The sequence below is a fragment of the Trachemys scripta genome, chromosome 4, assembly GCF_013100865.1.
Source record: "Trachemys scripta elegans isolate TJP31775 chromosome 4, CAS_Tse_1.0, whole genome shotgun sequence".
NCBI lineage: Eukaryota > Metazoa > Chordata > Testudines > Emydidae > Trachemys > Trachemys scripta.
In genome coordinates, this window is record NC_048301.1 from 128,691,481 (window position 1) to 128,763,119 (window position 71,639).

The window sequence follows — 71,639 nt, forward strand, 5'->3', positions numbered from 1 at the left end:
AGTAGCACTGACGGTTTGGGGGTTGCACTGACTGTTCGGGGGAAGGCACCGGGTCTGGGGGGCGGGGTTGCACTTGCACTGACAGTTTGGGAGTTGCACGAGGTCTTGGGGGTTGCACTGACGGCTTGGGGGGATTGCACGGGGGCTGCGGGCGGTTGCAGTAAGGATTTGGCGGGTTGCACGGGGGCTGCGGTGGGGGGTGGGTTGGGGTGAGGATTTGCGGGGCTGCGGGCGGTTGCACTGAGCATTTGCGGGGCTGCGGGCGGTTGCACTGAGCATTTGGGGGGTTGCACGGAGGCTGCGGGCGGTTGCACTGAGGATGTTAGGGGTTGCCCGGGGGCTCCGGGCGGTTGCACCGAGGATTTGGGGGGTTGCACGGGGGCTGCGGTGGGTTGCGGTGAGGATTTGGGGGGTTGCACTCAGTTTGTCCGACTCCGGCTCTGCCACTCTCTTGCAAAGAGAGCTCAAGGCTGCGGGCTGCTCTCGGTAAGGGAGCTGGGAAGAAGCCGCCTTATTTACATACGGGAGGAGCGATAGCCAATGAAGAAGCGCCTCGGGTGCCCTTGACATAGACGGGCAGGCTCGGCGGCCAATAGGCGCTCTGAGGGGCGGGGCCTAGCGGGGGCAGGCGGGGGTCTCGGGGCCGGCTCTGGCCGGGCGCTTGGTGTCAGTCCTAGCCCGGCAGCGCGGCGGTGGCTGGAGCGAGAGGAGGCGGCGGCGGCGCAGCAGGTACCGGCGCCCCCGGGGTGGGTGTCGGGACCGCGGCTTAAAGCGGGGGGCGATTTCCCCCCCGCCTTAGGGGCAGCCCCCGCGAGAGGGATTGTGTAGCCCTTCACTCCCTACGGGCAGCCCCCGGTAGTCAGAGGCAGCCCCCCACCCCCTACGGGCCGCCCCCCCAGCCAGAGGCAGCCCCCCCCCCAAGGGCCGCTTCCCCGGCAACTTTGGGTACAGGCCCCCCCCCCCCCCCCCCACTGGACCCCAGGTTTCTCCCTTCCCCCAAAACAGCCCCCTGCTTCTCCCTTCCTGTGTCCCCCAAACCCTCCTTCTTCTTACCCCTTACACTCGCAGAGCGCCCCCCTCACCTTGTATGACTTCTGCATGGATGTATGTTAAAGGGGAGAAGAATTACATTCCCCCAAAGGAACATTTTGGGGAGTGTGGGTGTTTTGGGGGCGGGAGAGGGAGGATGAATTACACCCCCTGCAACAGGGAAAGTTTATACAATGAGACCGTGTCAATTTCAATATTTCTGCCGAGAGGAGAGTGAGGGGGGATATAATTTCCCTGCCCCCACTAATAGCCAGCAATATAGAGACCCTGGTCTAGGAGGTCATAAAGAGCTGCAAACGGAAATGCTGTCCATATTGCACTGTATATTTATTGAAAGCTCTATGTAAGAACCAGGTGGTAATAGTAACATTGGAGGAAGGTAATTGAGGAAGCCTGGCGGAAAGGGGGCGAGGGAACGTGGTGGGATGTGGGATCAGGAAGAACCTGGAGAACGGGTGGGTTATTTGTGCTGAGGCTAAAGAACCCCGGGTAAGTGCCACAGGAGGAGCCTCCTGTGTATGGAAGGTGTGTGAGAGTGGAGTATCTGTGTAACTGTTGTGGTCCTTAACCTTGGGAGGTAGCTCTACCTTATGCTCTGGCTTCTAACCAAGGATTTCAAATTGTTTTTACAAAACACTGTTATCTCTATAAATGCAGTTATGCAAGGATAGGGAAGGCAGTGTCCGTAGTTTGTGCTAGGTGTTTATTTTTTATTTTTATTTTTTTGCTTTAGGATCTGCTGGCTGGGGTTACATTCCGTTTCCCCCCCCCAACAAAAAAAGTAATAAATAAATCTGCTTAAACCGTTGTGATGTGCCCCTTGTACTCTTGGCGAGTAGGCAGAGTCTGCTGGTGCTGTTAAATTCTGAAAGAGCCAGGTGAAAGGACCGGATTAAATCAAACCTTGAGCAGATGATTGAGGGCGAGGGGGAAATGTGTTTCAATTTTCACAGTATATTCATATCAAATCTACCCTGTGGGTGCCTCCAGCCAAATCAAAGTAGATGCAGAATCTGTTTTAATCTCACTCTCACACAAAAAAGTGAGTTAAGAGTCTTTGCTTTGAATCTTCTAACTTTTGTCTAATTGTGTTACAACTGTGATATTTAAATATCATTTTGATCTGGAAATTTTAAGTTAAATTGACTCTGCATCCACCCTGTTTATTCCAGTCATTTAAAAAGTTTATATCTAGATTAATCTTCTTTGTCCCATATCTGAGATTTCACCTGTTTTCAGACTGAAATGTCAAACGATTTTAGATCAACTGATTGAGAAGTGGTCTACTTTCACTATAGGCAACCCTGTATCCTTTGCTGAAATACTGTTTTGCAACTTCCTATAGCAGTGCTCTTCAATGAATCGGAGCATGGTCTGCAGCCATGATAATGGTGCACTAGGGGAGGATGTTTTTTAATCCAGTTGTGAAAGCACAGTGTTGTCACAAAATGAGGTTTCTGTGATATGACACCTAGCTAAAAATGTCCCATGGATTGTAAAAGTAAACATATAAAATATATCTCAGCGCAATTATCATGTATAACCCAAAACAAACGTGATTGAAGGCTCTTGCCCTCGCTTTTTCTCTCATTCGATAGCCCAAATAGCTCTTGTGAAGTTGCTATTTTCCTGCTGCTAAGTGCATATCAGTGCCACAAAGGAATATTATTTATCTGAAGAGCTGTAAGAGCCCTTGAAGGGTAAATTCAGAAATAATATGTAATGTCTCCAGATGGTTAATTCCGGTTCAAAGTTCCAGTGCTATATTCAAGGTTCCTTCTTTGATGCACCATTTAATTGATCCTGTCTGTGCGTGATATTGACTATCTTAAACAAACAGCGCTTTGCTATGCTCAGTTCCACAGTGTATACTAGGGGTAGGCAACCTATGGCACGCGTGCCAAAGGCAGCACACGAGCTGATTTTCAGTGGCACTCACACTGCTTGGGTCCTGGCCACCGCTCTGGGGGGCTCTGCATTTTAATTTAATTTTAAATGAAGCTTCTTAAACATTTTAAAAACCTTATTTACTTTACATACAATAGTTTAGTTCTATATTATAGACTTATAGAAAGAGACCTTCTAAAAACGTTAGAATGTATTACTGGCAGGCAAAACCTTAAATTAGATTGAATAAATGAAGTCTCGGCACACCACTTCTGAAAGGTTGCTGACCCCGGTGTAGACAGTGCCCTTAAGGTGCCAGTTTGGGGAGTCTCTTTTCATCAGAAGAGTGAATTGATTCCATTTAAATATTGCTTCCTCAAATATCAACTTTTTTTTTAGGACAGATCATTTAAACCAAAACTTTCTCTACAAGGGGCTGGGAAAGATGCTTAAACTTGATTTCAAACACTTCTTAGTCATTGTGGATGGTGCTGAATCTATGTTAGAAACCAGTATTATAAACAGGATTGAAAACACTATTTACCCCATCCTCATTGATTAATCAAGTTGTATTAGAGGGAGGGTTACCTGGAACCATGTGTGAACACTGCCCCATAAATATCATAATGGACTAGGAACCAAAGAAAAGTTTTTTGGCCCAGGGAGAAACAAGGCTGGCTCCTTTTGGCAAACTTCATAAAGATACAGTTGGGTCAAAATAAGGTATTCCTAAGTGGAAAATGAAGGAGGGCAAGGATGCTGCTCTCAATCTACAAATTCTACTTTGAGTCCTGAATGTTCTGGCTTTTAATCTTTTTGAATTCTATTTATATTCAATTTTAAATGTTGTAATATACCTTACAGGCTCTTGAATTACAGCAAGTATTTGAGGGGTATAAAAACCAAGGAGGCAAAGGAAATGTTTGCTGAGATCCAAAGCATAGTATCAAGAAGTGGGATGAAACTGAGAAAAGAACAATTTGTTTGCAGTGCTGTGGGGTATTTTTTTTTTTTTTTCAGAACAAAGATGTAGTCCCTGCCCTGACGATTGTATGATGTAATATTAGATGCAAAGTCATGAATGAGGGCAACAAATATTTAGGGAGTAGGAGGATGAAGGGGAGTGGAAGGACAAAGTGTTGCAGTAAGATCACACTCTTAATTTAGGCACAGGCATGTCTTGGTATTACAGTTACTTTAAAAAAAATGTTTGTGGCATTTAGGTTAAATAGCAGAAAAAATGTCAAACAGTAGGATCAATTACTGTGCAGTAATCTTCCAAGGGGGTTGAAGCCCCACTGGCTGAATCTAGGAGGTAAATGTGCTTAGTGGTTAGAGCAGGGGACTTGAGAGACAGAGTAGGGTTTTGTACCTGCCTCTGTCACTACATTTTTGTCCCATTAGGGAAATCACTTCAACTCCTTATCTCTGGTTTCCCCATCCATGAAACAGGAATAATACCCATTTGGCTATGCACTGTTTTGAGATCCTCTAATAAATTTATCTGTACTTACAAAGTATTTCAAACTGGGTTGGACAAAACACTAAAGGATGTTGTACTAAAGAGAAAAGGCCTAATTAGGCATGGAAGGGACAAAATAACTTGTAGGTGTATTCCATTTCTAACTCTTACTAAGGCCTGGGCTACACAAGCTTATGCCCAAATAAATTTGTTAGTCTCAGATGCCACAAGGACTCCTCGTTGTTTTTACTTAAAATTTAGGTCGACATGGCTGTGGCGCTCCGCTAGATCCATAGAAGCATTCTACCATTGCTCAGGGAGGTGGAGTTTCTACAGTGATGTGAAAAACCCCTTCCATTGCTGTAGTCTGCACAGTGATGTAAATTTTACACTCAGCTTTACAAAGCAAGGCATAATCCTTATCCTGAAGAACTTGTATCCTAATGTGGATGAGACAAATGCAAGACTACACAGAGATAAAAATGTGGGAAGGAGAATATGGGAGGCTAGTTGGTGAAGAGAAAGAGGATTCTTGGGGAGGAGGGATTCAGAGAAATAAAGGGTGGGGCTGGCAGATTTTTCTAAAGCCAATGGAGAGTGTAAGAGAGGGAGTAAAATTGATAATAAGACAGACGAGGGAAGCAGCAAGGCAGGAGAACTGGGAGGAATGTAGGAAGGGGGTGGGGATGGAAGACATGGGTGGTGTAGGAGGAGATTAGATCCGATGCCATTGGGGCTGAGTCTATATAGGGACCTTAAGCTGAGGAAAACAAGCTTGGCTTTGATAAGTGGAAGGAAGGATGGGATTTTAGGAGAAGGGTAACTTAATCAGAGCATGACCAAGGAAGATGACTTCAGCATGAGCTTTTTGAAAAGGCTGGAAAGTGGAAAGTTACAGTAAATGAGGCAAGAGATGAAAACCCTTGTCCACACCTTACTGATTAGTGGGACTAGTGAGGGAAGAGTGGACTTTTTGTGAGATGTTACTGGAATAAGTAACAATTTGAGTGAGAGACTGCAAACATAGGAAGAAGAATCACAGATGACCTAAAAGTTGTGAGTATGGGAAAGAGAAAGGATAAAGTTTTCAGTGATAAGAAGGCAGGTGTTACCCAGGGTTCTGGGTGGGCATGTCTACATGAGCTACAATCGTCCTTGATTGCAGTATAGACATGATAAAAAGGGAGAAGAATCCTTTTAACTTGGCTAGGAGTGGGTTGTTAGTGATGGAAGGCACAGCACCCTCAGTGGAGAAGGCCAAAGTCTAAACAACATGCTAGCTCAATCTAAGACAAGTCCACACAACAGAAGGAGAGAGAGGCACAGAGGAGCAGGTCAGGGAAGGATGTTTTTAAGGAGAGATGTGAAGACTGGGATGGGCAAGTAAAGTGTGTCCTTCAGGGAAAAGGAAAGTTGTGTGGAAGGGAAGAAGATAGATTTGAGAGGTGACAGGAAGAAACTGCTGTAGTCCTCGGACTTTCTCCAAAGACTTGGGATACCTAGTGTATCCATTTGAATTCAGGACAGTTCTGTCTGTTAGGCAATTGTGGGACCCCATGTGTTAACATCCTTTGAATTAAGTAATAGCAGCTTTATTTAATATCAACTATCTATAATGCAGTTACTAGACTATTAAATGTTCTAGCTTACTAAATCTGTATTTATATGGAGAGCATTTCTGAGTTGTTATGAACATCTTTTAAAAATCTTTTTCATATGTTGTGAGGTATGATAGTAAAAATATGCCCCCAAGAAAGAACTTTTATCCTAAATTTAAGCTCAAACAGTTAAATAATAAACCCCTGAAAAGAGATTAATGGAAGCAGTCACAAATCGAACTGTATTATTCATGAATATCAATGTGTTACTACATAACAAAGTAGGCTTTAATGACAAGGGTTGCTTAAGTCTTGTGTGTGAGTCAGTCTAGGAAAGAGCATTTGCCCTGGGGATTAGTTCATGGTATTCGCTATTAAGATTGAGAGAAATCTTGTAGGTGGTCTGGTCCTTCCCCCTGCAGTGATGTTTCAGGTTCCTAAAGGGGAGTCTCCTTTAATACTTCTATAAAGTTTCAGAATTTCTCTAAGTGTTGTTGTACACTTAGCTGTGTAAAATTAGGGAGAATAAAAAGTTCCGGGGCTGTTGCTACATTAATTTATTTAATTGGCAAACTCACCCCAAGTGTTATTCAATGTTGGCTAGAAGTAGTTAGGTGCCCAACTCGTGCTGAAATACTGTAATCCGGGCACCTAACTAATCTATGCATCTTTTAACTTATTTTTTTTAAATCTCGCCCTTCATTTTGTGTCTGATATTGTACCTCCTCTCCCCCGCAAAAAAATAAATAATTGATTTAAAAAATGTATTGTGACATGGAAAAATGTCTGTAGTTATATTGTTTTATAAACGGTTAGTGCTTTAGGGAAATAACAGTCCCTGCTCTGAAGAATTTACATCTAAAACATACGGACTATTTTTGATATATTGATATTGTGTGTAAATGTGGTTGTTGTCATGACAAACGCCACATAAACATGTTTTGAAAGTATCCCCAGTAGTTACAGAATTCTATGTATAAATCTCTAATCCCCTGCACCGTTGGGCCCTCAGTCAGTGATTGAAATTGTTTTTCAGACACTGCGTCCAAAAAAGTGCAGGGACTACTTAAAATCACATTAATCAAGAACAATTTACTGGCAGTAAGATTATACAATTATTATTAATCCAGAATTACGGAATGTCCCTTATTTAAAAGTTCACTTGTTTTTTCCCCAAAAGGATAACGTTCAGACATTTGATTAGAACACAAATAATAAAATAATAGCTCCCAGAGGCTCTGACTGGGATTGTGCAAGGTGGTATAAAATACTGTAGTACTTGTATTTCAACTCTATAGAGTAATCAAGTGACGATGGCCCAGCCTCACAAGTGGGCAGGTTATGTATTATTGTTTGAAACTTATTGAATGAGTGAATGTCATGAAGAGCTGGTGTACAGCAACACCGACACAGAGGAAAGCTTTGCAAAAACGACTTTTTAAAACAGTTTGGTCTGTTTTGAAAATAAGGCGTCGAGAGGTAGCTTCACCCTTCGGGGTTTTGAGCAGCTCTGACCGCCACTTGGGGGAGCTACAACAGCTTTAAACTGCAGATGCCTGCTTTGATCCCATTCAAATCAATGGGAAACAGGAAAAACTAGCAGGAAAAAAGCTGTAATTTATTTTCTCTAGGTTACTGGGACATAGAATAATGGTGAGGGGTTCTATAAAGCTTGAAGCACTAATTGCAGTTTGTCTGGTCTGTCATATGAGTAACAAGGTTTTTGTCTAAACAGCAATTGCAATCAAAATAATTTTTTTTTTGGCCATCCAGACTTGGAATGATGCAGGCCCTCTGCTTAACTCTCTTGTTAAGAGGCCAGAATTAAAGCATCTTCAACTGCCTGAGAAGTGTTTTTATAACTGCTCTTCTTGTATTCCATTTTTGCTTGTATAAACTAGTTTCATTAAAAGGAATACTCTGAGTGAAGTTGAGGACAATAGTGAAAACTATAGCCGATGCCACCTCTTCTCTGATACGATTGATAAGATTTCTGGTATGTGGGTTGCCACTCCGGACCCAGAGGAAATGATTATTGCCTTGACTCTTTGAACTAGTTGCTGTTTCAAAAAGAGATGTTTTTACGTTTAAAACATCCTCGCCCATCCAACGATGGAACGTGCATGTCCATGAGCACACTCAGGTCCCTGAGCATCACCTGTGGTATTGGAGTCCTCCCATAATGCTGGCAGTAGAGAGAGCTGAAAATACCCTTTTTTCCAGTTAGACTCTAAATTTGCAGTATGTTACTTTTCAAAGACACCTGAGAGAGGTTTTGCTGTATACTTGATTGGGTGCGTAAATATAAAAATCACCTTGTGTTGTGTGGAGATCAGTGGTGAGATTATCCCCTCCGGACTTCCTACCATGGAGGAATGAAATTAGTACAAAACCTGCTCTTCTTGACCAAATTTGGTTGAAAATCTCATCCCTCCACCTCCTGAGCCTGGGGGAGGGGCAGCTTCTGCAATCTCCATGTGAGTGGAGGGGAGGGCTTGCTTGGGGAGAATGTCACCTCCCTGCAGAGATCTCCCCACTTCAGATAATGCTAATGCTTTCTCAGCTTGAGATATGTATAAAATGTCCTCTGCTGTCAGCCCCTGACTCTTCTAGGAAGATGGGGGAGGCCCAGATGTAGGCAGGAAAAGAGTCATCATGAAGGAACCATGCTGCTGATGGAGAGTCAGTAATGTTGACACAGCGAACATACCATCCTTCTAAAGATGCTACCAGGATCTGTGGAGATAATTCTGTGGCTTTTGGAACATCCATAGCTTATTGGAGCCAAGCTGCGTTACCCACCCTCCCCAAGTCCCGTGTCTGATTTGGAGAAAACTGAACTGACACTCATGGCATTTCCGGGCCCTCCCAAAGGAAGCATGACTTGGCCCTGCAACAATCTTGTATTTCAGTATATACAGGAATTATTGTTCACCCTGGTGCATAGGATTCAGTATCAACACTAAACCATTTATGTACACAGGGCTTAAAGTAGTCTCAGGTGTACAGCTATTACTTGGGCTGCCCCACCATAATGCCTGGTGGCTCCTGTCAGAGTGCTTAACAGTGGTGCTACAGTTTGCTGTGATGGAAAAACATTGGGTTAATTGGTAGTTACTTCTCCTCCTTGTGGTTACACCTGCAGTCTTTCTAGAGCCCTAAGTTCACCACTAAACAGTACAGACTCTTCTGACTTACAGGGAACTACTGTGGATCCAGCCTTCCAGTTTATACCAACCTGCGTTGTTTGGAAACACTTTAAAACATTCAGTTGTGTCCGCATCTCAGCCAGTCACTTACCACTTACATATCTCCCTCATGATTGTAGGATAAGATTAATTTACGCTTATAAGCCACCTCAGCTAGACCACTGATCTCTAGTGTAGTGGCTAGAGCAGAGGCCTGAGGAGTCCGGGCTTGTAGGTTTGATGGGTCTGTCACTAAACTTTTTATCACTTAATTTCTGTGTGCCTCCATTTGCCCATCTGGGAAATGGGTATTATTTGCTTTTCAGTTATCTCTTATGCATATTGTTTGTAAATCACCGTATGATCCTTTGATTAAAGGTGCAGTATATGTGCACAGTATTATAGTAGCTGAGTGTAGGATTTCTAATATAACCAGCATATAGGGAGCTAGGATTCCCTAAATCACAGATCAAACCACTTGTGAGGCCCACGATTCCGCAAGTACTAAAGCGGATACTTAACCTCAGTGCCTAAAGTTAAGCACATGTGTAAGTCTTTGCAGATTGGGGGTTTAGTGATCATTAGCTTTCTTGTAAAAAGCAACAGAGGGTCCTGTGGCACCTTTGAGACTAACAGAAGTACTGGGAGCATAAGCTTTCGTGGAGCATAAGTAAGTCTTACTTGCATCTGAAGAAGTGAGGTTCTTACCCACAAAAGCTTATGCTCCCAGTACTTCTGTTAGTCTCAAAGGTGCCACAGGACCCTCTGTTGTTTTTTACAGATTCAGACTAACACGGCTACCCCTCTGATACTTAGCTTTCTTGTAGTGTCCCGTTATATCCCTGGGCTAAACTCTTTCCTATCCTTGTGCTCTCCTTACCTTATGGAATCTGTAGAGTGTATTCTCTGGGCCTGGCCGTGGCCTGTCAAGCAGCAACAGAGTTCCTCCAGATGGAGTCTTGCTATTTTTTCTCTCCTTTTCAAACTCAAACACTGGGTTTTCAAAACTCATCCTCCCTTTTGAAGCAGCCCTGAAGAGATTCCTTATCGTTGTGGATTTCTCATTTTAAGTGTTGCTGCTCTGTGCTAATGTTAATTAAATTCATGACCATCCTAAAATACTCATCCCAGATGGCCTGTGCTCATTTTCACTCTAATTCTCTGCTGAACTGCTTGCTTTGACCCCTGAGATTTCTGCTGGCTCTCCATGTCCTTGCCCTTTCCCAGGTAGAGTGAGTTTGAGGTTGGTAAATTGGTTAACAAATACCAATCTGTGGTTGTTACACAGGGAAACCACCACAGCCAGAATAGTTGCCACCCAAGCAAATGTACCCTTTCATAACATACATTTTATAATTGTACATCTAAACATATGCAAAGTATATTAGATGTTTTGCTGGAATGTGTGTATTAAAAGAATGTCTAGGTAGTCATCATTTCGAATATTTTGGTTCTTCCTGTTTATACAGTAACTTCTTGGCCATCTGAAACAGAATAGAGTCCGTATTCCCCACTTAGCAGTACTCTGGCTTGCTGTAGTGTCGCTCCTGAATGCTAGACTGCTGGTACTGAGCAATTTTTTTTAAAGTACCTTTTTATATTTAATTTAAAACTAACTGAAAACACTCATTCCGGAGGAAAAACTAAATGGACACGGAATTTGCAAACAAAAGGGAATAAAGTTGGGGGATGATTATAATACATAAATATGAAATCTCCACACATCGAGTGGCTTTTCACTAGTGCTCAGGGTTGGCTTAATTAATCCCATTGGGAATCTTTATTCTGGATTTCAGAGGGAGCAGTGTTAGGTCAATGCTGAGTGCTTTGGAAAATCTCACCCAGGTTAGGCACTGGAGATATGCATTGTTCCTCTGGTAAATGAGGTTTGGCTTTCTTTCTGGAGTCCAGAAATGTGCATGCGTGTTCATATTCTGCACTAACACTTTGCTAATAACTGCTCCATTCGAGGCCGTGTTTTGATTGTGGACATTGAAATAAGCTAGAGTTATTCTTAAGAAAAAGTGACCAAGGAAGACTCACCATAATAGGTGGTAAAAATAGATTGCAGCAATAGAATAGCAAGCAGTGGGTGGTCAGATATCTGAAATATTTTCACACCTTTTTAAGGATGATCTTCTGTAATCTGATGGGGCTGTCTGTTATAATGTTATTATTCCTAACTTGTGAAAACCTTTGAAATCACACTCCCTATTATTATGTATTTATATTTAGGTAGTGTTCGCTAAGCATGATGCCATAGTGTAATGCTGGGTTCATAATTACCTCCACAGTTGCCAATGGCAGGAATAACAGGTGTGGTGTACATGTTTATATATTTTATGGGAGCATCCTCACCAGGCTCTCACCCACTCAGGAAGCAAGAAACTGAAAACTGGAGGTTCAGGAAATAGCATATTGTATTGCATGTGTGTGGGGTGTCTTCTGTAACCTTTCCATACTGATGGAAATACAAAATGGGAATCAGGAGGTATCACAGGTGATTTTAAATTCCATCTCATTGATGGAAGCTATAAAATTCTCTCTCTTTTTTGGAGGAAAGATTGACCATGGATGTCTCTGGAGTTTTGTCTTGTGTAATACCCCACCCATGTACTTATCCGCTACACTGATACTGACTTGGACTCCTTATTCATTCTTGTGTGGCTACCCAAGCCCACTTATCCACTGACACTTTAAAAACTCTTGCACCCCAATCTGGGTCTATGCCAGTTATGTGATATGTATGTATTTCTTCACCCTTGCAACCGATACCTGTAATCCCTCATAACCCAAGCCTGACCCCAGATATACAGTACCTTCCCTCTTAACTTGTGTATATTTAATTTTAAACATTCACTTTAATAAAAAAATTTAAATCTCTCCCTTAAAGGAACAGACATTATGAAATAACATTAAGAATCTAGCATTAGACTTATAGTTTTTAAAATTAAAGGTGACCTTCCTTCTTTGAGCCAAGATGTTATGTCTAGGCTGGGTATGCGCATGCTGAATGTTATGTAAGAATATGCCTGTTAATTGGGATCCTTGTAACATGTGGATACAGTGGGCTGAGTCAAAAGGAACTTTGCCCATGCTAGTCCTTTATTTTTAAGCAATTTTGAAAAATTAAAATCAACGATCCACTTTAAGACAGAATTTGTTTGTGCATTTTTTGTTATTGGCACAAGTGGCTTTCTAAACAACACCTGAATAAGTAGGCAAATTATTCTTTTAGGCTTGTACTGTACTTTGAACTGCACCTCCATAAAACTCCTATAAAATGTCACTGCTGTTGGCTAGTACTGTCTTTAGTCCATCCTTCTTAGGGATGCAGGCAGACTTCACCAGTTCTGCTGTCTGTTGGCAACAGTATGGTGGGTACTCTTAGAGCAGCAGAATATTGAGCCATATTGTTCACTTTCTCCTACTGCTTAAATGTGAGGGTGGCTTTTTATTCAACATATTCTAAAAACTGGTTGTGACTTGGATTCTAACTAAAACCACTAGAAAGTTACAAGAATATTAGGTGGGCAGAATGATTAGCATCTGTGGCTAGGACACATGCTCCTCATAGTAGCTGCACAACATGTACTGTGCTTCTGCGCTCTCTCTTTATTTTTAAACTGTCAGGAACCTTTCAGCACTGCTTGTTAGGTAGCTCTTCTGCTGCACTGAGTTGGTCTCTTCAGAAGTTGTACTTCCTGCCAATTTGGGAACAGACAGGGTTGGCAATAGATAGTTAAATACAGTTGTCAGGTACCGTATGCTATGATTACGCTAGCCTCTTGACACATAGTCTTGTAGTCTGAAAGTGGATCTACAGGAAAGGGGAAATTCCAGTGCTAGAGCATGGGTCCTTGGTGAAGTCTTCGCAGCTGTGCTGAAACAGTCTGTGCTGAAGCCGTTTTGTATGCTGTAATTAGTCACACAATATGGTGTGCCGTGCAGGATGGAAAACACTGCCAGGGAAGTGGGTATTTCTCAATGAAGTGTAGCATGTATTTAAGGTCTTCCCCAACCCTGCAGCCCTGGCTAATGCTGGACTTCCAATTATCCTTGCTTCTTGGGAAAACTGTAAAGCACAATAGGAACATAAGATTTGCCACACTAGGTTTCTAAGATGATTGATACTTTGCTTCTGGCAGTACGCGATGCTTGGTACTTAAGAGGAAGGCAAATCCATAATGCGCTTATTCAATTATTATTGTACATGGGAGGATGAGTATCCCTTTCTGTCTTCTATTTTCTTATGGTAATGGTACTGTTTAGTTGATCCTGGCACTAGTGTCTTTGAAATACTCTTTTTAGTGTTCCCTAATTAGTTTAATTGTACTTGGATTAGAAATGAAACCATGAATCTAACTATGCCAATGGCTGCCTGTAGATGGTGCTGTAATTACAAGTTCAGATAAGGTTGCAGGCAAGGTGGTGGCTGAGACTTCTAAACATAAATGAAAGGGAGCTTTGGCTGAAGAACTGCTCTAATACACCGTGAGCATTGTTGGGATTCCTCTGGCTGTTATACACTCTTTTATAAGGTGCCCATCCACTGTACTATGTGGTTGCATTGTATGTAATCTAAACAATTGGATAAGTTTCCCCAAAAGGAGGCTCTGTGTCCTCTGTATTTTACAAGCTAACAATCTAAATTAAGAAAACATCAACCAGGAGACTGATTGCTAGAAGAGATAGATCCCAATACTTGTTGGTAGTGGGAAGCTTTAAAAATGGGCATTTAAAAATGCTTTTTGCCATTTGTGCATATCTTTAGTAGGCACCTGAAAAACCAACAAGTTATAGGGTTGAAAGCTTCTGGGTCACCCAGGTGTTTGACTCTCTGATGGCAGCTGTAACTTCCCAGGCAAGGGAGTGAGCCTTCACTGTTCCCCTTACTGGGAGGGAATAAATTGGAGACTGCACAGGGGCCCCTGAAAAATATATGTAGTCCTGATTTCTGTGACTCCCCTTGAGAAACAGCCAGCCTTAACTATAAGCTAACTGATGATAATCTAGAAGTACGTTGGGTTCATTTTAGCCCAGTGACTCATAATTCACATTGTTGAACCAAATGCACAATGTACATTGCAACTTTCATTAAAAAGGCACTATTTTGGTATGACTTTGTGTGGTACATTGCTGGCTTCTAGCATAATGCACACACTAGAAGATAAGTATACCCAGACAAATTTGATTAAACTAGTGTTAATTTGAAATTCATAGCTTTCCCCCTTTCTTAAAGAAGAAAAAATCTGAATGTTAGATAAGCTGAAAGCTATTCTGAAAATTACTGTACAAAGTTGTGAATCTTTGAATTCAAATTCTGGCACATCTTAAAGGACATACCTGACATATTACCTTGTTTTTAATGAAATTTTGTTTATCTGAATTAGAGATACAAACACTTAAAGGTACATAGAGAAAAATGGAGTCCCAAAAATAGTATGACTGTAATTTTAAAAAAAAAAAAAAAAAAAAAAAAAAAGAGAGAGAGAGAACTTTTTTCTATAGAGGCCCAAATGTAACATTTGGGCAGATGCATGTCTGATTGAATTGAAGTTTATTTGGAGCTGCTTCGTGTCTCTAATTCTGAAGTGGTTTCAGGAAGAACACTATGTGCTTTCTTGGGAACTGAGTCAGGTCTCAAAATAAATGACTAATGAAGTAATACAGTACTAAAGATTTTTTTTTTTTTTATCAGATTTGCACAGCCAGGCTAGTGGAGAAATCTGTTGCTTAACGGCAACCAAGCAGAGTGCAAATTATTCTATTTATTTCATTTTTGTTGTTGTTGTTCCAATACAGATCTGAAACCCTGCAGCTGCATAATTTGATTTGGAAGACAGAGAGCCAGTGTCAGGTTTAAGAAGGTTATATTTTCTCAAATCCAAATTGCAGTTGGTTACTGAATCAAAGACCGTTTATCTCTGACTTCACTCTGCAGAGAATGTAACTGTAGGGACTGTATTACAGGCATCTTAAAAAAGCCTGTCACCAGGGAAATAATCACTTCTTTCCCTCTGTCCTGGTGTATGTCAACTTTTGGTCAGTCAATTTTCTTTAAAAACAAAACAGAAAAAAATCCACTTTCTCAATCAAAAGCAGGCAAAAACACATTAAACTGTGAAGGGAAACTTCAGCTGTTGCATCCCCCCCCTTCCGTTTTCATTATCTAATCAACACACAGCTGCTTAATCACTTGAGTGCCATTTAATGGACAGTATGTACCTATAGCTACTCAGCTAACTGACATGGTTGTGGTTTTAAAGGGACCTAAGCTCAAAATCTAGTCAATTAAAAAAAAAAAAGTTACAAGTAACTTGAGGTCCTGCCCTGACTCCTTCTATCAGTTTACTTTATTTTATTGTTGTGGTTTCTCAGACTAACTTTTTTATTTAAAAAAATGTGTTTGTCTCCTATGTTGCTGTGTGAAGGACATGCTGGGGGCCATGGTTTGTTGTGGGAAGCAAAATTGTCTAGGCACAGGAAAGAGTGAAAATGACTATACAAAATGCTGCTAAGAGTACAAAGAAGAAGAAAAATATAGATATTCCTCTTATTTTCTCAGTTATATTAATCTTCAGTGACTTGTAGTAGTTGAAAATGTTTGACAGAATTGTGCCCTTTTTTAAGGTTTATGGTGTCCCTTGGTTAATGATGCTGCACAGAAGTAGCAAAATTTCTTTCTTTAACCTATGGGAAATAAACTGCAGGAGCTCTGCATTCTTACAATGTTGTTCTTGTAATTCTGTAAAGGCAAGCATTACAATCTGTTTGGATGAGCATTTGAATTAGGTTCTGTAACACTTTCTTAGCACATGGAATTCTGAACTTAAACCTGGCTTTGAATGGAAGCTGGTTTTCTACATACCCATGTGTTGTTTTGTTTGTTTTTAAAATAGTTTTTCTTTTGTGTGTGCGTGTGTGTGTGTACATGAGATGTGGCTTTCACTTGGTTTACAAATAAAATGGCTCATAATACAATAAACATGGGGTTTACAGATTCCTTACCTACTGAAATAAATTTTTAAAAAGGCTACCAAATGATATTCCCCCTCCCCCCCCTTAACAGCTTAGGTTAGGTTCATGGTTTAAAACTATGCCCTCTGTTTGCTTATTCTTTTTTTAAGTAAATTATGGTTTAGGATTAAGAATCCCATGAATTTATTTTTATATAGCAGTTGGCTGTTTGCTGTCATAAATTCCTGTCATGTCTATTGGCAGTTTCCCTCCTGTAGAGGAAGATTATTATTACTTCAGACAATTCCACTAGTAAATTGTGTTAGGGTGAAATCTTTTTTGATTTATATATGGTTTTATGGCTAGACATTTTGTTCCTTTTTTTCTTTTAACACAAAGTCCTTTCTTTTTCATTCATACAAACATCCAGTGGAGATTTACAAAGTCCAGTTTCTATTTGGAGCTTGAAAGTCTGGCATGTTTATTTCTAGGAAGTGTGAATCAGGACTGATGTAGTGCTTGTTTTGTTGAAATTCTAGTATGTGTAATACCTGTCTGTCTTCATAAAGTAGATTATACAGCTGCATCCTGTTCTCTGCTTTGCATACTTTTCTGTACACTGGATGTTAGCAACACCTATGTAGTGCAAATGGCTTGTAGTAAAATTCCACTTGATAGTAAACACTTGGGTGGTAGCAGAGGGGTGGTTCGAAGAAAAACAACTTCAACTTTAAGAAGGTTCCACTATTTTATAGACTGCCATTTTTTTCCATGACAACATATGTGATGCCACATGTCTGGCAGTGGCTTTAGACAGTCTGAAAAATCATCAAAGTACAGAGGAATTTAAAAAAAAAAATGTCTGCAACCACAGAGCATAGATGTAGAGAACATTCCAGAAAGTTGCTTCACAGCTGAAAATTGTCTTTTTATCATGCTTGTAATGATTGCACAACATTTTTCTAAAACAAGAGCCGAAATTCACTTCTGTACATACGGCTGTTTCAAAATCTGGATAAGAAAAGCATTTCATAGTGGTGACTAAATATTCTGTATTCTAGGCATATAGGCACAGGCCTGTAATCTGTGCATATTGTGGCATGCTTCATTTGCCTGGGTGAGTTGATTACCATCATTCTCAGTCTGGGGAGTTGAAAATGTTAAATGAAAGCCAATGTTTTCCACTGCTCACACTAATGTGCTGGATTGTGTTTGGGGAAACAACAGATTTGCAAGAATAAAAGATGCAGAAACAAGTTCTGCTTTTGATCAACTCCAGAATTCACAATTATTTAGCGGAGTTAAATATGAGGACTGCAGTCTGTACTGGGTCCTTTTTGACTAGACCCATTGTGAACTGGGTATTACTGTGTGTTCCTGCTTAATGTTCAATACATGGTAGTACAGGGGCAATGTGTTGATTCAAGGGTGGAAGGGACAGCTTTAACTCTTGTTTTCTTCAGTTAGGCAGATCCTTACTGTTTCATATTCAATTAACTTGGTTTATATAGTCACACTTGAAGGGTATGTTAAGACCTCAATTTTTTTCTTGTTTTTTTTTTTTAAACTTGTTTGTAGTTGCTCCTACCTTACAGATTATGCTGCCATGTTAAATTGTCAGATAATCTTTGCAATGGTAAATAGCTAAAAACAAGTAACCCCCTCCCCATCCACTTTTCTTGAATTCCTAAGCAGCTTTGTGCCCACTTGCAAAGTAAATGTTAACACCTTTTTGTATTCCCCACAGGAAGCAATTTCCTAAATAATTTGTTAATCAGCTGATTTGGTGGGCCATGGAGCAGGAGAAGAGAAGAGTGCAAGAGAGAGAGAGATATTAATAGAATCTGGAGGTTAAAAACTGAATCAGAACTATTGGTCTCACCCATTTAAAAACAGTAAGTTAGAATGTGGGGTTTTTTCCCGCATGTTTTCGTTCCTCTATCTTAGGTAGTGTTTCAGAATTAAGGGTATCAAATTCTGCAATACTGCCCCATATTAAATAAAACGCTAGACAGAGTAGAGAATGAAACACACCGTTGTATCACATGACATCTAAATTGAGAATGTGCTTGACTTTGAACATGTGCATGAGTTCCCATGACTTCAGTGGTCCTTAAATATGCGCTTAAAATTAAACATGTGCATAAGTGATTGCTTAATGGATATGCACTTCAGTGGATTGGTGTCTATTCAGGAGGGAGATATCTACATTGATGTAATTTGATTATCCCTTCCTTTGCACCTGTTGTGTCTCCCCCGCCCCTCCCACATATCAACATTAAATTAATGGCATATCAGGATGTGTGGTACATCAAGTAGCATAACATTTGTGTTCTATCTAGGTGTACAGACCATCTAGAAACTGCCAAGTAATTTATCTTTCCACTTGGCTTTAATTTTTAGTACCCTCCAGGAATACTTTTTGACAGTCTGACATTAAACCTAACAATATCCTAGTCCTGTAGTCAAAGTGGTGGTAGATCAGGACCTGGTTAGGATGTGAGTCTGTCAGAAATGCCAGTTTCCATTGTCTTAGATAATTAATTCCCTTCTTTTAGCCAGAATGCACGTGGTCCCACAAAGAAAAATGTCAGGCTTCGACATCTCAAAGCCCATTTACAAGACTCTTTGCAAGAGTCTATTTCTCTCTGCCAGAAGACTTAGTTAAATGCTCAGTGAGTGGCAGATTTTTCTACCATTGCTTGTTTCAAATTAATGGAAAACATGGCTCGTAGCCAGCTAGACTGGCTACGTTTGTGTCTCTGGAAGGGCTGCTATAAATTGCAGATAACCCTGACCAAAGCACACCCTCTTTTATAGCTAAAGGCAATTTCACTAGACAAGGGTTCTCAGGATCTCTCATAACATGGGCCACATTTTAATAGAGAATCTTGTGACCACCTTCCTTCTCGCTTGCTGTGACGCAGACCACCTCCCCTCCCATTCACAATTGTATAACATCCCTGTGGTGATGACAGTAATTGCTTATATAAAAAAGTAATACTAAGGATGTACTGAATGTGTTTTTAATAGACTCTTAATGTGATTGAGCAACTGGAAATAAAGAGAGCCAGCATCTATTGACCAGCTAGTTCTCGGCAGACAGTCAGCAACTGCTGCAGTCCTTTGGCCATGGTTTCTGCATTAGACAGTTGATCATTCTTGAGATTAGGCTGGCCTGGTGGTAGAGGTTGGTATTCGGGATTGATTTAGTAAATGATCTCCTTTCAAATTCTTCTGCCCCTGGTTAATTGGTTTTGGTGATGGGAACTGCCTGAACATTGGCATTATGTAGGCAATAAGGAAGTGCTTATTCTGTTGTGATAGGTGCTTGTTGGAATTGAGGGAGAACACAGCAGTAACTTGTGGGCACATGGAAAAATTGTCCAGTAGTTTAGAGCGCAGAACTGCAAGTTGGGACTTTGGGTTTCTGTTCCTGGCTCTGCCGCTGGCTTGCTTGTGTAACGTTTGGCAAGTCTCGTAAATCTTTCTGTACCTCATCGTCCACACCAATAAAACAGGACAATATGTAACTGCTGGTTTGGGGAGTTCTGAGGCTTTGTAATATTTGTAGAGAACTTTGGGATCCTTGGATGTGAGTGCGGTAGAAGTGTTTATAGAAGCTGTGTGGAGAGAAAAAAAGGCTACCTGCTTATTGCCTGGGTAAGTACCCCTTTTTGGGGTGCAGTAGGGTTTGGTTGGTAGCTTTTTGTTGTTGTTGTTGTTTGGATTAATATCCATAGCTACAGATGAGATCTTAAATACTGAATAAACCTTATGGTGGATGCCCCAAGGAAAAAAAAACCCTTCTCAATTAAAACTAAACAAAAAATGAGATATACAGGAGTGGCTTTGTCCTAACTGCTTCTTTGAGTTTACAGTGCACAAAATATTTATAATTTAAAAAAACTACATAGTATAAAGATGAATATCACTGGAAAAGAGAGCTCTCAAGGAACACTGTCAATCTAAAATGCAATCCGTTTTTTTAAAAAGTTAGATAATGTCACAGTTATATCTGCCACTAAGTCCGTCTGCTGAGGTTTCTGGCTTTAGGACATTTAAAGGTTGTTATTTTTCTTTCCCTCTGTTGCAGCCTGGGAAACCCACAGGTAACGGGAAATTAACTAAACACAACATGCTTTTTACTTTTCTATTTATTTATCTCATGTATTTAACAACACTGTCTCTAGTCCGTTTCCCCTGTTAGCATGAGTTCAAAGTCATGTTCCCCTTTAAAGGTGGATGTATCCTTACCAAATGATTTCTCTACTTCTTAAACTTGAAAAATCCGTTTTCTGTTTATAAATCCCTGAATGAATGATTTCTCCCACTGGTTTCTATTAGCCTCAACCCCAAAGGCAGTGGGAAAGTTTCACAATTGTAACTAGTTTAATAGATCTGTTTTATGTCTAAACACAATTGCTTTTTAGTTCTACGTCATGTGTTTCCTTGATTACGCATTGCACAGCAGTGCAGCTACCAAAATAGAATAATGATTTTAAGGAAATGGACAGGAAATATTTTTAAAACGTCAGGCAATTCCTTTCTCATCAGGGGGTATTGTAAAACATGTGTCCTTGATGGAGAAAATTGCCTTATTGTCAAAGCCTCAGCTGGTTGCGCAATGAGTCCAGAAGAGCATGGTGTTGTTGCAGGGCTGTCTGTAATTACACAAATTCTATCCTCCATCCTTCTGACCTTGTTGCCAACTCACTGTCACTATTGTCTCATGCGGCTTGTGAGACTTGGTGTTTTTCTTAAAGCTCCAGCCCATGGGGTTCTGCACATGTGTGAGAATCTCATCTTTCTTTCTTCAACAAGGGAAAGATTTTAGCCCTTTTTTTGGTTGCAGTGAGAACCACAAAAACATGACCAAATACACCCTAAAGGCTAATAAAGAGCCCCACGCTTATTATGTTAAAAAACCCTGGTGATTTTTTTATTTATATTTGGCAGGGCCTGATTCATGATTTTTGAACTCTCCTCCCTCTCTTCCCCTCCCCACTCTGAGTAGTGTGTTCTTTCAGGTAATGGCCATGTCGTGTATCTTGTTTGCAGCAATGGGCCTAGCACTCCAACAGGAAATCCAGCTTACCGGGCACATTGGGCCCTGTGTGTCTCTTCTCTGCTGTCCCCACCTGAGCTGTGTGTTTGTCTTTTAAACTTACTTTAGCGTCTTTCTGAGGCCTGTAGTCTGTGAGCAGTGGAAAGCAGAGGAACGTGGAGGAGCCAAATGAAGGAGGTGGAAGTGGGAAGAGGCATAGGGCAAAAAGAATAACATGTGGTGAGAAGAGATACCAGATCGAGGGGGAGGAAGGCAGCATTGCCAGCCCTCAGTGTTTAAAAAGCATGAGTCAGTACCCCCGATATTGTGAGATTGGCTTAACAAATCATGGGGTTTGAAACCAAAACACAAAACATGGGGTTCTTTTTATTTGACTTTTGGCTTTTGAGCCTGTCTCTGCGCAACTGGGGGTTTGATTCTCAGCCCAGGTACTCAGACTTGCACTAGCTTAGCTTGACCTAGCGCACTGAAAATACCAGTGTGGACGTTGTGTCCTGGGCAGCGGCTCAGGCTAGCCATCTAGTCCAAGCCTGCCCAACCCCCTACGTCCAAGCTTGGGTGGCTAGCCCAAGCCGCCGCTCGGTCTGTAGCATCGACACTGCTATTTTAGCGCACTAGCTCAAGCTAAGCTAGTGTGACTCTGTCATAGAATCATAGAAGATTAGGATTGGAAGAGACCTCGGGAGGTCATCTAGTCCAATCCCCTGCTCAAAGCAGGACCAACACCAACTAAATCATCCCAGCCAGGGTTTTGTCAAGCCTGGCCTTAAAAACCTCTAAGGATGGAGATTCCACCACCTGTTGACATGTGTTGGGAATCACACCTCCCAAATGCAGTGCAGATGTACTCAAGGGCACACTTAGGTCACGTTGTCAAGCTTTCCTCTGCAGCCGTGTGGGTTAAACCCTATTCTGAAAAAAAAGCTGAGGTTTTTTATGTAACAGAGGATTCCAGGAATTTGGACTTAAATAAAAATACCAAGTGTCTTGAGACTTGTTTTACTGCGAGTGTCAGCAACACGGAACAAGAGAAGACATTGACAGGACAAAAAGGGGGAGCAGTGGATCTTAAAAGGCAACAAGCATGCAGAGATTTCAGGAGGTCAGCTCACTGGAGCAGGAACTATACTTCCCTGCATGTCTGTACAGTGCTGATCATATTTTGGATATAGATCTCAATTTTTTTCAAAAAATCAGATGGACCAGGCGGGGTGGGCAAGAAGAAACAACAAGGAATCTGGGGTGGGGCTGCTGCTTTTAAAAATAGCTTTTGGTTTTGATTTTCCAAAGACACAGTAAATAATCCTCTATGGGAAACGGTTGACAGGTACTGTGGGCATAAAGTAATTTGCAGTACAATGCACAAAAAGGTTAGTGTTCTAAATAACTTTCTCAGCTTGTGGGCCCTGAAACAGCTCCTCAGTGGTTGGGCTTATTTGGTTGATGGATGAGAGGGAGTTTGCACATGTATGGTTTTCCATACCTTGTAAACAGAAATGTCTACCTTTTAGGGAATGAAGGAGTTTTCTATGTTACTTGGCATCTTTAACACACCTGCTGATCACCTTGTGTTTAGAAGCTTCGTGGTTATGAGGACACTGGGCTGGTCCAAGCTGATCTTTTTGTATGCTCGTCTAAAATGTGTTCCTCTGTAAGATCCCGGAAGGAATGGCTAGTGTATCTCTGACGGGGGTAGCGCTGATGCCTGTCTATTACAGTTGGTCAGGAGGCTGAGATTGTCATCCATGCCTTTGTCATCTCTCTGCTAAGCTTCTACTGTAATGTGCTACTTTTGCAATCTAGGGATGCAGAATACAGCTGTCTGTTAGCTAACAGGAATGGGACACTTGGGGCGCACAATTCTGGTGCTCAGGTCTCTGTCCTGGCTTTCTGCTCTGCTTGGGTTCCATTTCAGCACGTCAGTGGGAATCTTTCAAACCTAGAATTATCTGGAGTTCATCTGCCTGAGACTCTCTTTGACTTTTTGTCCCATCATAGCAGTTGATTATCTAGCATGCTCTTGCTATGGGTCCCTGGTGTTAAACCTTCCAGGGCTGATGGCAAGACTCATCTGAGGGCGTTCCATGGCATGATACGCTGATTTGTGATGTCATAGTGTTGCCTCAAAACATGGCAGTGATTGATTGACAATGACAGAACATAAGGATGTGAAACCAGGATAACTTTACACCTCTCCGTGACTTCATGTAATTGAGTGAGGTTCTCGCTGATCTGTATTGCTAAAAAGATCCTCAAAGAATTAACAAAACTGTTAGTAGCTGAAAACCCATGCTGTCACACAGGCGTAACTTGTAAAATCATGGGTTTTTTTGGTATTTATTAAAAACCAAAAATGGCTGCAAATTTATATTGGATGGGAACAGACCACCAGCCCTACTGATGACTGAACCTGATGATATTCTAAACAAAGAGTTCTCCACCATGCTTGTAGCTGTTTCATCACGTCACACTGACTCAACAGACATTTTAGGCTTCCGAGTGACACTCCTGGAATCCTACTATGTAGATTGCAGTGGTGGTGAAGTCATATTGGCTATTCAGAGGAAACCTTGCATGGAGAAATCTGGCTTTCATTGACTGTTTAAAAAAAGTTGTTCCCAGTCACTAACAGTGCAATGGGAGGTCAGATTGGTCTAGTCCTGTTTGCGTATACAAGGTAGATTCTGTATTTTACGAATTTTCTTTTTAACAATTTGTGGCTCGTGTCCTCCATAGAAAGGGATGTTCCACTTTGCATATGTAGATCAGTTTTATGCTAATAGATTTTCTTTCCTGCAAAGGTCAAATGGGAGAACTTTGTAGTTAAGTTTCCTCTGTTGTTTTTCTGAAATGTTTCCTACCTCTCTCTGCTGGTGCTCTAGCACTGGGCTCCTCAGAGGAGCGTAGACTTGTGAAAATACAAATTGCCACTGAGCATGGTGTATTGTGTGTGTTTTGACAGCGTCTGTGCTTGTGAAAGAAGACAATGACAACTGACGAGGCCACAAAGAATGAAGGAGAGGTCCAGACAGCAGCTCTTGCTGAACAAGGAGAGGACATCACACCCAATCAAGATCGAGGGGTTCTGAAGGTGAGGTCATCGCCAAAGCTAGTGGCACAGTTCAATAGCTACTCTCCTAGAGCACGTACACACCTGTTAACTGTCTGAATGTTAGTGTCATGGGTTGTCTTGCAGCTTCCAGCACAATAAAGCTGAGCTTTTCAAAGTTGTCTAGGGGATTTTGTTGTCCAATTCCCTTTACAAAAATAGGAAGACTTAAATGGCACAGAGACCACAACTGCAGTACAGATATCAGCCTTCACTGTGAATTTCACTGCTAGCGTATGTCTAATCAGATCTTTAGTAGTACATCCATGCAGTATAATATATATGTATTACTCATAGGCTTTTCCCTAGATCTAATTTCTATTACTTAAATCATCTAGTCTGCTGCTCGGCCCCTTTTCCTACTGGAGGCAAATTCAGGATTGTTCCGTTGTATATTTTCGATTGCTTCATCCTATCGATTGAATATAACTATTTCCCCAGTGATATCTCCTCTACGCACACTCCCCGCTCCTTTTAGCTTAAGAACTGCCTGCTCCAAACAGTAGCATAAAAGAATTTTGCCCAAAAGCGAATGGAATGATTTTACCCCTATGGATGTGGCATTACATTGGCAGCAAGTAAATATTATTTTACTGACTAGATTCCTAAATATGATACTTAAACACAACACACATAATTGTAAAGCCTCTCTCTCTATTGAGGCATGTAAAAATCTCCATATATGTGATGGAAACAACTAACGCTATTTATTGATTTTTATTTTGGGGGGACAAATTAATAAAAGGCTATTTAAATCATTACCTCTTTAGATTTCTGCCATCGTGAGTTGGAAGACAGGGTTGATCTAGAGATCTGGTTATGGCAGAAGTTAGCTTGAATAGCCATGGCCATTGGGAGGCTGAATCAGCATCCCTAGATCTCCATGGAAACGGCTATAAAAACATGCTCTGAGTTCAAACGTGGCATTTTTAAAAAAAAAAATCTTCCCTTGAATATACCTGGGAAAGCTCAGCAATTTTACTTAAACACTGCATCAGTGGCACTACTTAAACTTAAAAACAAGACCGTGTTGCTGTGCTACCAACTATGGACCCGCTGGCTGGTATGCAACACTCATTGGGCTTGTTCTCTGGGATTGCGACTGTACAAGGAACTGTGTGGTGGGCGTTTTGGTGCATTGCTGGAACCACAGCTGGGATGAGGTTGGTGTACGACAGCACCGCCTTATTCTTCAAAATATGCTTTGTTATGGGAGTTTGGAGTTGTTGGAGAGAGGGGCTATGCTAGAAACACTTAGTTGCACAGTTGTGTCTAGAACCTAGACGTTTACCTAGAGTAGAAGAACTGTGGGACTGTCAACTGAAGCCGCCTGTTTGTTGAAATGGACTCCTACCATCTTCATCCTAGTTGTCCTTCTCTCTCCTAGATTGTGAAGAGGCCAGGTCATGAGGACAAGTCCCCTATGATTGGAGACAAGGTTTACGTCCACTATAAAGGAAAGCTGGCCAATGGAAAAAAATTTGATTCCAGCCGTGATAGGAACGAGCCATTTATTTTCAGTTTGGGAAAAGGTAAGGAGTGAAATGGAAATGCAGTCTCAGGGCTCCAAAGTGCATTTTCTCTGGATAATATCTGTTAGAGAGAGCGCATGATTAAGCGGAACGAACACAAGACTGGGAATAAGGAAATTTTAGGTTGTAATCTTGGTTCTGTCGCTGAGTAAATGTGGCTGTGGGTGATTCAGTCACTTTGTGTGTCTGCTCAGGACCCCTGGGGTGTTGAGATCATATTTTATTAGGCCCAAATTTTCAAATGTTTCCTGATGTTGGGTGCCTCTGGAAATCTGACTGTAGGTGTCTAATATCCAGCAATTTACATTAAGTCAGTGGTTGATGCTTGCACTCAGCACCCCTGAGAATCTGTCTTTGGGTGCTCAAAATCAGATCACAATGGAAATAGAGATTTCCTTTCCCTCTAATTTTGTACGCTGCTTTACCTGTTCCTGCTGTCTACATGGTTATAGCCGCTTGCAAAATGGGTTTTTCAAGTGTGCTTCACGTTGAGTGTGACAGGATTTGAATTGCATACCTGCCTATTTGTATCTTTTGCAGCCAGTGGTAACCGTTATATCCCCCAGCTTGAATAATGACTGAAGAACTCTCATGAAGTTTTAAAGTTCCTGTTGTCAGGCAGATGTCACTAGTAACATAAACATGGGAAGAGTGGGGCTATAGTGAATTAAAAATATAAAGGAGTGATTTCTAATTAGAATGCTTGCTTTTCAAAGCAGATCTTCCAGGCAATTTTGGTTTTGGCCTTCCCGGCCTGACCCCTTCATGAACCATAAATGGAGTTACACTTAGATAAATGAAATTCTACCTTCAGTTTGCTATGTGGCAGGTTGAGAACAAAAGGAATTGTTTTGGAGTACATGGGTTTTAATTATTTTATTTTTTTAAATTAAGGACCACGATTTACTAAGGGCCTCTATTTACTAAGATTGCATCCCCCTTTATGGCCCTTAAGCTTACAGAATGGAAACATTTGCTCCTGTAATGGCTTACAGCTCCAAAATACTTCTTTAGAAAGTGGACTGGAGAACATGGACCAGACTCGTGGATTGTGAAGTTTATGTAACTCTGTCTATAGAGTTTGGGATATTAGGCCAGAAGAACAGCTCAGTGCAATAGTCCTTCCCTCCTAGAACTCTGCTGTAGGGCCTTTCATGCAAGCTTGTGGGGAACATGTGTGGAGCTGCCCTCTGCTCCCAGGGGGTGTCAGCACACCCCTTTGTAGCCACTCTGCACATATCCCCTCCACAACCCCACTCTAGCACCTAAATAACACAGAGTGTTATGCAGCCGCTCTGTGTTGGGGTGAAGTTCTCCACTAATGTGGAGGGGACTGCAGCAATTTCCATGAGCTACTTTTCTGACGTACGCTTCAGAGTGTCCCTAGATAATGATGACAGGTGGATCTGATGGATTCCTTGTAGTAGTTGAGTTGTGTAGCTGTTGTGACTCTTATTGTATTGGTTTCATGACCACAAGTAAAGACCGTAAATGCACAGATATAGCAGAGCATTTGAAAAAAGAAAACAGACTGTGTCTAAAACTTGTTTCATGTTCTAAATCATTCCCTCATATTAAAGCATGTCCTTCTCTTAGGCCAGGTAATCAAGGCATGGGACATTGGGGTTGCCACCATGAAGAAAGGGGAGATCTGCCACTTGCTGTGTAAACCAGAATATGCGTATGGCTCTGCCGGCAGCGTCCCAAAAATCCCTTCCAATGCAACCCTCTTTTTCGAGGCAAGTATGTGTAAGTGTGTTGGTATGGAAACTTCCCTCCCTTGGGGCATGCTGTTAAAAACCAGTTCAACAAAGCAGTTGGCTTCTTGAATTGTTTTTCCCCCCACCTTCGGCAACTCATGCCCATGCTTTCTCAGAAATGTCTAAACTGGAGAAGCAGTGCCCAAACGGGATCTGAAAAGAAGTCTTAACTTGGAAGCATATGGAAAACACTGACACAAATAGGACACAGACTCTGTGTGTGTGTGTGTGTGTGTGTGTGTGTGTGTATGTGTGTACGTACACATCTATAAAATAGGGGGAGGGCAGGTCAAAAATGTTTTCATGTCATAAAAATCCATTAATGCCAGTGAGCTAAACCAAAATGAGAATTGGCATGGAGCAGCTGTTGGTCAGCCAAACTGAGCACAGTGTGTATGTGTTCATTTGGCAAAATCTTGCAAAAACCTTGCAAAACCCAACAGAAGTAAAGCATCTTTAGTTAATTAAGGCACAGATTGTCCCAGCTTTGGCTGCAATTGATTGTCTTGGAGAGCCATTGGCCTCAGTGTGCCTGTTTTCATTGTCAACAGGCTTAATGGCCTCTTTTTTAGTGGTGCTATGTCTGGTCAACAGAGACGGAAAAGGGCAACAGAAATGATTAGGGGAATGGAACAGCTTACATATGACGAGAGATTAAAAAGACTGGAACTGTTTTGCTTAGAAAAGCGATGACTAAGAGGGGAAGATGTGATAGAGGCCCATAAACTCCTGAATGGTGTCAAGAAAGTGAATAGGGAAGTATTATTTAGCCCTGTACAGAATGCAAGAGCCAGTGGTCATCCAATTAAATTAATAGGCAGCAGGTTTAAAACAAACATAAGGAAGTGTTTCTTCACACAGTGCATAGTCAGCCTGTGGAACTCTTTGCCAGGGGATGTTGTGAAGGCCAGAAATATAATCCAGCATCACTGTTTGAATTACAGCCTTACAGGATTAGTAAACTCTAGTTTTATTCTTTCTTTGTGCTACTTTTCAGGTATTACGCACGTTCCAGTTTTTAATAAATCGGACCTGTTACCTAACTTAGAGCTGGCTTTTATGGGCTTCTTCCATTTGTCAGCTGAATTGGATTGATTGGTTTTCCACAGCTATGATCAACTGTTGCTTAGGCTACCTTTTTATTTATTTATTTATTTATTTAGATCGAGCTTCTTGATTTCAAAGGGGAGGATTTATTTGAGGATGGAGGAATCATCCGGAGAATCAAACGGAAAGGGGAAGGATACTCCAACCCAAACGAAGGAGCCACCGTAGAAAGTGAGTACCGGCTTGGTTGCAGGCATAACTAAGCGCATTTTAACAGCCGAGTGCAACTATGTTGGTGAGATGAAGCCTGTGTAATAGAATTCCAGAGGATTTGCAGCACATGTAGCCATCTCTGACGACAAAGCAGGTTGACAGAGTTGTTTCTGAGGAATGCTGGGAGGGTCATCCATCATTGGGTTGCCAGTCTGTATTTTGTTCTGTCTCTGTGTGACCAGGTCAGACCCTGCAGCTGTGCCAGAATGGGGTTCCTAAAGCACATGGTCTAGCTCAAAGACCGGAGTGTGCCGTTTGTCCAATCGCACACAAGGTATACATGTAGAGGACACTGGCCGTGGTTTGTGGGATTTTATGTGAAGACGGGCAGGAGGAAGTAGAAGAGAGAGGCAGTTAACTCTCAGCCTGTGAGTGTCAGCATTTAATATGTTAACACAATTCTTCCTTCCTTGGCCAGTCCAGAGCCCCTGGCTCATAAGGGTTTAATGGAAAGCATTAAACCGAGGCAGCAGGCAGGTGGTGATGAAATGGCCACTGAGGTGTAACTCAGGCTCTTCTCTCTGAGTCACCCTGGTCCTGCATTCTGTCAAAGGCCCCCGTCGGGCTTTGATAAACAAACCCGATACTAAATTGTGCAACCAGTTCTCCTTAGCTTGATGTGGAAACTTGGAAGAAAATTAGCGTGTACGGTATGAGAGTTCTGTCTCCTGTGTTGTCTTCCTTTATTCATTAATTTTTTTGAAGATTTTCCATTCTCGTGTTGCAGTCTGAAAGACACTGTAATGCAGGAGGGGACAGTGTGTAGGCTGCTTTGTATATCCAAACTCTGGATTTTCTTGTGTATATGTGATTAAAAATCTCAGCCTCAATTTAGCTACTACTGTAGCTTTTACTTGAGTCCAATATTTATTGATTGATGCATGCATGCATGTCTTGGCCTAAACTAGGCAGCTTCCTATGTTCATAGTCCTATACAATGTTTGGGTTGCATCCATAATTCAATTAAGTCTTTTCTTTCCCTCTCCCTGTGGCCAGAATACTACTGCTAACTTTGGATGGCTCTAACTGGAGGGCATAGATTAATGAGAAGGATCTACTGAAGTCAGTACTATACTATGGGCTTAACTGAAGTCCTAATTTGGCCCCAAAGTAGTGATCTGAAATCCCATTCAGATTTCTTATAGCGCTCTTTCCATCAATATGATGGAGTAATTATAGCTTCTCTTCTAAAGCAACTATTTGATGTGGGGTGGGAGGCTAAAGGAAGCCAAGTTTAAAGAGAACAATTGAACCATAGAATGAGAGTTACACAGCAGTTATGGCAGTCTTGGCCATTTGAATGGCTAAATTGTACATTTAGGATTAGCTGGTCACCCTTCTCCCTATATCAGAGCTTCTGTACAGTATGAGTTTATGAACCTTTTTGGGAGGGGAGAAATTGATCCAAATTGTCACATTCACCTTGTTAAGCCTGTTAATTTCAATGTCTAGTCCTTTAGCGGGACTGATTTTAGAGAGAACTCCTTTGGACTCTGTTAATTTCACTCTGCCTATGAAATGTTTTGGGTCGTGGTTATGTGCATTGAGACAAGCTTTGTGTAAAGTTTCAAGCTTGCTTTATTGTACCTAAGGGCCAAGTAAAATAAATAAATAAATCAAAGTAGATACCAGTGTAATAGTTCTAAGTGCTGCATTCCTTTTTATTACTTATTTTTTGGTTTCATTTAAACATCAAAACCCATTATGTTTTTGGGTGCTCAGGAAGTTTGTAACCAGACACACAATTATCTTTATTACGCCACGAAGTAACAAATAGAACAAAGCACTGTTCTCATTTAGAGCACAGTTTTTGTTTTTAATCACTATGTAGTGGTTTGATTTGTCAGAAAGAGGAAAAAATATCAGCAATTTGGCTCTTCCTTAAGCATAGATTCTAGGGCCAGAAGGGACCATAGTGATGATCTAGTCTGACATCCTGCATAGCACAGACCATAGAACTTCCTGAAATAATCCCTAGAGCAGATCCTTTAGAAACATATACAATCTTGATTTAAAACATCCTGATATAGCAGTTCTTTAAAGACTCCCTCAGACCGGTGGTTAGTAGTGGGCTTTTCTCATGGCACATGATTCTAAATCCTCCTTTAATTTTTTTTTTAACTACACCTCTACCGCGATATAACGCGACCTGATATAACACAAATTCAGATATAATGCGGTAAAGCAGCGCACCGGGGGTGTAGGGCTGCGCGCTCCAGTGGATCAAAGCAAGTTCAATATAATGTGGTTTCACTTATAACACGGTAAGATTTTTTTGGCTCCCGAGGACAACGTTGTATCAGGGTAGAGGTGTATTTAAAAGGTACATTTTCTTCTTAGCTTATTGCATTAATTCGGACACAGGCATAGTCAGGATAGTGGAGATGAATGCCCTCTGAGGCAGTATTGCATAACACATGCAGCCTGTGCAAGGCAGAGGTCAAGAACCGTTTACTAATACTATTCCCAAAGTTGTGCTGTACCAGCAGTTTGGTTCAGAGCAAGTCACCAATGTGGCCTTCAGTTTCATTCTGATCTAACTAGCTGCCCAGGGCCTGGGTTTCCTTAAATGTGCTTCAAGGATAGGGGCACATTTAGACCTGGAAGCCTCCTAAAAACAGTATATTGGTTGCTACCATGCTCGCTCTCTCTCTCCGTGTCTCTGAGTGCCCCGCTCTAGACTCCATGTCTGGCACAAGGCAGTAGGATCAGACACAGGTAGTGGGATTAGGATGGCACAAAACCAGAAGAATAGCAATGATCTGTCATAATAATCTATTTTCAACCAGACAGCCGCCACATTTTCACTGTTCAAATATTTCCATTGAGTTCTAGTAAAAACCCCAGTATTAACTCAGAAACTAGTACAAAGGTACCTGACATCACTGCTATAATTAGACTGGAAGAAAATGTGCATTTACCAGAACTGACATCTCTGGGTTGGATTTTCAAAGGCAATGTTATTAGCTTGAGTTATAGGGCATAATTCACAGTCCCACTTCCTAAAACACAGCCTGCAGTAGAATTTTTGCATTCCAGCTTTTGTTACAGCCTTTTTTCTGTTTTAATAGGAGTACAAATTGCAGTCAGCACATCGGGTTCATGTGCCAGCCACATTCAGAACACAGCGTTCTGTGCTCTTCAAAACAAAATCGCTCTAGGCACTGAGAGAACAATAAGTCAACGCTGCAGCTGAAGTGATGTTCTGCAGCCGGGCTGGGGTTTCTTGCTGTGTAATCCAAGTATAACTGTATCCAAACGATCTGCTTTAGATAGCTCTTAAATACACTTGAAAAACGGAGCAGGAGACTTTCCTGTTGCCATTACATTTCCATATAATTAAAATGGAATAAAAACTACTGTGCTTTTAAAAAAAAAAAAAAAAAAAAAAAGCACACTTGAATTCATAGCAAGTCTGTGAAAGGCCAGCTGGAAGCTTCATGCCATCCTGTGCGTCCTAGTCTTAAAGCTCGCACCTTAGATCATTGTCTTCTCATGCTGGCAGAGGCTGGCAACAGATTAACTCTGACTGCCATACTGCCAAAACCAGGGATCTTGCATCAGACCCTCAGAATTATTCTGGTAAAGGCAAGGATTTGGGTAATTGGGAGCACTTGTTTCAATGAGCCCTCTTTTCCCTCTTAAGGCAGCATGGAACTGGAAAAGCAAGGAGCTCCCTCTCCGGCTCAGTCTTTTGGCTTATTCCCGACAGTGATTCCTGCCGGTTTCAATGATTATAATAACCTGGATAGCCCCATTATTGTGGTTGGTGTTTACAGGCAATAGCAGGCCAGATCTCTGCACCAAAGCAAAGGAGAAGGGAGGGTTTACGTGATACTGTAAGGTTATCAGGTTACTTGTTTTCAAAATGTAAGCTGAGAATTGGTGTGGGAGTTTGTGAGGTGCACTGTTTTTTGTTAAAGCAGAAAACCAAGTTGACTTGGCGGTAGTGGAAGAGTGTAGGTCAGGAGTCCCCATGCTTTTGCCTAGGGCTGGCTGGGATAACAAGGATTCCTTTTCACGAAAAATGGAGGTTTCAAAATCTGTTTGTGTTCCCCACAGACCTTTTGAACCCTTTTGTGAAAAAAAAAAAGGCGGGGGGGGGAGGACAATTTGGAGCCGGGGCTTGAACCTGGGTTTCCCACATCCAAGGAGAGTGCTGTAACCACTGGGCAATTGGCTATTCTGAGGTGCAGTGTTCCCGTCTGTCTCTTGCGCTCTCGTTTTCGGACCCGAGAAACCTTCCCAACTAAAGTTTCATTAAACTGATAACATTTACACAAAAACAACAAGGAGTTCAATGGCACCTTAAAAACTAACAGATTTATTTGGGCATAAGCTTTCGTGGGTAAAAAACACAAAGTTTGCACAAAGAGTTTCAGTTTCAAGGAATTGGTATTTTCCTACAGAAACATTTAATCAAAAACTTCCTGACCAGCTCTCCACTCTCCAATTGGTGCCCTTTCATAGCATTCATATAGGGTCCCTCATGCAGCAGTGCGATAAGCCAAAAATCAGTGGATTTCCTGTAGCTCTGGCTTGTGGGGTAGGGAACTGTGACATTTAGGAGATCACTCAGACCAGTGAGGAGTTCTGTCACTGCCTGTCCGGTAACTGGATGCCTTTATGCCGTGCAGTGTTGGTTCAGGTCCCTCACATTGGTAGCCTTCCCACAAGCAAAGGTCTCAGCCTAGCTTCTACCAGCCTAGTTACTCTTTGCAGGATGATACCTGCAGCCCATCCAGTCCCGAGTCTCCCTAGATCTGTCCTTCCAGAGCTCTTAAGTACCAGACACTTGGACTTTTCCTCTCTCCTTCGTCACCCCTTCCCCCAAATCAGCCACCCTGACACCGCTTCTTTTGGGATGCGTGCTCCACGCAGTTTGCACACCAGAGACCTGATTGGGTAAAAATAAACAAAAAGTTTAGTTAATACAAATCCCCCAGACTGAAAAATGAAATTGTCAGGGAAGAAAATAAACCGAAAGACGCAACCTTAGGCTTTATGCTTCCATGTTAAATAAAATCCCTTTTCTAATGCAAGTTTCCTATTGCCTGGGAGCTGTTTCCCGGTGTACCCCTAGACCTGGATGCCAAACCTCAGACACAAGCCTGCTTTTTAAAAGACTTTTTTCTCTATCCATGGTGTTCCCATATTTATTCAGAGCAGAGGAAATTCCCTCTTGACTTGATAGCTGAGGATGTCTCAATGTCTTCCGGTTAACTCCTAGTGGTCCACCATTGTCCTTTCCTAGGCTGCACAATCAGTCATTTCTTGGAACTGCGTTTGTGTAAACGCCTGGTTTGGGAGCTGCTCCTCTCCACTTCACTGCTCCCAGCCCTGCTGCAAGGGGTAGCGGAATGTTGCAACATTAGATTATGTGCAGAGTTTTGTATATACACAAATACGTAAATTCATAACCACTGTCTGTGTACGTATCTCATAATGACCCTCCAGTTTAGAACACTGCAAGCGTTCATAAAATACAGCTTGCCATCAGTTGGTTCAGCTGCTCATTTTGGGGAAGGTTCAATCTTACGTTCTCCCCTTGGAGTCTCTTGACCCTGATTGTCATAGGATCTCTGTTGCCAATTGCACAAAACTTGTCACGTTGTGCTTTCTAGTTCAGTGACTGGCCAGCCACTCACTGGCCTGCTGTTCTAGTTGTTAGCTATAGATGACCGATGCAAGATGTGTCCTGAGGCTGTTGGGCAACTCCAGAGCGTCATCACAATCCCTGTCCTTCTCTGCAGTATTCCAGGTGCAGCATCAGTGCTAAGGTGTGGCTTTGTTAAGCTGGTAAAGATGCATGTATCTCTCTCTAGTGATTGCATTTTGTAAAAGTTCCAGGTGCCTCTAATTGTGATTAAATGGAAACTGGATTAGTCATCCATGTTGTAGGCTGGAATTTCCCAAAACCACACAACAGTGCAGATGCAGCGATAGAGAGTGATCTGTCTCATCAGAAGGCTGTTTAACTGCTGTGTGCTGAACTGGGGTGGTTCCCGCCTGGCAGAGGGCACAAAGCAAGATAACCTCTGCATGACAGAGGTTTGCCAGCTCTCTACAAGAGAGATCAGTAGCTCTTCCTTTGTGTCATTATCTTACTCCTATTTGTCCTGTTTTATCGACCTCTGACACTGAAATGGATTCTCCTTCAGGTTGTCCTGGAGAGCATTTTAGTTTGATATCTTCTATCTGTTCCTTACCACTTGTAGTAACTTTCCTTGTGGATTGTATTTTCTAAATGGACAACCTACCCTAAATTCTAAATTACTGAGGGGCAATCTTCACTCATTGCCATATTTGCTTTCCACAACCATATAACTTTTCATGAGTGATGTACCCGAATGCTTGGATGCTAATATCTAAACTGTATTCTTAAATGTATTCACCTAAATTTGAGTTATTGCTGACTATGCACTATATATAGCTTATGACTTTTAAAACAAACTTTGGGTTTGTGGATAATCTAAGCACTATACCCAGATGTACAGCCACTCTTTTCTTAACCTGTGTACTAGATAATTTTTTAACATTAGCTTTAATAAAATTTATGAATCTATTAGCCCATATGGGAAACATCTAAGCTGGTGCAGCAGCACCTGCGGAGCACGCCTGCAGAGTGTGGCGCTGATTTAGGATCATTAGAAAGATGTGACTAGAACCAGAGAGTTTTAAAGATTGGGAAGGCCATGGAATAGATACGGTTGGTCAGATATTAGGTAAAAACACTTTTCTAACCTATTTAAAGATCAAAACTAACTTTAACTGGCGCTCTCTCCCATGGTACCGCTACATTCCAGTTCGGTATCATGTTTCTCAGCTTTCTGTATAAAACAACTTTCCTAGAAAGTTAACTTGTGATGGTGACTGGTCAATTAAACAAAAAATTATAATTAATTATATCAATCTTTGTAGTCAACTTATCCTAAGTGCAAAAAAAAATGTCCATGCTGGGGAAAGCATCTGGATAGACAGATTATCCCAAAGGAATGGGATTTGACCTGGAAAAGGGGACAAGCAACCTCCGTCTAGCATGATGAAAGAACATTTCTTTAAGCTTCTGCTTCAGTGGCATCTTACACCAGTCACCTTAAAAATATATATATATACATGCCTGAATGGGGATAAACATGGGGGGGAACAGTTGTGGTGAGAGAGGAGATTCTATGAATATATGGTGGCCATGTCTAGTCATGAGAGCATTGGGATAGTTTGTAACTTGGGTATTTATTACGAAACCTCCTGGGGCTTTCTAGCAAAAATGGTCCCATGAAAGGAAATGGAGAATTACTCTCTCATCTGCTGGGAGCTGCTGGGCTACTGATAGCCTCTCACTGGAAAAAGACAAATAGTCCAGCTGTAGAGGAATGGCTTAAAAAAAAAAAAAGGAAGGTGGTTATGGAAAAAATTAATGCAGCAGTTACATATCCCTGCCAAAAAACAAAACAAAAACCCCACACCTGTCCAACTTCTTTGAATATTAACATTTGTTAGACACGCCTGATTTGGTAAATATGTGGGTCGTGTGAAGATCCCTACTTTAGGCGTAGGGTGTACCATACTATTGGATAGAGAGACCTGACGGTTACATTCGTGTACGTTTCTCTACACAGAAGCTCAGTGTTGTAATGATGATTGTTTTGTCTGATATTTACCAGTCAAGGATTTATAAACCTGTGAAAACTGCCTAAAAATCAATAGTTTTTCGAAATTATACCTGCCTCCTCAAGCTGTAAGTCAGTTTCCTTACTCAGGCCAGGGTCCTGTTGACTTCAGTAGAACTGGTATCTGATTAAGGCTGGTGGGCTCAGACCATGGGCAGGCTGCCTATTGAAATTCTCTCGAGGAGAGATATTAAAGGAAAATACACCTTCAGTTACTTTCCCATTGCCTTGTTTTGTAATGCTTCTGGGCAGGGGAGAGGGGAATGTTGAACCTCCTCACCACCAAAAATCTGGTCAGTAGCTGGCTAGATTTTACATAAGCAGGGAGGATCTGAACCTTTCAAAACCCAAGGAAAGCGAACGGCCGTGTTGCATATCTCACTGCAGGCTGTGTGTTACATGAAGATAGAATAAAGGAATATATCCCTGAACGGTTCCAAAGCACCCCTCGCTGTAGTGACTAGGCGCAATAGTATGAATACACTTCTCATTGTTGATAATTTGCAAGTTGAAACCCAATCTAAACTACTGTGGTTCTTGGAGTCTCCAGACTTTACAATTGTTAGTAACTTTTATTTGAACATACAGGAGATGTTGTGGGTATTGGTACCACTTTGAGAGCACAGAACACATGAATCTTAAACAAGCAGGGAGTTCATGTTTTTTCCATAGTCTACAGGTTCAGTCTGTTACATTCTGTTCAGCTATGGCTTAGGGACAGCTTTTCCCCCAAATGTTAATATTTTCACAAGAACTAATTTTAAACCTTTTTGCAAAAGAACGAAAACGCTTTGTTTCCCAGATTGTAGTGACGTTTACACAAAGTCCCTGACCACTAGTAGGCACCTCCTTGTCTTAAGTGGCCACTTTAAGTAATCACCAAGATTTTTAGCAGCATTGTGGTAACTGTTTAAGAGACTGCCCTGGGGGGTAGGCAGTAAACTTTTAAAAAGATCAGGAGTACTTGTGGCGCCTTAGAGACTAACAAATTTATTTGAGCATAAGCTTTCTTGGGCTACAGCCCACTTCTTATATATTGAGATATATATATGGGGTGTGTGTGTGTGTGTGTATATATATATATATATGTGTATGTGTGTTCCATTCTGTGCATCCAAAGAAGTGAGCTGTAGCCCACGAAAGCTTATGCTCAAATAAATTTGTTAGTCTCTAAGGTGCCACAAGTACTCCTGATCTTTTTGCGGATACAGCTGCTACTCTGTAAACTTTTAAAGACAATTTGGTGGTTGCTTACAAGAAGCTTCACTTTATGTATAAACAAACATGGATGCTATAGACAGGATTCTTCTTACCTGTAACCAGAAGCTACTTACCTGAGACTGTATTTGCCTCTGTCTCAAAATAGAGCTGGGTTATTCCCTGAAGATTAAAAAATGTTAATCTTGTGCTTGAAGCTCTTAAGGGCAAGAGACTTGATTTTAGCTGTGTAAAGTATAGGACAAGCTTATAGCGTTATGCAGAGGAGTTGTAATTGCAATGCAAGGGGCTGTGTCTATTTCAGAATCCAGTAAGTCTGTCCAGTATAGTAGAGGATGTGTTAGTCATTGTGCTTATCTGATGTCCTAACCTTGGACAGAAGATGCATGGGCAGGGATTCAAATACAGTGCTCTCCAACACCACTAGTTTTCAGGTCCTTTCTCCCCCCACCTCCCCTCCATGAGGGGCTAATCATCGGTGTACCGTCAAGTGCTGCACAGATTGACGGGCTGGCTTCCCCACACTGCTCTGCAGTATTGCCCCAGTTATAGATCTGATCAAAGATTGCTGGTAGAGTTTAGGCAATAATCACAAATGGGAATTAGATCAAGACCAACAGACTAGTTTTCTCAACCTGGTAGAACCTAGATGTCCAGAGACAAAATGCATTTCTAGATTCTTAAGACTGCCTTACTTCCCAAAGGCAGGGGGTAATTTAGAGAACTCCGTATTTGAAACCAGTTTGCTGTGTTGAATAACAGCGCTGTAAGAATGCTAGCAAAACAGAAAGTTTTTAATTGTGCAACTCTGTCGGCCCAGTGACACTTGTCTGGCAGTTTTGTGTGCCTTCCTTGCATCTCTTACTCTGTTTTGTTTCCCTGAAGTCCACCTGGAAGGATTTTATGGTGGAAGAATATTTGACTGCAGAGATGTGACGTTCGTTGTCGGAGAAGGGGAAGACCATGACATTCCAATTGGAATTGACAAAGCTCTAGAAAAAATGCAGAGAGAAGAATACTGTATCTTGTATCTTGGACCACGGTAAGAAACTCTTAGCTCTGGGTGAGCAGTATCTGTCTGAGCATCTTACAGACAATCTCAATAGCAGGCTGTTACTGAAAAGGATACGTTTTTCATAGGCTCTTCTCTACAAATGCCCACCCCTACGATCTCCTAAGAGCCACCCAGACTTGTAAACTGATATTTTCAGTTTCTGGAAAGTTTGACAAGAGCATTGTTGTACCTTTGCAAAATTCTGTCTGTGGAGTAGATAATGGCATCTAATTTGACTTTGTTCATAGTATTCATAAAATCTGACACACATACACAGGATTAAGGAGAGTTGAGTTGTGAGCAAGCGCTCTTGTTCAGATATTTGTATCTGAACTATTAAAGGAGATGCACCCATCACTATCAGTGCAAGCCACGGCTTGTTTTTGTGCAGCCTTATAGCTTCCGCATATTACATAGACCAAAATCACATGTGTGGTGGTTGACGATCGGAATATCCACATGCATCCAAAGCATCCTATGATCTAGCATATCTTAATTTTGCTCTTACGGAATAAAATTATCCTATCCTGACATGTTTCAACACTGGGAGAGGGTTGGAATGGCATCCGGTTACCAAGATAAATTTAGGCCAAGACGTCCAACTCTGGTTTGCAGGATCAGGTGCCTACATATGGATTTAAGTTGCCTGCCTTTCAGAGGCACAGGGAAAAGAGCACTGCCCTAGAAGGATGACATTGAAAGAAAATGGAAATATACAATGAATTGAAGAACAGCAGAGCTGTAGACCAGGTGGGGTTAATAATTCCTAAGAGCATAGGTGATGCATCCCCTCTGAATGCCAGGGGAATAGTGTTGAATCCAGTCCTGTTTCTAAAAACAACATTGCCACTGACGAGAAACTTGGCATGGTTTCCTATTCAACATCTGGCTTGTCTCTAGGGTCTGGCGTGTAGCTCCCCACTCGTACCTCCATGCGTGCGTGAATAATCAGAATATTGAATGAAGTGCCTGATCACACACCCTTTCCTGTGACGCTTTATTTTTATGCTGTGTTTCAGATATGGGTTTGGCGAGGCAGGGAAGCCTAAATTTGGCATCGAGGCAAATGCTGAGCTTGTGTATGAAGTTACACTTAAAAGCTTTGAAAAGGTGAGAAGAGAATTTCTACACACACACACACACACACACACACACTTTCAAGACCTACGGAAGCCGTTCCGCATTGAAAGTGTTTAACACTTTGTCTTTGGTATGGCTGTAACGCAGTCCTGGTAAAGCAGTTACATCAACAAAGATCTCCGTGTTCTTAATTTGTTCTCCTATGTTGGTTTGTTTTATTTTTTTGGATGTGGTTCAAGACTTGTTCCTTTATTTGTTCCTAGTCCTGTTCTCTTTGTACTTTTTTTTTTTTTTTTTTTTTAAACTGGGCTGCAGACAAAAAGGTTCATGTCCTGCCAAAGTGCTCTGAAAGGAGGGCAGGGCTGGGCTGCTGAACAAGCTGTGCCCTCTTTGGGAGGCTGGAAAATGTGCCCGTGTTTGTACAGTGTTAATGAAGAACAAGATGTACATGGGGCGGAGCAGATGCTGCCAGCCTCTGTCCCGGGGCATGTTTGTGGGAGGAAGGCATCTGTGCCTGGCTTCCCTCCCCCATCTCTTAACAGGGGAGAGGACCGAATTTCCCTTCTCCCTGTGGAGACACTTTACCCACCCCTCCGATGCTGGCTGGTGTGTTGTTTTGAATGGGGTTTTGGAGCACGTGGGGTTCGAATGGACCAATCTTGTTAAACAAGTGTCCTCTTAACTGATCTTAGGCACAGAATGGCTTTCTTTAACACGCAGCACTGACCAGACCAGCCAGTCAAGGAGAAATCCTAGACAGCTCTGGCCACTAGATGTGAAGGACTTGAGTCTCAGGTTACAGTACCAACTGCTCATTTTGACTTTATTGCCTTTTCAGTTCCTAAAGCTGAATGGATCTGGTGGACAGATCAAGGATTTATTTAGGACTATAGACCCATACTTGCTCTTGTGATCCACTCCTCCCAACTGCCCCCAGTGGGCAAAGTGGCTTCCTCCTGACACCAGAGAACAAACTCCTTCAGATAATGAGTGAGCATTGGCATGGCAAAGAATTGGTAATAGCAGTGTGGCTTGGAGCCAGCATGTCTTGAAATCTGGGTTTCTAGAAGTCAGTTTCTGTTGTTGGGATAAAGAGAAACAAGGTGGGTGGGTGATAACTTTTATTTTATTCTGTTGGTAAAAGACAAGTTTTCAAGCTACACAGAGATCTTCAGGTCCCCTACGTAGATCGAAAGCTTGTCTATTTCATCACCAGAAGTTGATCCAATAAAAGATATTACCTCACCCACCTCGTCTATCTAGTATCCTGGGACCAACACAGCTACAACAACATGACAAACAAGTTGGGATGAGGAGCCGCCCTAGAAGTCAGGAACTCCAGCTGATATTGTTTCCTGTCTCATCTTCTAACAATTGTTATAAATGTTTGCACACAGGCCAAAGAATCCTGGGAGATGGACACCAAAGAGAAACTTGAGCAGGCTGCCATTGTCAAAGAGAAAGGGACAGTGTATTTCAAGGTTTGTAAAGACTTAGTAGAAACTGGGTCGCCAAGAAATGAAACTGGGCTTCCAGTCTAACATTTTCTTAAATTGCTGGTGGACCCTTCAGAGAAACAACTGACGGGCTTGTCAACACGGGAAGTTACTGTGCAGCAAGCTGGAGTTTGACTTGACAGTGCGCTCGCTACTCCTTGCTAAACCCCATCTGGGCGCATGCTCATCGCGCCCTGAAGGTGCCTTTGTGTGCTTTAAAGAGTAATAAACTAAACTGCCCGAGGGCACTTTTAGTGTGCAGTAAGAGTGTTCACATATGGAGTTATGCGAAGTAGCCGGTGTGCTGTAAATTCACGAGCTTGCTGCGCGCTAACTTCCCTGTGTAGACAAGCTCTAAAACATCATTGAACAGGCATTAAGTGTCACAGCTTGTCCCTCCCAAACAGTTTTAGCCCTAGGCAAGGCAAATAATGCCCCTCTCCTGCCTACCCTCCTCTTCAGATGACCAATATGGTCTATTGCAAACTTGACCTTCCCAGCTTGTCGTAGCACAGAAGCCTGAGGAAGGATCTGCAGTGTAGGACAGTAGTTTGGCATTGGACTGTTCTTGCCTGATACATGGTTCCTACTAAATAAGGAGGTACCACTAAGAAAAGATTTCTTCATTTAATACTACTGTCTGCCTTTTTGGGCACTGTATGGAATAGCCTGATGACTTCCAAACTTCATACAGTTAATGCTTATTTACACAGTACAAATTTAATCTGTGGAACTCATTGCCATAGGATATTAAGGTCAAGAGTTTAGCAAGATTAAAAAAAAGGATTAAACATGTATATGACTAGTGGGAATATCCAGTTGCATTATGCCAAATATAATTTATGGGGCTACAAACCCTCCTGCTTTGGGATATAAGCTCAACACTGAGAGGAATTGCCAAGAAAATTCCTGTATAGATTAGTTATTCTAAACTGTCTGCTGTGTGGTTTCTCACCCCTTGCTCTGAAGCATCTGGTACTGGCCACTGCCATGCAGGATATTGGCTTTATCTGGTATGACAATTCCAATAGCTCCTAATAATAGTAGAGAGCATTATTGAAAGGAAGATACGCGCTGTCCATTTTGTAAGTAAAACGAAATTACTTGAATTCAGGGACACATCAAAATATAGGTGACCTTGAAAATCAGATCGCTTCCATCAAGGTTATAGTGGGTTGGGAGAAGATGTTTTAGACTCCAGACTTTGTTCTGTCAGGAGATATCAGCATCTTTTATCTGTACAGTTAAGATTATTTGTTACAAGTCATGTTGTTTAAACGTAGTTGGCTGTTTTGATGGATTTGTATTTGAGTTAATGAAGATATTCATATCCTTGCCTTTCAGCCTTCTGCTTTCAGCTGTGAAGCTCTGTTTAATTTCTGAAACTGGATGAACACCATTGGTCCTTCTCCCCCTGTGTCACAGCATGTTTCTGAATAAGCAGTTCCCCATTCAGTCTATCTCCCATGAGAACTATGGGACACCCATCTTTTGGGTCCCTGGAAACTGCCTTTTGTACTCTAGTTTTGCCTGTCCAGCAGGGGAAAGGGCATAATTTTTTTCTACTCCCACAGCGGGCATCCTATCAGGTGGTGTTGGCTTGCAAGCATCCTGCCCTCCTAGCTTCAAGGGGAGTGTCTCCCTGAAAAGAGAGAGATGGCCGTTGAAAGGGAAGGACAGGAGAGAAGCACTGTCTCCCACTTGGACCAGGCTAATGCTGAGTTCATTTCCTCAGGCAGGTGAAAGACTAGGACGGTGGGATGTGTGGGCATTCCTCCTAGCACTCATGGGAGTGGGGAGTAGAAAACAGGGCCTGACTTTGCAGAGGTGCTGAGCATTGCAGCTTCCATTACCTTCCCCTGGAGTTGTGGGTGCACGGCACCTCTGAAAATCAGCCCCCTTGTTTTTAATTTTAAAAGACTCCAGGTGGTTCAGATTGTTAAACTGTCTTTAAAACTGTTCCAGAAGCACATCCGCTTCACTTTGCCAAATAACAATCCTTTAGCCTTGTCTTCCCTTCATCCCAGGAAGGCAAGTACATGCAGGCAGTGATTCAGTATGGGAAGATCGTGTCCTGGTTAGAGATGGAGTACGGCTTATCAGAAAGGGAATCTAAAGAAGCTGAATCCTTCTTGCTGGCTGCCTTCCTCAACTTGGCCATGTGCTACCTGAAGCTGCGAGAGTACATCAAAGCTGTTGAGTGTTGCGATAAGGTAAAGGTACACCTGGCTAGAATAGGCTGTTTTTCTGTCCACTACCTCTCCTGTCTTTCTCCTCTTCCCTTACACTGAATTTCTCTACATTCCAGAAGCAACTCCCAAACTTCAGTGTAAGTTTAGTCTCCTCTCTGGGCTTAGAACTGAAACGTAAGGTTTTCTGAATGTAACTTTTTTGGTGGGGTAGAGCAGTAGCACATTTTTATAAAGTTACGCACAGAGTGGTCTTGGACACATTACAACTCACACCAAATTAAAAGCAGTATCGAACAAAATGAGGGCTGGCATCAAACAAGAATCTTCTCAATTAAAATGTGAATTAAGAGCAAATTTGGCTTCTCAAATATTTAGAAGTAGATTAGTGTTTAATTCCCAAACAACCTCAGCCCAAATAACTGCACTTTGTATCTGTTTTATTTATAACGCGCCAGCCTTCATATGTTTAGGATGACCAGCCTATCTTGTAATCAGGAAAACAAGTAACTGAAACATTCTGTGGACTTGCAGTATTAATAACCTTATAGATTAGCAAATGTACTTCAAAATCCCAGTGCTGGGATTAAATAAGATTACTCTTGTATGTATTCTGCTTTTGAAACAGTATTCTGCTGCTAGTCATTTAACCGTGAAAGTTGAAAACGTCAGAAAATAGTTACAGTAATCCATCCCTTCATACAACATGCATACAAACCAACCTATTCATATCAATAGTGTCTATATCTCTGGCTCTACTTCGCACCCTTCCAAACAAATCCTTCTTGCTGAGCCTGGCTCTGTCTAGCAATGTTGTTACAGATCATTAAACTGAAGTTTTGTTAAAAGATGGAAAATGCTAGCAGAGTGTTGTGTTACCCTTGCTGGGGCTGTTCTACTGTGTACTGTTCTAACATACTTTTTCATCATGGCACTTGGACAGTATAGACTTGTTTTTGTAGAATCTCAGTATTTATGTGATATTTTCTTTTAAAAAGGGGGGGGCGGGGTCTAGTGCTCTTTATGGATGGAGAAGTTAAAGTAAGTTGAAACCAATGTAAGTTAAGTTTCAGGAACATACAAGCATCTGAACCAGGTCAATTTCAGACATTTGATTATTTCTCTTACTTAACTACAAACACTTCTAAAAATTGCTTAAAAATAAATTGCGGCATGCTCTAGGAGTGGTGATCTCTTGATCTGTGCTGCATATCTTGTTAACCCTAGTGAGGGAATTATGTGCTCTTGTCCAGGGGAGTTTTGGTCCCAAAGATTTTAAAGGAACACAATTTTATTTTTACTAAGATGCTTTGTAATGCTGGTATAATTTTATTTTGAACAGTGTCTTTCATGCAAACTTTGTTAAAATAAAATGCTTCACAGAATTAGTTCAGGAGCTGATTCATCCAAAGTAACTACCTGGTACAGATCTGTTGGGTGGCGAAAAGCATTTCAGATGGGGGGGGAGGGGTGGTGGTCCCCCGAATGTTCAGGCATTCAAAATTTAGCCCTTTGGTCTTTTTAAAAAGTGTGTTTGTCTGAAATTTGGAGCCAGAGGGTACGACTTATAGGGCCAGATCCTGCAGCTGGATCCATGTGGATAGACCCCAATGACTTCAGTGGGGTTCTACCCACACACAGCTAATTTGAATCTAGCCCCTAGGTGCTGACCTGTGCATCAGTGACATTCTTCAGCATACCAACAGCCTTTTGGAATGCCAGCATTGTCAGCAGACATGTAAGCATATTGGGCATGTAGGCAGCAATAAAGGAGTTTGTGTAAACTAGAAGCTAGAGTGTTGAAAGTTTTGTCTTGTGCTAAGTTTTTAACTTAAACTTAACTTAGCTTAAACTTTTGTCTAAGTTTTGTCTTAGACTTTGGTGGTTAGGATTCTTGCAGACTTGATCTGTAGTATAAGTTAGTCATTTTAACTGGAAAAAAAATAAAAAAGTTGAAACCTTTAAATATCAGCTTCTGCGTGTAATCATGAGTCATGGTACGTTTGTTCAACAAAGCCTTTTCTAAATGAGTCTTACATTCTTTCCATGTACTAATAATGCAGTTACTCACAATTACCAATGGGCCAGATTTGGCTTGGGGTAGGCATAGGTGTGTGTGTAATATATAATAATATGCAAGATCAGAATCTTGTCATAGGGAATTCTATTAGAGATACACAACTAAGGGGGATATGATAGAGATCTATAAAATCGTGAGTGGTGTGGAGAAACTGAATAAGGAAAAGTTATTTACTTGTTCCCATAATATAAGAACTAGAGGCCACCAAATGAAATTAATAGACAGCAGGTTTAAAACAAACCAAAGGAAGTTATTCACACAGTGCACAGTCAACCTGTGGAACTCCTTGCCTGAGGAGGTTGTGAAGGCTAGGACTATAACAGGGTTTAAAAGAGAACTAGATAAATTCATGGAGGTTAAGTCCATTAATGGCTATTAGCCAGGATGGATAAGGAATGGTGTCCCTAGCCTCCGTTTGCCAGATGGTGGAGATGGACGGCAGGAGAGAGATCACTTGATCATTACCTGTTAGGTTCACTCCCTCTGGGGCACCTGGCATTGGCCACTGTCGGCAGACAGGATACTGGGCTGGATGGACCTTTGGTCTGACCCAGTCTGGCCATTCTTATGTTCTTAAGTATAAGTCAACTAAAGATAATTTTTTAAAAAAAGAGAGAAAGTAATGCAGCTGCCTCAAGAAGGGGCTTAAAGCAGTGAAATAAACTTGTGAAAAAAAACAGACACTGCTAAGGATTAAACTTTAGTGGGTTCTGAGAGTGTCACTTTACTGTCGTCCATGTGTGTTCCTCTGGGCTTGGGTTTGGTACTTACCCATGAATTCTTGCATCTGTGGGTTTGTTTCCCACTGACTGTTACTTTTCAGGGGGAGAGGGAGGAGCAATTATAATATTAATCAACTGCAGTATATTTATATGGATTTTTCAACCAGTACTGGAGGCCAGTGCCATTTTGTGTAGACAAGTTAGGAGCACTGTAGAGATTTCAAGCCTTTTCTGCCATTCCAATTTCGTCATAGAATCATAGAAGATTAGGGTTGGGAGGGACCTCAGGAGGTCATCTAGTCCAACCCCCTGCTCAAGGCAAGACCAACCCCAACTAAATCATCCCAGCCAGGGCTTTGTCAAGCCTGACCTTAAAAACCTCTAAGGATGGAGATTCCAGCACCTCCCTAGGTAACCCATTCCAGTGCTTTACCACCCTCCTAGAGAAATAGTGTTTCCTAATATCCAACTTAAACCTCCCCCACTGCAACTTGAGACCATTGCTCCTTGTTCTGTCATCTGCCACCACTGAGAACAGCCTCGCTCCATCCTCTTTGGAACCCCCCTTCAGGTAGTTGAAGGCTGCTATCAAATCTCCTCTCACTCTTCTCTTCTGCAGACTAAACAAGCCCAGTTCCCTCAGCCTCTCCTCATAAGTCATGCTTGATGAGGCTTTAAAACTTGCAGTGCCTCTGAAAGAGAGACACATTCACATTAGCAGAGCATTTAGGACCCCAGAACAAGGAGTGCTCAGGTGACTGCGTGACCTCAACATTATTGGGGTGTCTTACAGCAATGTCTCATTTTAGGAGGTTAGGTTTTGAGTTGTGGTGGAAGTATTTATCCCTTTAATCTGATCTTAGTTGGAGTAACTTCAGCGTCGTCAGTGGAGGTAGGCTGGCATGAGATCAGAATCAAGCATGCCATCTCACCAAAGAGTAGCATGCGACCATTTTTGTTGTTGTTGTTGTGCACCCTAACAGATAGCTAGGTAATGGAATTCTTCTGTGTGCCGTTTGGTGGCAGGCTGTTCTGCACAAAAATACCTGATGACATCTGTGGCCATGTACATCTTTTATAAATTGTACCTGGTGCATATTTGCTAAAGTCATTTCCTCCAGCACAGTCCTTGCTTGTGTTAACTGGAGTACAGTAAAGGGAAACCCCAGGATAACTAGCAAAGCTTAGGATGGCATCCAGCATTAATGTGGAAATGTGTCTTTGCAGGCATTAGGACTGGATCAAGTCAACGAGAAGGGGTTGTATAGGAGAGGTGAAGCCAGACTACTAATGAATGAATTTGAATTGGCGAAATGTGACTTTCAAAAAGTACTGGAAGTAAACCCGCAGAACAAAGCTGCCAAGTCCCAGATCACAGTCTGCCAGAAGAAGATGAAGGAGCACAATGAGCGTGACCGGAGGATATATGCCAACATGTTCGAGAAGTTTGCAGAGAGAGATGCAAAGGTTTGTATTGTGTTGACGCTTGGAGCGCATCCGTTATGACTTGATAGCTGACTCAAGTTAAATGGACTTTGTGATGGAGAAAGGGACCAGATTAACAGAACTGCAGATTGTATTTTTCTAACAGATGGAGCAAGAAAGGGTGTTTGACCCATTACCTGGAGGGACCAACCCTATGGAAAGAGAATCTATGTATTTTTTAATGATCCATTCTTGGTCTCTCTACAGCTGAGGCTGATATCACAGGTATCAGTTGTTGTTAAGGGTATTTGCAGTGTGAACCTTTCCCAGGGACCAAGACTTAATTTTACGATTTCCATCTGACAGCTGTTTGGTGGCATGCTCCTAGTCACTGCTGACCTGTGCTGGATTGAAGGTGTCATTCAGTTCTATTGCTAGGCCTGAAATGTCTGATAGGAGTTGGTAGTGGAAATCCACTGGATCTCAAGCATGTGTCTTGCCACGCAAGACCCCATTTCCTCCATCTATAATATAGATGTCTCTTTCTTACAACAACAGGCTATGAGTTGCCTAAACAAACAAGTACCTGATGCACACACTACTCTAGCAGGAGGGAATACATGAACTATGAAACCAAATTTGTATAAATCCTTTACAGCATTACCTTCAGAACTAGTGCCTGATAAATAAAGAACCCTGCCAAATAAATAACTCTGCCAGACATTGCTACGTAAGGATCAATGAATACTCAGGGCTATTAACTTCCTCTTTGTGTCACAGTCAATTTAGCCAGTTGAGTTGCTCTCCCAGGAATAATGTTCTCCTGCTTCTGTAGTGTTGGCCCCAGGTATCTGAGCATTGGCTGTAGCTCCATCCATAACTCCATGTAGTCTATCCTGAGAGGTTTTGCCTTGTTTCCCTCTTCTACTCCCCCATGTCCCCAAACATCCACTTCGGTAGGAGTTCTCAGTGATGGGACCAAATGTCCATAGAGGAGGGGTGAATCCTACAACACCCCGTTCCTGTGAATTAGTTGTGGAACTGCTAAGAGGTGAATCCAGTACCTTCTATGTACCTAATCTCACTTAGCCAAGAGGAGTGGAGTGTAATCTGCATATGATGTACTAACTCTCCTACCCAAGAAGGTACACATTCCCAGTCTGTGCGCCCTGTATGACTACCACTGCTACGCCGTAGGCAAACCTGAGATTAGGAAGAGATTTCCGTTACAATGTGATTGCAGGGATTGTCTGTCCTCACTAAAGCATGTGAGGACCCTTGGGTTCCCTTTGTCTTTACTGCTTGTGTCTCAACTAACCATGCGTGGTTTACTTGCCATTGTGCAGGAGGCCAACAAAGCCGTGGGAGAGAGCGAGGCGGAGAAAGAACCATGTGAAAAGGGGCTAAAAACTCCAGTGGCTGAAGGCAAAGTCTGAGGGGCACATCCGACGGAAGAGAAGGTGGAAAGTTGATCCTTATGAACTTGGCCTGCGCCAAAACAGGTTTCTGCGGAACTCAGGACTCCACAGTGTTTATTGTAAAGCTTGTTACAGTTTGTGTGATCGTGGAAGCAAAATGCCTAACCAGCAGCTTCACAAACAAAAATGTTTAAACAGCCCTTCTGCTGTGAGCATGCTCAGCAGTGGAGCAGAAGCAAAGGGACGGTGGGACCACTCCAAGTGGAACAAATGGTCTTTAAAAAGAAAGGGGGAACGACAAAAAAACAACAACAAAGCAACAAAACTTGGCACTAAGGGGGTTAACTGAGGCGGCTCAAGTCCTGCTTATTTCAGTTCATGTCAACTTTCCATACAGTGTCCAGGGTCCTCTGAAACGAGTTAGAATGTAGGAGCTATCAGTTGTACAATTCAGTATTGCATTTGGTTGTACTGTCATAGCACGAAACGGGCCTATGTTGTTGTTCTTTTAAAAAAAAAAATTGACCCAAGTGCTACCGATTCAAGGTATCGCGCAGTACCTACTAGAACAAAGTGCAAAGCAATGTGCCATGGTTTGTGTACCGCAGTGTTATGGACTTGAAAGCCAGAAGCAGAGAGGTTACTTTCTCATGTAATTTCTTTCTTCTCTCTCACTCCAGTATAGACTTCAAATGGGTTTCTGTAGCACAGGGGACGGAACAATCTAGCTCTTATGGTTACATTCAGCAGTGATGAGCTCTTGGGGATTGGGTTTCTGTCTGGAGGTTCCTTGGACGCGTTTCTGGGGATGTTACAATATGATGACAGTAACCAGCATTAAAGTACTGCATTTCATCATGACTTTCCTATTTCCTTTTCGGAAACTGTTACAATGGCTCCCACAAGTGCTGCTTCGGTTACGTTTTTCATCCCTTCCATTAGAACTCCTCTCTCTTCTTAGGGATTTATAATTTGGCTTTAAAACAGGATTTCATTCTGGGAGTTAATTTATTTACATTTAAAAAAAAAAAGTTGCACCACATTTTAATGTTGGCGTGCAAAAGATTGTTTTCAGAAGCTGCTGTTTTCAGATGCTTAATTTACAATCTGCAGGTTTAATTTTTTTTAAATGGAGTTTACAGCTTATTAGGGGGTTGTGCAAAAAAAAAAAAAAGCAGATGAAATATTGTGGTTCAAAACCGTTATTTGGTCTCTTACTGCACATACGTGGTACCAGGAATCATAGCTTGCCAATGTATATCTTTTATCCAACACTCACTGATGTTTTGGTGAGAGCTGTATTTGTTTATTAATAACCTACAAAGCACAGAAATACGTTGTGAATTACAGATCTGACTGGGAATACACATTCTCAACATACACCATTATGGCTCCTTTGAAACCTAGTATGTACTTCTACCTTAAAGGGACGCTGTCACTACCTTTTTAAACCAGCTTTTAAATTTTTATTTACTCTCCATTGTTTGTAATACCCCCTTTTGAAGCTTGAAAATAAAACTTCTTTTCCTATCAGTTTTGTTCTCCATTTAGCAAATACCGGATTTTATTTTGCTCTTTCTTCTTTAATGCTGCAGAAACCAACGGGCTCTCTCTCTTCACTTCTCAGTCTCTCCACCTTGCATTGTGACGTGGGGAGTGTGCATGGCTGATAATGGAACCAACCTGAAAATCTGTGTGACCCTAATGATGGAGTCTGTTCATTATATAAAGGCATAGGCTAATGCTGCCCTGGTGTATGCATGCAAAGGTGCCATTGACCTTCATTGGGAGTTGTGTACCTGAGGGCAGAATTTAGCCTCTGCTGTGGGCATAGTAGAGGGAATTGGTTGTATTTAATTGTATTTTAGTGTGATCCCATCAAAATGGAAAGCAGATTTAAAAACTCAACTTGGTAATGGATTTAAACAATGTTAAATATATTTAGAATTTAAAGCCTAATCCCCACTTTATAGACATTTTAAAGTAGTTTGAATTTTTGTCCTGAACAGGAAAGCAGTGCCCCTTGAATGAATCAGCTGATACGCTAGAGGGTCCATTGGGAGGGAAGACTCGGATACTTTACCTGCACTTGCCCTTTTTCCTTACGACTGTATTTTAAAATACAGAAAGAAACCACCTGGCGCCATGAAGCAGGACACTTAAATAACGGGAAGAGCTTAACCTCAACCCACGAACCAGGGAAGATTAAAATCTGTCCTTGTCTCCTTTAAACCTTGCTGGGATTTGAGTGAATGTTCCATCTACTGTATGGTAGCCCCACAGTGAAGTACATTCAATATAGCATTTGAGTCTGAACACTGAATGTCCTGCCTCTTATGTCTATTTAGTCAGACCTTGTCATCTCATTTGAATGTATTTTGGGGAGGCTTCAAGCATCAGTTTGCATGCTTTTGGACAGCAAAGGTGATTTGACCCGGTGGATGGGTGAGCAGTTTGGTGCTTGGAAAGCTTTTCTTGCCACTGTAAAAGGACTTCTACTTCTACAGGGATCTGCAAACTAACTTCTAAAGTGCATGGGTGCATTACGGTTTTTGTTGTTGTTTATTTGCAGGTTTTGTGGGGCGTACGAAAGGGGCCAGGCTGGCAGACTTGAGCCTTTGTTAGCAAACCTACCTCTTGCAGACAATGGGTGTCAGCAGCTGGTGCGGCTAAATGAGTGGCGAATGCAGTGTAGCCGCAAGAGATGGGAAAGACAAACCATGTTTGGCTGAATGTAGATTTTTGTCCTTGTCCGCATGTGCAACTGACTTCAGTTTGCCTGTTGCACCACAGGAAAGGTTTCTAGTGTAGACAGGGCTTTGGAGACCAATTGTTTGTATCCAGCCAGGCAAGCTGTCCCTCCCCTCCCCCTACTCACAGTCCTTCCAGTATGCCTAACGTCAACCTGGCGGTAAAGGTACCATCTTTAGAAGTGAGGGGGGAGGTAAGACTCCTTGCCCATTCCGTACTGAATCTTGGATGAGACCAGTGTGCTTAAGTGACCATTTGGGATCTGGACTGGACGGACTGATTTCCTAGAGGGCCAAACAGTTATTTGTTACGTATGTGCAAATGGGCCACATTTCAGCTGGGGAAGGTGCTATATCCTATTCTCATGGCCCTGGGACACCCAGCCCTAAATGCCATGCTTGTATTCATACATAGCCCCGGTAGTTGGTTAAGTGGGCTGTAGCTACAAAAATGAAGGTGACTCGGGTCACGTGGTCACACATCACTTCTGTAATAGGCACAAGATCCACCCCCTTCCCCATTCTCATCTAAATCCCCTTTCTAGGGTAACGGGGCCTCTTACTTAATCCACTTGCCTTATCCTCTGTCATAAAGTGCTCCCCTAGTGTCCTCCTTTGCTATCCAAAGCCCCTTTGCCCACAGCCAACGTGGTAGCCCTGATCAAATCATCACTTTTTCCCTGCCTGTCCCTTCTGTATCAATATTCCAGTCATGTGAATTATCCCACCAAGTCTGTGATGCCAGTTGTCACAATTATGATTATTCATGAGCGTATCTAGTTCTTCCAGTTGATTTCCCCCATGCTTCTTGCATTCGTATACAGACATCTTAGATGTTCATTAGATTCCCCTCTATCATCTCTCCCTGCTATGATTGCTCATGTTCCTCCCAGACTCTGACCCTTCACTCAGCTCTCCATGTGTTGGATTTACCTGTGGGCTGTTGTCTCCTGCCCCTGTTGAACCTTGTTTAAAGCCTGCCTCACAAGGTTACCCAGATACTCTTCCCCTTCCATGATAGTGGACCCCATCTCTGCTCAGCACTCCCTCTTCTCGGAATACGTTGTTCCACACAGGCTGCTTCATCCAGCCTGTCCCTGCTGCTGGCCATAAAGAGAGTAGAGAGCAGGAAGGGAGGAATTTATTGTATCTGTAAGTGGTGGTGGTCTTCCTGTACCCCACTGCAAAGGCTGTGGGAGTCCAGACCCCATCACCTTAAAGGGAGAGCGTAGGCCAGATAAATTCACCATCATTCAAATGCTGCCTGAGGCTGCAGTATCTTTCGAGCTCATCTATTGTTTCACCTGCTGGAGACTTCCCCAGCACTCAACCTGGCCTCTGGATCCTCCATGCTACTGTAGGCTTGGTGCCTCGGGGAGAGGGGGAGACACAGATACGCAGCCACAAGTGACCAGGCAGCATCCTTGTTTTGATAACTGCAGTAGCCTTGAATGAAAAAATAAGAGTATCTGGATCTTTGAGTCCAAGGCAGGGTTCCTCCGCCGGGGGGGGCTAGCAGGGCTGTATTTATGGCAGATGCTCCTGGTATTACAGTCCGGGGAGCCTGGTCAAAAGCATGTGTGGTCATCCATTTACATCATAATAAAGATGTAGCTGAAAGCAAAGCAAACCCTCTTTTCTCTTTATTTTGTGAAGCCAAAATTGCAGGATTTGAAGCCAGCGTTACTTGGACAGCTAATAAAGAGAAACTCCAAACGAACGTCGCCAGTCGTTTCCCGGCTCCGGCTGCCACGCCGTGGACTGTTGTGCAGAGAGCAACCCAAATGTCTTTCAGTTCAATATATTGCAGCAATACACAACCCCAGTGTTCTGCTCCTCCTGTGAGTGGAGAATGCCTCGGCTTGGATGTGGTTTAATTAAAATTGTGGTAAGGAATGGGCGGCCTATAAGTCCATGTCCCTTCCCATTGGTGCATATTACTGTGGTGCTGAGGGAGATGGTTCTGAGGGAGGTTTACTGCCAACTCTCTCCTCCTCACTAGAGGGGCTGCAGGGCTCTTGGCCACGCCTGTTAGTGTTTTTAAAGCATTTATTATTCTGGGGGGATGTTGTATCCTTGGGCACGTCAAAGCTTGAAACACTCATCAAGTTGGACAGTTTTTCTGTCCCTTCGTTGCTGTCTGTATCCTGCAGCAGCCGTCTGGTGTCCTACAACCACCCAGTTCATCTGCAGCTCTCCCGCACGGGAAAGGCGGCTGTGCCTTCTGTCACTCTGGCTCCACCTTCTGCATCTGATTCTCCTTTCGCTTTCCTGGCTGTCACCCTAAACTGCTCATTCTCACCAATGGGAGAGGCGGTCCGAGCCACCAGCAGAATTTTGAAGCGTGGATCAGTAGAGCTCAACCTCTCCAGACTTTTCTCTGTTCCCCTTTCAAAAGTCTGATTTGTCTTGTGTACCCCCAAGTTTCACTTCACATAAAAACTTACAAAATCTGACATACAGATACAGAAGTGTCACAGCCTCTTTTACTGAAAAATTGCGTCCTTTCTCATGTTTACCATATAATTATAAAATAGATCAGTTGGAATATAAATATTGTACCTCCATTTCCGTGTATAGTATACAGAGGACTATAAAATAATTGTCTATGACATTTTAGTTTGTACTGACTTTTAGTGCTTTTTATGTAGCCTGTTGTAAAACAAGGCAAATATCTAGATGTGTTGATGTACCCCCTGGAAGGCCTCTGTGTTCTCTCAGGTGCACACGTACCCGTTGAGAACCACTGGCGTAGATCCTTACCTTCCTCCCAGTGTTTTCACTCCTGGTATATCTATGCTCCTTAGAAGCCCGCCTTCTACCTGCGGTGTTTCTGTAGATTGGTTATCACCCTGCGGTCGCATCCTTGTCGTGCATTGCACCAGTGTCTGCTCTCCAGTTAGGCTGGGATGTTGAATTGTACATCCTCACGCTGTAGAACTGCAGTAGCTCCTACTGCTATTGCTATTCCTGCTGGAGGTCATGGGGCTTCCCCCACCCCACTCCGCTAGCTAGGGAGTACCTGGCAAGATTTCAGCACCTGTTCACAGCTCTCTCTATTTGCCACAGTGCCCTGAGGTGAGCCTAGAAGGGGGAGGGGTAGCATGCTCCCTGTAAAAGCAGATTGATTCCCACCAGGCAGGCATATCTAGATCAGCCCCTTAGCTGCACAGTATCTTTCCTTATTTCCTTCTGTAAATGGACTGTGGTTCTCTCATGCATGTCTTTGTGGAGGAGGAGGGGTTGCTAAGAAACCAGCAGCTGGATGACAACAGGATGGAACTAGAAAGTGATCTTGAAGCCGAGTGTCCCTCTTGTGAACCCTTTGTTTGGCTCCTGACATGGCTCAGGCAGAGGAAGAGGGAGCCCCATATTGCATTTGGTTATAGCTCAGGGATAGCTCAGGGGTTTGAGCATTGGCCTGCTAAACCCAGGGTTGTGAGTTCAATCCTTGAGGGGGCTACCTAGGGATCTGGGGCAAAATTGGTACTTGGTCCTGCTAGTGAAGGCAGGGGGCTGGACTCGATGACCTTTCAAGGTCCAGTTCTTTCCAGTTCTAGGAGATAGGATATTTCCATTTATGCAGCGGGGGAGAAGGCCTAAGCGCAGAAATTTCTAATTACCCAGGCTGACCGGCTTGGGCCCTGGACATTTCCTGGGTATCGTTGCTATCTCTTGCCTAAATGCAAATCTGATTCACACTTACAATACGATCAGTCTTTGTTGTAAAGCTAGGATATAAGATTTTTTTCTCCCCACATTCTTCCCCCCCACAACCCCGCAGGCCACGAGGGTAGAGACTATGCCGAGCCTGCTGCCAAAGAGTGTTTTCTTGTATGTATTATTTACTGTTCAGGAGTTCTATATGGCACCTAAGCACCTCTGCCTGTGGAAGTGGGGTTCTCGACACTGGCCACCCACAATCTGCTAAACACTCTTCTAAGCGTCTGCTGCTGTAACGTTGCTGACTGCAATCTTGTCAGTTATCACAAGCTAAATAGGGTTTGGCCTGGTCAGTATGTGGATGGGAGATCGGCAGGTACACTTGGGTTGTTCAGGTAGTGGCGTTGGTTATTCAGCACACGGCTCTCTTCCCTTGGGCTGCTGAATCATAACCCACCCCACCTCACGCCACGCCCCATGGCTAGGGACGCTGTGCTGCTAGAGGCGCTAACTTGCAGATGATAGTCAGTTTCTTGGCTTTAATAAATGTGGCCAATTAAAATCTTTCTGTACCTTTTTGAAGAATAGGAGGTCTGGGCACCAGTGTTCTGGCTCATTATAACTTGCCTACAGAGAACTGCCCCAGTATTCATTGTGAATGGTTGCAGAGGTTCTCTGGGCCCTGTTCAGAGATGGTTGTGTTACCAGGAAGGGGCAGGATCATGGAGGTGCAGTCGTACAGCCTGGCAGCTACCTACCAGTGCACAGCAAAGCTAGGAAACTGTATAGGAGAGGAAGTGACGAAAAATCCTGTATTGAACTGAAACTGCAGAGGGGAATTTAAAGGGGCCAGGATGTGTGGGGCCAGAAACTGGAATTCGGAGAGGACCTGTTAGCTCACTGTACGGCTGCTCTCAATGACTAGAGAGTGTGACTACCACCGTCAGGGAAAACACTTAGAACCACAGCACAAACCCCAAACTGGTTGTGAGTCCTACACTTGGATTTCACAAACCACTTATCAAGTGTAAATCCTCATGCACTAGAACAGCCTGAACGTGGAGTCACAGACAGTCCCCTTGGGTACTCTGATCTTGCCACCCAGGTGAGCATTCTTTTGTGATCAATATAGACCCTTCCACCAAGGATCACAGCAATGTTCAGGTTAGTCCCAGTCCTAAAGGACCAGTCAGTTACCCTAGATCAGTCACACCTTCGATCTCTCACTAAAGACAATTCTTGTAGCCAATCTTATAATAAACTATATACAGAGTGATTAATGGGAAAAGGAAATTGAAGAATTATTTACAAGGTTAAAGCTGGCAAAGGACACAAATGAGTTCCAATCTTAAGTTTTTCTAAAGGTCATAGAAGCTTCTAGGATCTGCAAGCTCTGTGTGTCCATTAGGGCTAACCCAGGCTAAGCAGCTGAGGATCTCTTGCTTATGCCTAGAAAAGCCTCCTGGAATCCAAGCAGCATAGAGATAATCAGTTTCCTTTTTAAGGGGTTTTATTCCCTCCCTGCCATGTATCCAGAGCTGCAACCTCAGCTGATGAGGGGAATCTGCTTGCATGACTCACTTTCAGGGGAGGAGGGCAGAACAACACAGCCTTTTGTCCTCTTGTTGATGGCATGCAAGGAAATGCCAGTTCCACGGGATACAGGTGCGCTAAGTGAGATTAAAGCGTGTAGCAACTCACATGCATTCAGTAAAGTCTAAACACGCCCTTAGAAGGCTGATACCTATTGGAACGATGGTAACACGCAGGTGAGCCAGACATATTCCAGCAACGTATTCGTCAGTGTTCAGTTGAGACATGGGGACTTTGGCATAACCTGGCACCCGGCCTGCCAGTGTCCCATTCACATCCTGTCTCGTGAAGAACGCCATGTGATCTTTATCAGAGGGGTAGCCGTGTTAGTCTGGATCTGTAAAAGCAGCAAAGAGTCCTGTGGCAGCTTATAGACTAACAGACGTATTAGAGCATGAGCTTTCGTGGGCGAATACCCACTTCGTTGGATGCATCCGACGAAGTGGGTATTCACCCACGAAAGCTCATGCTCCAATACGTCTGTTAGTCTATAAGATGACACAGGACTCTTTGCTGCTTTTATGTGATCTTTAATGACTACATGTGTGATCGAAACCGACTCTAAGAGATGTGACTTCCACCAGCATGGTGCCACCTGGCACATTGGGGCGGTCCAGACTCAGCGGAGAGGCCACTAACTCCATGAGACCTTCCACCCAAGTATTGACAACTACACATATCCCAGCTTAGCTGAGAGTTGACAAACTCCTAAAAGCTTCCCAACCGGTCAGAGTCTGCTCTTCAAAATCATGCAGCTGGATTGGATGCCTTAGCATGAACAAGGCGCAATAAGCGATCTTGTTAGTGTTCTTTCTTATATATGACATAAGAAATGCTTTGACCATAGTGCCTTTGCGCTGAGGCTGTCTATGCCCTTCACCAAATACAAACCAAGCTTCACAAGCTGTAGGGGTAGGGGTGTGTTTGCTGCTTTGTCTATATATGGGGGCCGAGGAGGCACAGAGAGTGAATTAACACAGTGAGCCTGAAATGGAACTGGGACAAAACCCCCCAGACCTCTTAATTCCAGTCTCTCAACTATTGACCTGGATTCCCTCCTCTATGATAACCACGGGTGACGGATCAGTTTAACTCAGTGCTTGAAAATACAGGTCAAAGCACTGGCTTGTCACCATTGTACATGATATGGGTCCTACCTCGGTGTCAAAGCACCTAAAGAAGCACTTCGCTACATGCTACACTCTGTAAAACTCACCAAGGGGGGGGAGGGAGGGCTTGTGTGTCAAGGGAGAACATCTCATAATGTGAATTGTTACTTAATTATAGCAAAACTGTTCCTATAGCGGCCGGCTGTTCCTACGTTGCAAACAGTTTCTTGGAGGTGTATACGTAATGACTATAAAAATAAGATCAGAGGTGAAACTGAACCCACGAGAGGCTGTGCATGCATGGTTGGGTTTTACTTGTGGTTGTCTGTTTTTACTAAGCATTCGGGTAATGAAAAATGAGTGTGTTGCTTTGCTGACCTCATATAACTCGAGAACTGGTCTGTGTTTAACTGAACATTTTGCAGGGTGCTGAGACAGTCAGTTGAGCTACGGCCTGTTGGCTGTTTTATTAATTATAGCTGTCATCGGGGTGAAAAGATTCAACCGTAAAGGAGCCCAGTGTTTTGAAAGCTGTGTCCAGCGTCACCCACTGCTGAAATGCAGCTGCCTCTGGGGTGGACTGTATAATGATGCACGGCGGCACTACACAGCAGTTTTAAAACGAGACGTGAAGGAGAGAGTTAAGCAGAATGTATTTACGCACAGGATTGGAATCCGATCAGGATGCCTAGGCTAACTCTGTTACTCTTGTGCAAAATATTATGGGTGTCTAATGGCCATGGCTGCTTAGCTCTTCGGTTTGACATCCCATGCTGGAGGAGACACCGTCAGCAGAACATCGCTCTATTGGCATGCTGGGCAGTTGGCTCAGGACTGAATCAAAAGGGAGAGCACCACCTGATTTGTTAGCGTTCCTGCAACGCCCACCTTTATTGGGAGGCTTCTGGGGAAGAGGTGGGTTGGAGGCACTGAACATGAGGGAGCTGGGGTAGAGGTTTCTGTGCTCTGACAGAGGGCTGTGGAGAGGAGAGACGTGGAGGAAGGATTCTGGTGGCAAGGAAGCGAGTGTTGGAAAAAGGATTTGAAGGAGTGGGAGGATGTTGTAGGTGAAGGAGCCACTGGCTTGGAAGCTTGCCAAATGCCAGTCAGAGTGAATCGCTTGCTAAGAACAATTCATTAGCCTGGTCAAAGAATAACAAAAGCAATTGCTTTGCAGAGGATGTTTGATGTGGAGGGAAAGGGTTTACACACCACAGTCTTCCCTCCCTCAGCCCATCACACGGGTCCCCTTTCCTCTTCGAAACCACGGCATATTTTTGCTCTTGACATTCAAATAGATAAATGGTATTGTGGTGCCACCTAGTGGCACACGATGCAGCTGGCTAGGAAATAAGACCGGGCAGAACACATGAGCATTAAGTAGGTTGGTTGCTGCAGATAGGTCAGAGTTGTACTAACCAGGGGATCAGAGTTCAACTCTAGGCGCTGGGTTCGAGGGGGGGATCGTGGCCCATTCTTGGAAGCAGTGCTGCTGCGAAGCTCGACTCCAGCAGAGCTGAGGAGACTTCGAGAGCCTCACTGCATGCGTTGCGTGCTCTCGACGCTTCCTGCCTTCGCCACCCTTGCCGTTACCTGCGCTTCGTTAATAAACCATCACTGCCTTAGCAGCCAATGGTCTTAGCATCTCCCGAGTTCTAGAGCCCCTGTATTTTACCAAATGTTGCTTGTAGCAATATGGGCACAGGGGAGCATTCCCCTCCAACAGGAACGTTCTTCCTCCAAGTTTGTTTTGTTTGTTGAACCGTTTGCATTCTGCCCCAGCATGCAGTCAGTCAGACTGGAACTTTGGTGATTAGCAGATGGGGCCCCATTCAACTCTGACTTACCCCTGGGTAGATCAGAAGTAACTCCACTGAACTATGGCTCTCCCGAGGGAGCAGCTGATCCCATTCCTACAGCTCCAGTTCGGTGACAAAGCCTCTGTTACCTTGAGAAGTAGGAATGGGGCCAGAAACTTGCCTCTCTGGCTAAACAGATGGGGAAAGACAGTGGCTAAGTTCCAAATTGTCTGCCAGGCTCCAGATCCTGGAAGGTAAAATGGAGAAAAGAAACCAAAATCTGGGGGTGAAGCCACTGCAGGAGTTGAGCGGGAAATGACTCAGGGAGCCGTTCATGGTTTGGTAGTGGAAATGGTACAAAAGTTTCCTATTCTAACACATTCAAATGAATAACAGGAGTACTTGTGGCACCTTAGAGACTAACAAATTTATTAGAGCATAAGCTTGGGCTGTAGTCCACGAAAGCTTATGCTCTAATAAATTTGTTAGTCTCTAAGGTGCCACAAGTACTCCTGTTCTTCTTTTTGCGGATACAGACTAACACGGCTGTTACTCTGATTCAAATGAATGAAACCAACACAATTTAACAGCGGAACGGCTCAGGATAAATTAGACTTGAACAAGTGCCTGCCATTTCTTTACTCTGGCCATTGCTATAATAGGGGAAGAGTTTATCTCCAGTGGACAGACATTTGACTCCGCCCGCCCATGACCAAGGCCTTGGTCTTCAGAGTCACAGCCAGAAAATTCCAGGGCGCCCAACTCTGGACATCAGCAGCCAGCCCTGAGAGACTATGCATGGCCTGCTGAATGAAAAATCGCTCACCAGTGCTGACAATGAAACAGAATACAAGAGATTACGTGCAGTGACTTGATATCTTGCATCCCTGCGGTCCTCAGGCTAAACTAAGGAACTTTGGCACTTTCCCCATAGCATTTCTTGATAAATGTTTTGTTCTCAGTAGGTTTCGGTTGCACTAGGAGAATGTTATGCGGACCCTCAAGTGGTCACAAGAAACATACTCTGACTCCCAATCAGATGCATGTGGCTGGAGCCCTGCTGATTTCGCTGGAACTCTGCGCAGGCACAAGAGACAGGATCAGGGCCTGACTTTCCTTTACCACCAACTGAAGGCTGCACATGCTATAGATTTCACCTTTCAGTCTCTTTCCATCCCGTTTCTCTGTAAGTTTATACCATCTCTTACTCACGTTGTGCTGTGTGTGCTGGCTTGGTGACTCAACAGTGACAGTCAAGTGACAATGGGAAAGTCAAAAATACAATTGATCTGTCCTGACAGCTAAGTCGCATCAGATTGAAAAACCAAAACCTCAGTCAACTCAACAGGTAAAAAGACCCAGTGACCCTGCTCAGTAGGCAGAGATGTGATTGCTTGCATAATATGCAAGCAAAGTAACTTCAAAGGGAATGTCAGATGCTATGGAGTTACACACCTATAAATATAGAGATGGATTAGATAGTACAGCCAGCTGCTAGCAACTAGCCTGTCTGTTCTTCAGGATTCTCGGTAATGCTGTTACACAGGAAAGAGGGGAGAAAGTCCTGTCTTCAATTAAAGCACTGAATGGTTGTATCATTTCCTGGGCTCCATTCACCCCCCGGCTAGAGAGGGATGGAACCCTGTCAACCATCCTATCATCCATGTCAGTGGAGGTGTTCACCCTGATGGAGGGCAGGCACTGGTACTGCCGCTTCCCAGGGGTTCCAGGCCTAGAGAAAGCCTTGTTCACGTAAGCCGATTCAACTCATTGTATGGGTGCTCTGGCTACATGCCCTCCCACCCAGTTTCTGGGCTGCTCCAGCGGGCTCTGAGCCCCAGGTTGGAGCAGGGGGTTGCAGGATGCCTGTGTGGCTGGCAGGGCAGGATTAAGGTAACGAGGGGCCTAAGGCTAATGGGGGGGGGAAGGGCCTAAGTATGAATGACATATTGCAAAAAAAAATTATGAAGTCATCAAACATCTCTCTACAGATACTTCTGAGTAAGAGGTAGCACAGGGGATGCTACACTGTCCTTCTCCTGGGCCTCCTTCCTCTGAGGAAGTGGAGTGCTCATCTGTATGAGGATGAACACTGCAACATTCCCCATCCTGCTCACCTCTTTCCACCTTGTACATCTACCCTCAGCTCTCCACGTGGCACAGTGCAAAGCCAAGCCCTGCAGGTGTTTCCCCCAAGCTATGGACTCTACACCACACACCCTATCTCACTCTGCCCTCTGGGAGGCAGCCAGCTCTTATTATGTAAAAGAAAAGCACTCGGGTGTAAAACCCACTGAAGTAGAGGAAGTAGGAGTAGGGAAATTACATTGGGTGGCATTGTATTTTAGGCTGTCTTGCTCTGAAAGCTGCCTCCCAGTGAGGCACTGGCTGAGGACAATGAATTGAACCCAAATATTTGTGGGATGATACCCAGTTTGTGTAGTTAATCTCCAGTGATTTACCACATCAGGCCACTCTGTCACCAAGCTCTGCCACAATTAGAAGCATAGAATAGTATCACAGGACTGGAAGGGACCTCGAGAGGTCGTCTAGTCCAGTCCCTGCACTCATGGCAGGACTAAGTATTATCTATTCTAGAATGTGTGATCATGTCAGAGCTACTGCGGTTTTTTAAGTATGAGTTCTGTGTGCACCAGCCCCCTAGGGTTTGCATTTGTTTGTAAGAAAAAGGTACCAACTAGAAGTGACATAGATCTTTAGATGGCTGTCCAGTCGTAATATTTAGCACTTCTGTACCATGTTAGCTCTTCAAAATCACTGTATAAACATTAAACAGAATCTAAAGCCTTTCTGCTTTTGAATGACTAGGGGTATGTCTACGCTACGGGATTAATCCGAATTTAAAGAATTCGATTTTTGGCAACAGATTGTATAAAATCGAATGTATGCAGCCACACTAAGCACATTAATTCGGCGGTGTGTGTCCATGTACCGGGGCTAGCGTAGATTTCCGGAGCGTTGCACTGTGGGTAGCTATCCCATAGCTCCCGCAGTCTCCTCCGCCCATTGGAATTCTGGGTTGAGTTCCCAATGCCTGATGGAGCCAAAAACATTGTCACGGGTGGTTCTGGGTACATCCTACCCCTCCCTCTGGGAAAGCAACGGCAGACAACCGTTTCACGCCTTTTTCCTGGGTGAACAGTGCAGACGCCATACCGCAGCAAGCATGGAGCCCACTCAGCTCAAGACAGCAGTCATGAACATTGTAAACACCTTGCGTGTTATCGTGCAGTTTATGCTGAACCAGAACCTGCAAAACCAGGCGACGAGGAGTAGGCTACGGCAGTGCGGCGACGAAAGTGATGAGGATATGGAATTCTATCAAACCGTGGGCCTGGTGCTTTGGCGATCATGCTGTTAACGGGGCATGTTATAGCTGTGGAACGCCGATTCTGGGCCCGGGAAACAAGCACAGACTGGTGGGACCGCATAGTTTTGCAGGTATGGGACGATTCCCAGTGGCTGCGAAACTCTCACATGCGTAAGGGCACTTTCATGGAACTTTGTGACTTGCTTTCCCCTGCCCTGAAGTGCCAGAATACCAAGATGAGAGCAGCCCTCTCAGTTGAGAAGCGCGTGGCGATAGCCCTGTGGAAGCTTGCAACGCCAGACAGCTACCGGTCAGTCGGGAATCAATTTGGAGTGCGCAAATCTACTGTAGGGGCTGCTGTGAGGCAAGTAGCCAAAGCAATCACTGAGCTGCTGCTACCAAAGGTAGTGACTCTGGGAAACGTGCAGGTCATAGTGGATGGCTTTGCTGCAATAGGATTCCCTAACTGTGGTGGGGCGATAGATGGAACCCATATCCCTATCTTGGCACCGGAGCACCAGGGCAGCCAGTACATAAACTGCAAGGGGTACTTTTCAATGGTGCTGCAAGCACAGGGGGATCACAAGGGACGTGGCTTATTTTTTTTTTTCCTTAAAGTGCTCAGAGCTTAGGGGAGGAAAGTGAATGAGATTCTGCTTATACCAGGTGTGGAAAAGCAGAAGAGACCCAAATCTATTCTTGTGCAAAATTCAGTTTTTCCTGAAGTCAGTAAGGCTACACAGGTGTAACTGTCATCAGGAATTGGCCTGTGTTCCCGTTCCCTTCTCGAATCGCATTCCAGGCTCACCCAATATTTTCCACTTGGGAAAGAAGTTAGTTTGAGTTGGGGCAGAAAAATGAGGACTAACTTCAGGTTTATTTAGCTTTAAGTTTTTGGAATGAAACTCAAAAGAAATTAAATGAGGTACTTTTATGATGGATTGAACTGCTAGAGAACCAGCCTTTAGCCTATTCAGCCAGTCTTTCTATCATAGCCTGCTCCGAAGTGGATTTAAAATCTTTGAGGGAGAAGGGAAGGAGAAACCTCTAACATTGTGTGTTGAGCTTCCTCCAATGCTTTTGCAACCCCTTAAAAATACAAAGATGCGTTGGCTGGTGGCATTAGGCTGAGCATAAGGAAAGAACTTGGTGGCCTGTGCATCTAAGTACAGAAAAATACATCAAAGGAAAAAAAATTGGAGTTCTTTGATTTTTAGTACAGTTCAATACAGTGTCGAACACAGTGCATCATACATCTGACGCCCCTCGCTGGAAAGTTCTGTAAAAGTTAAAGGACTGGTATCCAGAATGGGAGGTTTTGTTTTGTTTTTCCTACAAATGTGTGGGAATTCATTCCTTAGACATGGGAGGGGCAGTAGTTCTGGCTGGAGCTGGATAGTGTATGCAGGTTCTGTGCAAGCTCCTGCCCCCACCGCTCTGGTACTGCCTCTTCCCCCCCCACCCCCTTGCCCTGCCCCCACACAGGCACTCACCTGTTGTCCAGAAACGGGACCCAGCACACACAGAAGATGACGGTGACGGGCACTAGGACCCAGGAGGTAGCGTCCTGGAGCTGCCTGCCAGCCTCGCCCAGGAAAGGGACAGAGGGGAGCCTCTTCCCTCCCTGGCAGCTAAGCAGAGCTCCGGAGAAATCAGGCTGGGGGGAGCTGCGGGGGAGGGGGCAATGCCTGCTCAAACGACACCCACGACTGGCACGGGTTCCCGTGATAACCGGATTTGTAGTGTCCGGTCACCAGTGTTAACTGGATCCCTGGCAGTGTGTTACTGCAGCGGGGCAACGCAGCAGGCGGCAGTCTGAGCTCCTTCCTAGCCAAGGGGGCTGCTTTGCCTTTCCTGATGGCAGGAGCACTCCCGCCTCACCCGGCCTTGGCCGCACCCCCTGCCTGACCAGTAGGGCCTAAAAAGAGCAGGGTCTAAGGCTGTAGCCTTATTAGCCTGTGGGTTAATCCGGCCCTGGTGGCTGGAACATAGAATCATAGAATATCAGGGTTGGAAGGGACCTCAAGAGGTCATCTAGTCCAACCCCCTGCTCAAAGCAGGAAAACCCCATGCAGACAGACTCATTGTGACCAGGCCTTGCAAGCTCGGCTTCTGCTAGCAGAAAGCGGGGGTGGAATATGCAAAGTGCTGAGCACGGCATAGTTAGGCAAAGGGATTAGCTACACACAACCGGGCCCCCCACCTGCGGGGTTTGAAGCTGTAAAGCAGCCGGAGATGCAGTTTGTTGTAGCCCTGATGCTCTATCTCGTGCAGTTGTGCATGCCAGCCGGACTCCATTCCCTAAGGATCTGGGGTAAGGCACTGCAGGACCAGGCCCCACAGTATCGTCTTCCACAGTAATTCGAGGCCACCGGGTCAGGCCGGAGTCTGTGTGCCAGGGCAGTTACGTCAGGGGCCCAGCTCAGTCAGGTTGTGTATCTCCTAAGTAGATCAGGGTTGAAATCCCTGGTCTCCGAGGCTGAGCAATGTGGGGCTGGAGTGCCCAGAATAGCTTGCCCAGCCCCCTGCTGCCCTCTCATGGCATCAGCCCACCAAAATGGGGGGAGGGAGGGCTCATGTGGGTGGAATCATTAGTGCTGACTACCCAGCAATGCTGAGGGCTTTGTCAGCAGGTAGCCAAGCTAGAAGGAAGCCAGCTTGGCTGCAGCCACACCTCCACTTGCACTGTGGGCATATGGGGATGGGGGTGTGGTGTTCTGTGAGGCCAGAGAGGGTGAGGCGTAACTGACCCAAAGAGATCCTAGGCCTGGTTTGCCTCTTGCACGGGTTTCATGCTGGTGGAACTCCATTGAGTGTCAGTGCTTTATTCGGTGTGAGTCAATGGGGAGGCAGATCGGACTCTCAGTCGCACCGCGGTAAACTCCGGGAAATTATGAGCCTGATGCAGGAGCTCAGACAACATGTTCAGAATGGGCTCTCTGGCCTTGAAATCTACGCAGCCAGCCTGTGCCGCTTTAGCTTCCCGGCTAGTGCTGCTCCAGCACGTATCCCTCACAGGCGTGTACAGCCTGTGCTGCTGCTGCTGTTATTGGAGCGAGCAAGGTGAAGGCTAGTCTGGTACTACGCATGCTGCAATCACGCCTCGGATCGCAGTGGAGACAAACACACAGCGACCTCTTCCCTGCGAATGGCCCGGCTTCTATAGCTGATCGTATATCAGACTTCAGCTCCCTTCTCTTTCCATCCCAGCCTGGGTGGCCCCCACCGTGCCCTGCTCCAGCTTTCGTTCAGCACAGAGAGGTGCCATTGAAACTCTGTGCTGTGCACATGCACACTCGCACCCACTAACTGTATACGCACACACGCTGTCCGTCTGTGTGCGTCTCTCTCTGGGCACGGCACACATGCGTTTTACACTCGCTCATCCAGAGTCGCAGCGGTATATTGTGTGATCCATCAAGCTCCCTTGGCCCCTGTTTGAATGAATTACTGTGACAGCTGCTGCATTCTGTAGAACCTCCCAGGAGGCCTGGCTGCCTGGCCATGAGCCCCTGAAATCCTATTACCGAGTTTCAAGAGAAATAAAAAGTTAATCGTCTCTGTGGCTCTCCGCGGCCGCCGAAGCACTACGCAGACCTGCCTGCGCTGAAGGCTGGGCCGCTGCAGTGCTGGTGGGTGCCAGAGAAAATGAATTTGATCAGCTAATCAACTTCATCGAAATAAGCGAATGTTGTGAGGCTGCCCCAGGATTCTCTGGGACAGATTAACAGGCAAGCCGGAGCAGGGATTCCCCAGCCGAACAGGGTCAAATCTGTGGCTGGTCACGTCTTGCATTTAAAATCCACCCGGTGTGTGTGCGGCCTGTGCTGGAGTGGAAGAACATCTGGACAAGGAGCAGAAAGCGCTCCAGCTTTGCACCTGCCAATAAGGTGACTTTGTGCTCCAGGTCTGGGGCCCAGCCTCGCTTCCCCGTGAGCCAGAGCCCCGCCGGCCGCTTGCCATGCCCCTTCAGTCGGAGATCCTGCGTGAGGTGTGGACCTCAGACAGGTGAGTGTTCGGTTCCTTCTGCCCCGGCTGCTCTCACACATTTGACATGGTCCTGGTTGTAGGGGGAAGGTGGGGGTGGGAGGGGTTAGTTTTGTCTGAAGATCAGGCTCCAAGGTCACAGTGGAATATTGCAACCTGGGTTTCTAGCCTTGGAACTTCTCCACCTCTGAGCAGTCAGGGAGCATTGCCTCGAGCAAACACAGACGTCTCCCTCATGTAGACTCTACCCCTGACTTGGAGGAACGTTGCTCTCCAGGAAACCAGTCTCTCCATGTTCATTCAGGGCCTCATCCAAAGCTTATGGAAGACGAGAAAGGCTTTCCCATGGACCCCAATGGGAGCCTACCTTTTAGGGTTCCCCCACGGTCTATCTCAGTCTTGCCCTGGGGAGATCACATCCCACTTTCTCCTGTGGGGAGGGATACTCTGCAATCATCAGTCAGCAGACCTAGAGGTGGCCAGCGAGGGAAATTTCCATTCTGTGGGAAATTTCAAGATTTTGGGGGGAGGGGCTATTCATTTGGAATCGGAAGAACAAGATGCAATTGGCCAGAGAATGAAAATTCTAAAACACGTCCATTCAGGGCCATCAGAAAGTTTGTTTTCAATCATGTCAGAACATGATGCTGTATGATATAGATATAAATATCACATTACCATTCATATTCGAATTTACGAGTCTGAACGGAATTAATTGAAATGATGCCGTTGACACAAAATGTGTTTTATCGACTTTGTGCCCGTCGAAATTTTCATTGAAATCAAAACAGGAAAGGTTTTGGTTTTGACTAAACTTGCCCTGTTCCTAACGGAAACCCTCCCGTCGGAAAACTTCCACCAGCTGTTAGCAGGCAGAGTCTGTTGAACAAAGAGTGAAGAACGGGGATTTCTCGGGGGGGCGGGGGAGAGCTGCTCCGGGGGTCTCCTGCTTGGGAGGGGTCTGGCGGGGCTGGCTGCATGGAAACACTGTGCCAAGGTATCTTTGTCATCAGGCTCATCTACCAGAGAGGCTGGCTGTATCTGGGAGCACGGAGCTATTACCCGAGCCCCTACGCACCCCAACGTACACCCTCAGAGTCACTGGCATGCTCTGGACGTGTGCTTTGCTGCTGCCTTAGCCAGCGTATTCCTTGGACTCCTATATGTCCCCCAGGAAACGCTGCAGCAGAACACTGGGCATTTCAGATGGCTGCTCCGATGGACTGCAGACGTCTGAGTTAGACGAGAGGCCTGCAGAATTTTCTTGGGCCAGCTGATGGCTTTTTAGTCCGATCCAAAACGAGCAGCAATCTGTGAGAATGCAAACAGATGCTTGCTCCAAAACCCAGGAGGGAGTGAAGCTAGTAATCTGACATTCACCATCTCGATTAGCCACAATGGGCCAGAAAGGACCAAGGGTTGGCTATCGCCTGCCGTGTCAGAGACCCGAACATCTGTTCCTGGGCCGGCGATGACCGAGATTTTTTTCAGGGATCAGCAACACCCCCTCTGGCATTGCCAGGCTCTGAAAGGGGATCTGTCCATCCTTGGCTGGAAGGATCGTCACAATTCAAAAAGGATGTTGACAGATTCGGGGGGGTGGGAAAACTACGAGAATTACTGAGCTCTGGAAAACCTGCCTTTGCAGCGAGACTAAAGAAGCTCAATCCATTTAGCTTAACAAAGTGATAGGTTCAGAGGTGACCTGATCACTGTCTGTAAGTACCTAACGGGAGAGAAGCTTTCTAAATCTCACAGACACCGATCCAATGGCCAGAAGTTGAAGCTAGACAAATTCAGATTAGAAATGAGGTGAAATTTGTATCTATGTATTGATTATTTTACCAGTGAGGTAATTAACCCCTGGACTATCTTACTTGGGGATGGGACGGGGTGTTTAAAGCCAGGCTGGGTGTCTCTTTCTAAAAGATCTGCTCTGGCTCAACCAGCACTCGTGGGCTTGATGCAGGAATCAGTCACTCGGTGAAATCCTCTGCCTGGGTTAGGCAGGAGGTCAGACTGGTTGATCCCTTCTGGTCTGAAAATGCACGAAAACATGCTGCCAAGGGTTCCTCTGCCTGACCACTGGCCGCAAGCCTGCCAAAGGATCCCTCCCCCCAACAGCCATTTGTGTGTGTAAAAATTAGTATTTAACAACAAACATTGCTAGCTACATTGACAGGCTGCAATGCCATCTGCTGGAATGAGAGGGTCACCTCTCCAGAGGACAGTGGCAATTTCTGCTCAGAGATGTTTTACCAATGGTGCCGTGGCAGCCTGAGCACTGCTGGCATGTCCCATCTGCCATCGCCCACCCCACTCCGCAGCTCCAGCTCTGAGCAGCATTAGGACTTTCTGGGCTAAACTAGAAGCAGAATCTCCCTCCCTCCCCCTGAGAGCCTTAACAGTTGATGCAGTTGTTCTGGGTGTCCCGAAACTACCTTGTTGCGCAGCTGGGTTTGCTAGGGGTCTGTTTGCTGGTTCTTCGATTGTAAATGCTCCCAAATTCTCTGTTCCCGTGACAAACAGCCACAAGTCCTGGGAGCAGCCAGAAAAACAGCAAGGATGGGAATGGAAATTGAGACCCGTGGGAAATAAAGGGGATAGGAAACAGCATGTGGCAACTTGGAAGGGCACACAGGGTGCCTCTGTGGATTGTCCATCTCCTGCTCAGAGATCCTGTGTTAGTGACCTGTAATACACCAGTCTACAGAATGCCCTCTTGGTACAGAGTTGTATTCCCTCTAGCCCCAGAAGAAAGAAGTGGGCAGGGAGCGTATGGGGGAGTGGGAGCAGGCAGTGGGTTCTCTCTCTCTCCGCTGGGATTGATGTAAACCCAAGGGTCAAAGTTTGTTTGTTTCCCTCTCCACGATTTTCTAACGGGACTGGTGACTTCGGCTGCTTCCACTGTTGGGAGCCCAGCTTGAGGCATGCTGTATGAGACAGCACTGAGCATCCATCCACTGACAATCAAGCCCCTTTAAGAAGTGCTTAATTTGTAATGAAAGCAGTGCCAGGGCTCAAGCAATTTTTTTACATCCATAACTGATGCAGCAAGCCCAGCGGCGCCAGGGCTCGGAACTGCCAGGCCCAGCGGCGCCGGGGCTATGACCAGCCAAGCCCTGACACAAATTAAGCACGGCCTTTAAGGCCACTCCAGGCGGGCCCTTGAAAACGGAGCCACGCAAAGTCACCGTTGCTTTTGGAAACGCAGGCCTTCATCTCATTGCACTGTTTTTCCCCCCCACAGTGTGAATGAGGAACCCGGGAGCCCTCAAAAGCAGAAACTTAACAAGCAGGTAAGAAAATCTTCCCACTCTTCTCCTGCCTAACGCTAAGCCCCTATACATCTGCCTGCCTTCGGTTTTCCTGTGGCTCCTATCACAGCAGTATCTCACGCAGTTTCGGAGAGTAGCTGTTGAGAATGTAGGAGATTCAGACTTGCCGTCTGCTTCGGGTATCGATGTGTGTTTGTGTTCCTGGACTGAGCCTGGTGGCAGGGCTGGGAAGATAATTATGACTGTGAAGCTGCTTCACAGAGATGGGCTAGACTGTGGGTATGGGTTGTGAGCCCAGAACTGAGGGACTCTCCAGTCTCTTGTGCTCAGATAAAGCAGTTGTGTTTGTATATGAGGCTCTTAGAACGAACGGTGAGTTCTGGGAATGACACGCTGCCCTCTCTGGAGTCCGTACTAGGGGTTCTACCCAAACACCCATGCAGAGTGTGGCCCCAGCTGATTCCCCTACCCCACCCGCAGCCAAGACTTTGGCTAAATTCTGGTCCAGCTCTGAACTTGAGGCCTGAGCGGGCCCGTGTAAACAGGGGTTCAAATGGTTCCAGTGGAACCAGGCATGTACAGAACCCCATGATTTGTTTTGTTTTTTTGCTCTTTCCTTCCAACAAGAGCCCCAAATGGACCATTCCGAGCCCTCTTTAATGCTTTGCAGATTTCATTGCCCTCCACACTAAAGCAGGGCAACGGATTACCGAGGTTATTTTAGAGAAGCTGAAAAAAGATGGTTTAGATATGGCTGATTGCTGGGGCCAAAGCTATGGCAGAGCTCACGTGGCTTCAGCATACAACGGTGTTTAAAATGGAATGCAGCAGGGAAATCAGTCC

At 44.0% G+C, this 71,639-nt stretch overlaps 2 protein-coding genes across 5 annotated transcripts in view; both read left to right on the plus strand.

Annotated features, from left to right (window-relative positions):
- The first annotated feature begins 647 nt into the window (after positions 1-647).
- On the plus strand, positions 648-50,819 carry FKBP5 (FKBP prolyl isomerase 5). Of its 4 annotated transcripts, XM_034767468.1 has the most exons (12): positions 670-729; positions 17,893-18,040; positions 24,176-24,304; positions 25,710-25,854; positions 27,451-27,593; positions 28,778-28,892; positions 38,708-38,864; positions 39,896-39,986; positions 41,354-41,437; positions 43,480-43,665; positions 47,671-47,910; positions 49,215-50,819. In XM_034767468.1, exons 3-12 carry the CDS (start codon positions 24,200-24,202, stop codon positions 49,302-49,304), a joined length of 1,356 nt encoding a protein of 451 aa, XP_034623359.1. In that variant the 5' UTR covers positions 670-729; positions 17,893-18,040; positions 24,176-24,199; the 3' UTR covers positions 49,305-50,819. The 4 variants fall into 4 exon arrangements, with proteins under 4 accessions (XP_034623360.1, XP_034623363.1, XP_034623359.1 ...); XM_034767469.1 differs by lacking the exon at positions 17,893-18,040 and having other exon boundaries at positions 648-729; XM_034767472.1 differs by lacking the exon at positions 41,354-41,437 and having other exon boundaries at positions 669-729.
- A 14,256-nt stretch (positions 50,820-65,075) lies between these two features.
- Positions 65,076-71,639, plus strand: part of TULP1 (TUB like protein 1) — a 34,377-nt gene continuing 27,813 nt past the window's right edge. Inside the window, exons 1-2 of the mRNA XM_034767475.1 lie at positions 65,076-67,539; positions 70,769-70,817. Of these exons, the coding sequence (XP_034623366.1) occupies positions 67,493-67,539; positions 70,769-70,817 (96 nt within the window). The 5' untranslated portion in view covers positions 65,076-67,492. The remainder of the gene's footprint in view (positions 67,540-70,768; positions 70,818-71,639) is intronic.

Bases quoted from the DNA above. Each gene is read 5' to 3' on its own strand.
- FKBP5 (XM_034767469.1), top strand. From the start codon at position 24,200: ATGACAACTGACGAGGCCACAAAGAATGAAGGAGAGGTCCAGACAGCA. The intron at 41,438-43,479 runs GTTTGTAAAGAC...CCTTCATCCCAG, and splicing joins AAGGGACAGTGTATTTCAAG to GAAGGCAAGTACATGCAGGC. The intron at 47,911-49,214 runs GTTTGTATTGTG...GCCATTGTGCAG, and splicing joins TTGCAGAGAGAGATGCAAAG to GAGGCCAACAAAGCCGTGGG.